Here is a 51800-nt window from a genome sequence, read left to right on the forward strand (position 1 = left end):
GAATCTGGGCTAGCCCTGTGACTTGTTTTGACCAACAGAATGAGGCAGAAGTACCACTGCAGTCCTAGTCTTTAAGGGGACATGAAAAAGGTAAGGCTTTCCTGGTCTCAGAGGAAGCCAGCCACCACAGTGCAAAGGAATTTGCATTCAACTTCTGAATGACAGACCATACGGAGAGAGAGAGGGCCACACAGAGGAAGACCATGGTGGCAGACATGCGAGTGCAGCCTTCCTGAACCTTCCAGCTCAGCACAGCCACCATCTGAATGCAGCTGTCACTACATGGAACTGAAGAACCACCCAGCCGGGCCCTGCCTGAAGTCCTGACTGACAGAACAATGAGAAATAATAAATCATTGCTGTTCTGAGCCACCAGGTTGTGAGGTAACTCTTACCCAGCAACAGGTAAGAGGAACACGGAAAGACAAGCCTCCAGCTTCTCTCCAGGCAGCGTTTGCCCCTTTCGTTGCTTCAGCATCTCAGTTCAGGGCCAACCATGTGTTTCAACTTTTCTCCATGCTTCCTAGAAAGCCTTGAGGATCTTCATGACTCATCTTTGGCCACCACAACCCCAAAAAAGAGGTATGAAATTGTTAGTAGGTGGGCTAATAGCTATTGAACGTTGGGAAAATTACTTAACTCACTAAGCCTGTTTTCTCATTTGTATCATGGAGATAAAAGCAATAGCTGTCTCCCAGTGTAGTTGTGAGAATCCAGCAAAATACCGCAAGTAACTTGCTTAGCTAGAGCCTGGTACACAGCTAGCACTCAATAAATGTAGCTCCTATGCATATTATTTGGAATATGGAGGTATTTTTTTTATAACTTTTTCAGATTTTTTTCTTGATACCACACCAAAACTCAACAAGTGGTAGTTCCTTAAAAATCAGTTGTAACGTGGAAACTGAAGCCGTATAAATGAACTTTTTATATACTGTTACATTAAAATCCATTGGCCAGTGACAGAAGGCTTAATTTTTGGTCATTGGCAAGAAATCCTGTCAGTTGTTTTCTTTGAAGTGCAGGCTCGCTTCATTTACTTTCAAGATGTCTGCCAAATAAGGAAGTATGAGCAACCGGTCTGTCAGTCATTGTTTCAACAAAAAATGGTGTTCTAAGAATAAAGAAGGTAATTCAGCTCACATCTCAAATACTGGGCATAAGCGCTTTTCCTACAGACAACTGTCATGCTTACATATGCAGAACACGCGATGCGTGCTTTCCACCTCACCACACAGACTACGTTTCAGGTATACTCAAAGGTCGAGACTTAATAAAATTAATAATTTTTGCTGCTTCATCAAAGACATTCCTAAGTAACCTGGAATTCATGATCTTAATTCATGCTTAGTACCAGCAGTTTCACCATCCTGGTACCAATGGCCAGAGAATGGAAAAGACAAAGTCTTCATATTATTAGGAAAGTGGTTTTGACTCTGGGGGCAGAAGAGACCCTCCCAGGCTTCCAAGTATCCCCCACTTGCACCCACGCCTGCCTCCCAGCCTTGCTGTGTTTATCCTGCCACCCCTACCTCGTTTGCTACATCCGCGCTTCCCAAGTGTGTGCCCGTGGATGACCATGCTCACTACCGTGATGCACAGGCAGGTGGCCAGCAGCCAACATGGCCCCCGTGTCGGTTCGCGCAGGGGTCAGAGCTCTTAGAGCTGGGCACGCATTGTCTGCCACCTGGTTAGTGAGCACAACTGGCTTAAGCACCAACCAGTGAACTGAAGGTCATGAAACACCACTCCCCCACCCTCAGCAGCCAGTCCAGGGGGAGGGACACTAACTCTCTTCCTGGGCAGCCTTTGCTCATACCTCTCCTGCTGGTGAAAGGCCTGGGGCACAACCACCCCCACTCCTGTGAACAAGACACACTCCGGCTGACTGAGGACGGGGCTCCCGATTCAGACAGCCTGAACAGCAGCAATGGGAGGGGGCTTGGATCATCTGTGGGACTGGCCCGAACCCCCTCATCGTGCCCCACCCTGGTAGGGCAAATCTGACCTCATCAACTGTTGTCTAGCAGTAGGACCAGTGACTGATCACCCCCTCTGAAGAACTGTCCCTTCCCGGCAGCCTTATGTCTGCCTGTTTCTGAGTCCTCAGCACCTAGGATGACAGGAACATGCGTTTGGGGAATGAATGAGCATCAGGAAGACACTGGTGCTTTCACAAACTGATAACATTTACTTCATTATCTGATGATCAGTTGAGCGCATATAGATCTATCTGAGTCACTTTAAGTCACAGAATTGCAAGGTCACAAACACATGTCCTTGGGGGACACTCAGGGGTATCTTCTCTATCTTCAGGCCAGTTTCCCTGATCCTTCCCTGCCACTCTCTCTCCTTCCTTTCTTCTTTTCTTCTGCCTGCCTCCCTCCCTTTCTTTCTTTCTTCCCTCCTTCTCTGCTCCTCTCCTTTCCCTCCCAAATCTGTGATGTCTGATAGACTCAGACAGACCTGGTTTAGCAGGTTTGTGACCTTAAAATGGGACTCAGCTTCTCTGCACTTCCTTCTCCCCATCTGCAAAGCAGGTGCCCTAAGAGTGATAACTGGCAACAGCCAAGCAGCCAGCAACCAGGCCAGGATCCGGGTGGTGCACTTGGCATGCATGAGAGCTCAGGACATCTCGCCCCAGCCCTGTGAGGTAAGTATAGTCATTACCCCATTGGATAGAAGCCGAGGCTGAAGTAGGTAAGTTACGAAGAGGAACCAGTATACAATTGGGATGTGACTCAGGTCTGTCACTCTCCAGTGAGTTCTCGCTTCCCCCTTTCCTGCATCCTTTCTTCCTTCCAAGATGATGGCAAGGCAGGGAAGGGCCAGACAAGACAGATGGCAGGTTCGCAGATGCGGGAACACGCCGGTGTCTGCTGTAGCTGCTTCAGCATTCCTCCTTGTGTCATGAAGCCTGCATTTCACCACTCCAGGGATGTTATAAACTCCACGAAGGCAAGGCCCAGGGCTTCGGGGAGGGACGGCATCAGGAAGGGCAACTGCTTGGCAGACTGCTGGGCAGCATGTGATGAGAGGGCTCAGGGGCTTGGGGCAACAAGCAGGGGCAGGACAAGCCCCCAAACAACTACCTGACTTGAAGCGTGTGAGAGACGTGCACAGCACACAGGAGCAGAGGAGGGAGCGGCAGAGACGGCCTCCTCAGAGGGACATTTGCTGGTACCGCCATGTTGCGTCTTTCACTAAGCTCTTAAACGTCATCGGATTTAATTTCCATAAAGGAGGAAACTGAGCTTGAAGGCAACACCCTTGAAAGCCGCTAAGCAGGGATTCAAATCCAGACGTCTGGTTCTAAAACCCATGCCATCCTACGTACAGACCGCTGTCTAAGGGGCTACCCACTCTAGATCTCAAAGAATGACGTCCAGAATAAATGAATCACTTTCAGAACAAAGTGAAACAACATTCTCCCCAAACCTCACATCATCACCGGCTGAAAAAGCAAACATAAAGGACACTGGGGACACACACATGGCGAGAAGAGCTGTCTGAGCAAATGCCAGCTTCTCCTACCCATGATTTCCTGCTAATGAGAACAATGGCTATACCCCAACTGCTGCTGCTGCTGAGTTCCAGGAGAAGCAAGGCCTTTCAGCTTCAATGGCTTCACTCTTTAGGCGCTGGAGTCTCAGTTTTGGTTTTATACTGTAAGACAGAGAGATTCATTAGAGGCGGGCAAGAAGCCAATAGGGGAGGTTGGACCCAGGAAATACAGAGAACCTTAGCTGGCAGGAGGCATCCTATCTCTAGTTGGCAGCTGAAACCCCTTTCTTCTTTAATGAAAAGGAAGCCGATGGGGTTGCAGAGGGAGTGTAAGAAAAACACTGGAACATTAGAACTGGAAAGTGTGGCATGCCCACACTTCCCTTTAAGTTGAGTCTTGTTCAGAGAAAAATAGACCTCAGGTAGAGGGGGACCCTCAGAAGATATCTAGTCCAGTCACTGAGTTTAAAAAACAAATCCTGACCCCACATCTGGGGACTCTGACCTAGAAGGACAGGGAGGTAGGGCCTGCTCTCGCTCTCCAGGTTGTTCTAACACCAAAGTACAAGAACCAGCAAATTAGTCCAGATTCCTGACTCCCTCCCTTCCTCCACTAAAACAGATCTTTGAACGTTTCCTCAAGAACCCTGCCTCAGTGGGAATACCCCAGGTGAGGGAGCGCACCGCCCCCCAAGCCAGCTTTCCCCTCTCAGACATCACAAAGCTCCTGCTAGCTTTGGCAGTACTGCTTCCAGGGAGACTGGTATCTTCCCTCTTCCTGCTACCCCATCTCAGCTCATTGGCTTATTATTAGGCAGAAATTTGCCTGCAGAGATTGAAAGAAACCCTGCCCAACCTTGCAGAAAACAAATGCAACCAGAGGGGCATCTGCCATCAACTCTGGAATTCTGGTAGAGACGAGAACCTACCTGGGAAGTGGCACTGATCATTCTCAACTGTGGGGCACGGGCGACCCCTGGTGGTTATGGAAATTATGGCCTTCAACACCGCAGCGGGCTGGAGGGGCAGGGACCCAAGCAACTTACTTTGGTCATGATCCAGTCGGCATCTTCAATGGCTCTTTTGATGATCTGCTGGATTCTCTCAGGATTGTCTTCATCTGAATGAACCCTGAAACTCTGGAAATTTAAGCATAAAAAAAGATGACGAAGCAAACTTCATAGGACCAGCATCTTCAAAGCACACTACAGGCACTTTACACTCAGCATTGCTCCTGGCCCTCAGTGGAGGGTTAAGATGAGTCCCTCCACTTGGAGATGAGGAAACAGAGGCTCAGAAACCCTAACCTGCTACTAAGCATTGGCGCCAGCATTTCAATCTTGGTCTCTTCAAGTGCACAGCCTGTATTCCTACCAGAAGGGCGGCTGCAATATGGCTCCTGGGTCACCCCCACATCAAGATGAGTGAAAGATAATCTACAGTGTGGCCCAAGGAAAACTTTCAGCTCTGCTTCATTTGCTCCTCCCAGGAAGCTGCTTTCACCAGGGTGAGATCTCTGCATGGCTTCGCAACAGGGAGCAGGAGGGCTTCTCCTGGCCCCTGCTGGACAGCCAAGCAGAGAGGGCCAGTGGAGAGGGGGGCTTTGGAGAGCCAAGCCCAGTGTGGAGCAATGCAGGGCTGCTGTTTGCTTCCGACCAGATGTTCATCCTTCTAAAGGAGTGTGAGACTCAAGTTCATAGGTGTGGCCCCCAGGGCCCTTCAAAAGAACTGGCACCTCCTCTGCCCTGCCACTCTCTACTCCACACATCCCCCTTTCTTTAGAAACATTCAAATGCTCTCCTTAGGGAAGTCCTCTCTGACCCCCTCAGACAAACTGCTTCCTTCTCCATATTTCCATAGCCACTCTGTTTCTACCTCTTTTTTTTTGTTTGTTTGTTTGGTTTTCACGTTATTTGTAGTCATTTTCGTTTTTTATTTGGAAATAATTTCTAATCTACAGAAAAGCTACAAGTGTAATATAAAAGAATTCCTACCAGAATCACCAGTTGTTAATATTTTGCCAAATTTATCATTCTCTCTTTATGTGTATTTGTATTAGATTTTTTAGAAGCACTTCAAAGTTGCAGACATTATGCCCTCAACCCCTGAACACTTCAGTGTGTTCTAACAACGAGGGCATTCTCTTACATAACCAGTAATCGAATTCAGAGAATCTGACACTGATATAATACTATTATCTAACCTCCAGCCCATATTCCAATTTCATGAATTATACCAATAATGTCCTTTTTTAATAACTCTTTTTTCTGATGCAGGATCCAAGCTGGGTGACTCATTACATTCAGTTGTCACATATCTTCAGCCTTCTTTAACCAAGCAGTTCCTCCATCTGTCTTTATGTTTCATAAGTACTCTCCATTTATGTGGTAGATGCCCCTCGGTTTGGGGGTTTCCCTGATGGTTTCTCATCATCAGATTCAGGTTGTGCACTACTGGCAGGAATGCCTATCGCAGTGACGTTCTATCACACACTCTATTTTAATTATTCAGCTAGCTGCCTTATTCAAGTCCAGGAACAGAGCTGGTATGCTGTTTCCCTGAATAGAAAGCAGAAGAGGAGCTGGGCTGTCCAGCACGGATTTCCAGTGGTTTTTACCAAACTGAGCACCCCCCTCCCCCACCCCTGCCATCTGAAAAGACTATCCTGCCCCTGCCCCTTCCTTCCCTGCTCCCACCTGCCTGACAGCATGCTTGTAATGCTCCTGGATGCCCTTGGTGGGCAGCTGCTGGCAACAGCGCAGCAGGTATCGGTAGAGCTGCAGCGGCCTCTGGACCAGCTCCGCCCCTGGTAGTGGGGCCATCAGTAAGCCCCTCTGTCCCTGCAAAACACAGAGCATCATTTCTAAGTCATCAAGCCAGTACTTGGATCTGGCCCCAAGGTTCCACTGCTCTGTGAGGCAGCCTTGATACAAAACAGAGGCCAGGTCATACCACACCCCCACAGACCCCAGACCCTGAGCTCAGGCCGGGCATTCAGTCCTGTGGGGAATCTCAGCCCACAGCCGGCCAAAGGCGAGATACACAGTCTCATCCTGGCATCTTCTTTCTGAAGACCAACCTCAAGGGGTAGGTGAGGAGGTGTTACTGACAGGCAGAGTAAGAGAGACACGCAGGAAGACCCCTGTGTTGCAATCACTGAGAAACCAGATGACTACAGGCAACAGGCGGGAGCATGCCCAGAGGTCTGAGCCTTGCTACTCAAAGTGTGGTCCTAAACCAGCAACATCGACATCACCCAGGAGCTTGTCAGAAATGCAGTCTCACCCCAGACCTAGTAGACAGAACGTGCATTTTAACAAGACATCTCCTAGGCTTCTGCCTGGACTACTCAACAGCATCTTGCCTACCTCCAGCCTGTCACTCCCCAGTCTTCCCCATGCTGATGCCAGAATGAGGTTTGGACGAGTGTCATCCCACAGTCACAGGAACCTCTTCCAGATCCCCCAAACCAGCAAGTACATCACCTCTCAGGCCTTTGCACACGACACCCTCCTAGCATCAAGCTCCCTTCCCCTTCTCTTCCATGTGAGGAACTCACGTTCACCTTCCAGGTCTAGCTTAGTGTCTTCCTCCAGGAAGCCTTTCCTGACTGTCCTTCCTACAGTGCCTGGTCTGTGGAGCTGTGACAGTGCTTCCCACACTGCTGGGGATTCATCTACTGCCAGGCCTCAGAGCTCCATGCCCTGTTTGTTGATCTGGCCTGAATGGAAGCTGTTATCTCCTCTGTACAGATTGGCCCTCTCAGCGAGAGCTTACTGTATTTCAAAGGAAGGAGCTAAAAAAAACCAACATTAAGTGACTGGCCTTAGTTTTAAAGTAACATAAAAAGAAGAAAGACAACCCCTTTCCCATCAAAAAAAGATAACTTGAATACTAAATCTATCGGAGGTCCTTCAGCTAAGAAAGGAAGCTTATGAAACAGCCGGTTTTGGAACTCCTTTCTTCCATTTCCAGCCTATCTTCTTCCTGTTAGCAACACGTGTGTCTCCACAGCCAAGTTTACCAATTCCTCCTGGTACTCGGGGCTCTCAGACTGACCATGGATGGGGTGGGCAGGTGGTTGTCACCCCACCATCCCTTCTGCTGATAACCCGAGATGTGTGGCTGTGACCCAGGACTCTGCCCACACGTCTCAGTATGGTGCCACTCCAGACCTGACCAATCAGAACCCTGCATCCACCTAGTGGCAGGGATTGGCTCACAGCTGAGCACGTGATGGAAGCTGGTCCAATCAGAGCGAATGCCAACGCCCCTGGAGTGACTGGGACCGCTGCAACATCGTGCTCTGGACTAGGCGCTGAGAGCACTTACTCCTCTCCAGGAAGCCCTCTTGCCCCCTCCTGAAGCCAGAGACCGAGGCCATACAGCCCAAGGCAGAGCTGAGACCCTGAGCAAAACCAAGTCTGAAGAATTCATTTGACCCCTGAAACCGTCCACCTGAACGCAGCCCCACACCCAGACTTTTCAAGGATTGGAGCCAATTAAGCCCTTTGGGCCAAAGCAGCTTGGGTCTGTTGTTTCGTCACTTGGAACCAAGAGTGTCCCAGGTCGTGACCTCCCCAATCCTACTTCCATCCTGGGCTCCAACTGATGGTCCCAGCCCTAAGGAAGACTGCAGACAGGGCAGGACCCCCAAGGTGCTCATGCCATGAGTAAGCAGCCTGCCAGTCTGACCAGCCCTGCTTCAGCCCAACAGAGGGGATCTCTGTACAACTGGGAGCAAAAACCTGAAGAGGCCACCAGAGAGGACACTCCACCCAAGTCCTCAACCTGATGGGCAGACTTCACTGGCAGGCTTCCCCAAACTATATAAAGTGCTAATCAAATGTTGTAAAATGCTAGTCGTGTAACAGATGGTTACCATCTGCAGTCTTTAAAATTAACATTTGGAAAGAGCACAACTTGGTTTCATTACTTTAAAACCCAAGCAATACTTAGAAACCAGCCCAGCAAATAAGGGAGGGAGATTATTTTCAGCTCAATTATAATACTTAGTCATTCTCAGTAATAACCAGTAGAGAAAGCATGTGTGGGTCCACTCAGAAGAGTCAAACTAAAAATGTTTTAATTTAATTTAAAATGTGGGTTTGCTATTATTTAAGGGGCAACGAACCTCACAGCAGCATTGCTAAAACTAGTCAAACCCTGTGGCCCTGAGGATACACGCTTTGCATAATCTGCTTTTTGGACTTGACCGCGGCCTCTCCAACTGGGCTCCCTGCCTCTGTGGAGGCACCTCCATCTTCCCAGGCTACCAAATGAAAACCATCACAGAGCCAACCATCCTCCTCCTCCTCATTCACTCCCCATGCCACTGGTCTCTTAGTCCTATCGAATTCCACCTCTGAATGCCCCCTCAAATCTGTCCCCTCCTAGTTCCACTGCACATCCTCGGTTCAGATGCTTACCACAGCTCATGCAGACAACTGCAAGAGCTCCCAGTAGGTCTCCCAGCCTTCCACCTATTCTCTTCTCAAAAGCCACACTGAGTCTTCGCAATACAAGAATCCCAGCCATCGTGTTCCTGCCTAAAACCCCTAATATCCACCCCTACACCCTTTCACTCATGACTTTTCCCAAAGTATGGAACAAATCTGAAGTTATTTTAAGCAGTACATGGACCGTCTTTTTATTGTAATGACTTTATATTTATCTTCTTGTATAATGAAACAAAATCCCATCATTTCACAGCTATGATGGCTTAAGCCATTTAAAAAGTGAATGGGCATAAAATTGTTTAAAATGCAGCAAGCAAATACAAATAAAGTTTAAATGTGGTTATGATAAAAAAAATCACAAATGTGGTACTTCAGTTTAGAAAGCACTGGCCTACAGAATAAAATTCATATTCTTTTCCATGGCCTCCAAGACCTCCTCCTGATCTGGGCACTACTGTCCTCTCATCACCTCTCCCACCACTCACTGCCAAGTGCACGCAAACAGTTCTGAGTAGCACACTCCATGAGCAAAGCCTGTGTCATGTCATGTTCACCTGCCATGGTCTCAGCACCACAACAGAATTCTTGGCATCTAGTCAGGGTTCTCCAGAGAAACAGAATCAATAGGATATGATTCATAAGAAATTGACTCACATGATTATTGAGACTGGCAAGTTCAAAATCTGCAGAGCCAGCGTCCCAGTTTGAGTCTGAAGGCCAGAAGCTGCTGTAAACCAAGGGGAGCTAATGTCCCAGCTAGGCCAATGAGGCAGAATTCTCTATACTTAGGGGAGATTCAGTCTATTGTTCTATTCAAGCCTTCAAGTGCTTAGATGAGGCCCACCCACATTAGGGAGGGCAATCTGCTGTTCTCAGCCTCCTGATTTAAATGTTAACCTCATCCAAAAACACTCTCAAAGGCACACCCAGAATAATATTTGGCCAAATATCTGGGCACCCCACAGCCAAGCTAAGTTGACTTATAAAATTAACGATGACAGACGTTTAACAGCCATGCACTGAATGAATCCTCCTACTCCTGCCTACAATACCTCTATCTGCTTCTTGCATAGCTCCTAATCCTTCAGCACTCAGCTCTGAGGTCTGGCATCTCCTCCCAGAAGGCCTCAGTGACCCATCATCCCTGCCACCATGCTCAGTCAGAGACCTGTGGATACCTCAGCCAGCCCCCATCACCCCACATTACTCTTGTTCAGGCTTCATCATCTCTTAACTGGATTACTGGGAAGGTATTTACCTGCCCTCAGCCTCCTTCCAGCCATCCTCCATATGGCAGTCACAATGCTTTATCTAACTCCCAACTTAAAATCTTCCCACAGCTGGACAAGATATAATATTGTGAATTATTATTCATTTTTAATTTTCTTAGGTATAATAACAATGTTGTAGTTATATGAGAGATTGTCCTTAGTCTTAGGAGATGCAAATGGAAGTAGTTAGAGGTGATGGGTCTCACATCTACAACTTATTTTCAAATGGTTCAGCAAAAGACAACATAGAAAGAGAAAAGACAAAGAAAGCTAAAACAAATGTGGTAAAATGCTAAGATTGTATTTAGATAGCAGGTGTAAGGGTGGATATTATGCTGTTATTTCAACTTCTATGTATTTTGAAAATTTTCGTAACAAAAAGTTTTTTAGAAAAATGTTTCCACACTTTTCTCATCACCTAGTAGATAGTCTTAAATTCTTTAGGCCTACACCAATTCCTAAAGCCTTCTTACCTGCCCAGATTCATCCCTTATCACCCCTCCACCTGCCAGGCACATGGACACAACACCTATAGTTCCTTTAACAATAATAATCACTTACAATTATTATTGCAGCTGCCTTATTGAATACTTAGCATGTAATAGGCATTATTCTAAATAATGCACATGAATTAACTAATTTCAATCCTCACAATAACTCTACATTATGCTCTCCTTTTACTGATAAAGAAACAGGCAAAGTTAGAAAGGTCACAAAGTTATGAGTGCATAAGCCAGGTTCCCCCAGGAAATCTGGCTCCAGAGCCTGTGGTGGTTGCTGCCTGGGCTACGAGACCCATCCGCCCAGTGGACTTCTCCTCATCCTGTAGTAGACACTTATGGTTCTTCCTAACACCCTCTCCCCACCACACCCCACAATTTCTTTTTAAGGGATGACTTCTTCCCATTGATTCTGGCCTGCTGAGACCGTCATCAGTGGCTCTAACTCTGCAGGCACAAGGAGAGCATTAGACGTAAGCTAGGCCAACTGAGTATTCCCCACCTCTGGGACTGGGCTCTTGGGCAGGGTTACAAAGAGCCTGAAAATGAGTACATGCAGCCCAGCAGTCATGTGTTCTGATCAACCTCTTTCTGCTCTGAACTGTCCTTGAAAGTCCTGCTGCCTGGCCTTCCAGAAATGTCTAGATTCCTGCCCAGTTCTCCAGCCTCCTTCCTTGAGTCTGTGAGCTCCTGACATTCTTTCAATAAAGTTCTTGGTCGATTCCTCCTATCCCTTTTCACCCACACACAGAACTGGACTCCCTCCCTCACCTGTTGCCACAGCCTCCCGTATCTGCTTAGCTCAGCAGAAACAGCCCCATGCTCTCAAGCGCTGCCTCTCCATGTCCCCACCAGACCGAACTCCCATGAGGGCACGGGCTCTGTCAGATTCCTCCATCTCCGTTCTCCCGACGCCTAGCACAGTGCTCAGCACATAGTGGACTCATCCATAAATGCTTGCTGACCAATCACCTCAAAATCTGATCAATCCCCAAACTTGAGAAAGCAACAGCTCAGCCTTCTCCCTGCCTTCAGGCCCTGGGAGAGGGCCTGTGTATGAGAAAGTCTGGAAGCTGTGGCTGAGACGGTCCTACGCTCCTACCCACTCTGAAGTGATGACCTCTGCCCTCTGCAGGGTCCTTGATGCCCTGGGTACTCCTGCCCATCACCTCTGGCAGAAACAGCCTCCCTTTCCCACCCATCTACTCCAAGCCCTTTCCAGTCTCCTCGGCCTCCCAGCAGCTCACATGCAGGAACTCCTGCAGGCAACCTAAGCCTCCTGCCTCACTCAGTCTGGAGAAGCCAGACAAAAATATCCTCAAAACCCATCCACCATGAAATTCACCCCTGCCTAAAAGCCAACTGCACTAAGCATGGTGCTAGACATTTTTACAACCCTCTGACAAAAAGGCATTATCATCCCCATTGTGCAGGTGTGGAAACTGAGGCTCACAAGTGCCTTGACATAACCATGAATATGCAACTAGAGAGTGGGAGTGGCACAGTTGGGATGCAGCCTCTGGCTCTAACTCCAGTGCTCCCCCTCCCTTGAGTTCTTGAAGGAAAGGGTGCCCCTCCTTTTCCGAGGCTCTGTTAAGCTTTCAGATCTTCTCTCCTGGATTAATTCCAACACCTTTCTGACATGTCTCCTCTTCACTGCCTCCCTGTGCTCAGCCAGAATAAGTCTTTCAAAACAAAAATCTCATCTTTTGAGTCCCATGCTCAGCGCCCTTTAATGGCACCCACAGAACAAGCTCTAGGATCATCAGCATGTATGTGATGATGACGGTGGGTTTTCAAAGCTTTCTCCATCAACGCCAATCTCTCCCCCACCGGCAGCCAAATCCTCCACACACCACCTCTCCCTGGCTCTGCTCCTCTGGTGCTCTGTCACTCCCACAGTGCCTGATACAGAGCCGTCGCTCAACAAAGGCCAACTGAATCCCCTCTTTCCCCAGCAACTTTTGGCCCACTTTCCTGTATCTTGAAGACTGAGAGGAATAGTGAAAACACATGGGCCCCAAATCATTGCAAGACTGATGGGAGGATTAACTAAGAGTGGACCCACAGCTGTTGCATGGAAGCGCACTAAACACGAACTCCCTCTCCCTGGCCCACCTCCACCCCTGGAAAAGCAGCAAGGGGAACACAATATGTTATGATACCCTTTTAATGTTTCTATCCAAAATAAAAAGGGCTAAAGGAAGCCTCTGGTGCAAACTGAGACCAAGAGATTGTGGATTTCATCGATTCCAGTTAGCTCTGCATACATCAAAGAGAAAAAATACATCTTCTTTTCTTTGAAATCAAACTGAAGATCAAGTGAAATTTATTTAGCTTCTTCCTGAATCAGAACCAAGTCCTGGTCATTCATCATGAGGCCTTTAATGAATTACAGAGTTATAAAAACACCTAAGGTAGCATGGCTTGGCTCATAGTAGGGTCTTTGTAAAAGGTGTTCACTAAATGAATAAAAAACAGACAGTAGGCTGTCTTTCAGGACTAGAAACCAAAGAGCTGAAAATGACCTTCTTCCATCCAGTGTAAAAGAAATCCCTTCTCCACATCCCTGGCAGGGCGCCACCCAGCTTTACTGCTTCGACACACTCCCTCGTGGTGGGCAGCTCACAACCTCCCAAGGCTGAGCACTCCCTTTCCTTTCAGCTTGAGCTGTCACACAGCCCTCTTAGTTCTGAGCTAAAATCTGCTCTGTAAAATTGCCCTTCCCTTTGGGGCTACAGTCTCCCAGCCTACCCCCAAGTCCAATCTTTGATTATCCAGCAAGCACCCCAGCCCCTCAGCCGTTTCCTTCCCAAGGTGACCATCCTGCAGGTGTGCTCACCTCCCAGCACTTCTCCGTCCCACTGACCCTCCTCTGGACCCCTCATTACTGAGCTCACTCTTAGACTGTCCAGTGGGAAACCCAGTTTTCTGGGTTCTGGGTGGTGCATAAGCACTGAAAGGTGAAATTGTCACCTCCTTCACCTGGAAAGTCAGGCAGCGCAGCTCAGACTGCACTCTCTGCCCATGCCCTCACATGGCCCTGGCATTCAGCTCAAAGGAACCTTTTTTCCATGAACAATCTTAAGTCTGTTTTCCCATCTTGTATTTCATTAGTTCAGTTCAGGTCACAATCTCCCATAATCTCTGGAATAACTGATCTTGTCTGTTACCCAGCTCAACTCAATGCAGCACAACAAGTACAGAAACAACATACACCAGGTACAGATAGGGTACAGAGAGACAGAGAGGGAGATTGACCCCAGCACACTGTGTCAGTCACCTATGCAACACCATTCAGAGCATCTAGCATGCGTGTGGCTCTGAACTCAGCCCAGGACCACAGAGGTGAACAACCTAACATGTTACCTAGCCATCCTACTTTGAGCCTTCTGCAAAGCTGATGGCATGTCTTACTCTCTACCATACAGGGAGTGATTAGTACGTGCCAGGGAGGTGTTAAGAGCTTTACATGTGCTGTCTCATGTAGCCTCACAACAATCTATGGGGTATATATCAATAGCCCCATTTTATAGATGAGTTAACTGAGGCTCTGAGATGTCAAGTAACTTACCAGAGGTCACACAGCTACTGCACGGGAAAGTCAGGCACCAAACCAAGTCTGTTTGATCCCAAATCCTATGCCCTTACCTAGTTCTGCCACCACCTACCACGTCCACTTCTGAGTCATCCACAAAATGCTGCCTAGACCAGGGCTAAGGACCCCACAGAGAACCCTCCCCAGGGCGGGACCAAGTCTAAGATTCATGAAAGCCCTGGACTGTACTATCATCCAGCACTTATTTTTCAACCTTCCCCGTAAAACCTTGCTACATGATTTTCAGAAACTCAAGGACATCATCTACAGCTACCCCCTAGACATGTACCCCAAGATGAGAAAAAGTCACAAAAATAATGTCGATTATACAAAGAACCAGCACAACGAAGGAAATGCTAAAAGTTCTTAGGAGACCCAACGGAGAAAACGACAGAAAAAGGCAAGGAGTGAAAATAAAGCCACAAAGGGAACTTCTGGGCAGCCAAGGGGCACAGATGTTGAGAAACAGCCTTTAGCCCCATTTAACCCCACTGTCTCCTTCCCTAACCTGGGCCCTGATGCAGGGCACCTAAAAATAAGTGGGACAAAGTCATACATTGAGAGAAAGGAAAGGAAGGAGGGAGGCAGGGAGGAAGGAAGGAAAGAATGGGACTGCAGAAAATGAGCAGAAATTATGCCCTATTGAGCACTGATACAAGCTAAATTAAGCCTGCCCAGGCCATTGTTTAAATATGCAATTATTCTTCTGGATGGGGAGTGGAAATACAGGAGCAGAGTGGTTCTGCTCCCCCCAACTCTCGGGCTCCAGCTTGCATGTGCACGCTACCCCAAGCAAGAAACGGGGCAGCAATCCTTGGCCCTCCAGTCCCTCTCCCACATGGTTTAGGCTCTCAAGACCCATCCCCCCATACTCCTCCCGCCTCCCTCTACTCCCTACCCCCCTCCTCCACCACCTCGGGCACCTGGGCACCCTTGGTTCCCAGCTTTGTAACAATGCCTGGCCCATGATCCAGATACCACCTACTCGGTCTCTCTCCTTCCAATCCAACCTCCACAGTGTCCCCCACATGTCCTAAAAAACACACCGTGCCACTCCCCTTCTCCAAAACCTTTGTCAAGTGTTCTTTACCCTTGACCTTCTGAAACTGTTTCCAACTTCTCTCATCAAACTCATCTCCTGCCATCCTCCCATGCTTCTGCATTTTAGCCAAATACTGAACTCAGAGGTCAAGGTCATGGGCTTTGGGATTAGACAGTCTGTGTTCAAATCCTGATTCCATCACTTGCCAGTTGTGGGACCCTGGGCAAGTTTCTTAACTTCCACCTCTGAGTCTGTTGAACATCTGTCAATAGAGCAACTAATAATATTTCCTACAAAGAATCATTGTGAGGATTAAATGATGTTCCTAAACCACTCAGCACTGTGCCTGGCACAAACTAAGTGCTGACTGAGTACTACTATGAACAGCATCTCTGAAACACACTGTGCTCTTCAATTCCTCCTTCCCCTACACTGAATTCTCCACCGGCTTTAAGAATTCCTCTTTATCCTTAAAGATCCAGCGCCTATGTCACCTCTTTGTCATCCATACCTCTGTGACAGGATCCTCACACTGCACTGGTATCATTTATATAACAATATGCCATGGAAGGGTACAGAGCAAGTGTTAGTGACACACCACCCTGGTTTCAGTGCCTACCTCTGCCATTTACTAACTGTGATCCTGGGCAACTTATTTGACTTCTGCTGCATCCTCTGTAAATTGGAGAGCAAAATACCTACCTCATGGGGGGTTGTAAAGATCAACAAGCTAACATAACTAAAGTGCCTAGCACGGGGGCTGGCACATATGAGGTGACTGAACTTCTTACCCTTTACTGAGTGTTCTACAAGCTGTATTCCTTGCTTAGTGTAAGCTTCTGGAGGACAGGGACTATATTGTATTAGTCATCACTCCACAGTTGAAGGTGCCCAGATCATCTCAAAAGCTCAATAAACATGTGCTGACTGATCCCCATTTACCAGAGAGGAAACTAAAACCAGGAGGAAAGGGACTGTCCTCAAGTCACAGAGCCAGCAGGTGGCAGAGCCAGGTCGCAAACTCAGGTTCTTTGGCTCTGTATCCACTCTTCCCACCACACCAGCTGTCTCAAAGGAGCCACCCTAATCATCCTATTTGTCAGCCCAAACCACCCAGGACCTCTACCAGTTGAAAGTGAGCTTTCTCAGCCAAAGCAAACTGGAAAAATCACACAGAAGCAGACATGCTGGTCTCAGAGCAGAGCCTCCAGCAGCCTGAACTGAATCACTGTGATGTTAGCTGCTTTGTGCTAACCTCCCCCCTCCGACACACACACACAGGCCACAAGACACCACTATGGTTTCAGGGCAAAAGAAAGGAACTAATGTACAGCTACCAGGTGTCACACACTGGGCCGGGTACTTCACAGGGGCTATTTAATGTACAACCCTATTACTCCCACTGTACAGAGGAAGAAAACTGAGGCTCAAGGTCACACAGAACTCGGTGAGAGACACAGCTGGGCTCTGTACCCAGGTCTTGGTCTTCCCAGCTCAAGGTCTGTGTATACACACCCACGACTCTTCTCGGAGGACCCTCGAGCTGAAAGCTCCTGTCTGCCCCGTTCCTCTCACGCTCCTCACCCTCCGGCCCCCTTGCCAGTCCTCGCCCAGCCACACATCCTGGCACCTCCATGGCTCACCACCCCATGTGTCCAGGTCTCACCTAAGAGGCCTCCCCTGACCTCTCTATAATCCCTTCTATTTTCCCTCACGGCACTTCACCACCTGACATGTTATTTGTTTCTGTTTATATTCCCCCACTGGAATGTAAGCTCCGTAAGAGTAGGTTTTTTTAAAATTTTTATTCATGGCTCCATCCCTAAGACAGTAGAGTGCCTGACATACAGCACGCACGTGTGTGGGTCCAGGTGTTGCAACAGTCATTGAGCACCACCAAGGTGCCACGTGCCATGGAGTTAAGAGAAACAAACATGGTAGCCACTGACCCCACAGAACTTACACAGTAACAGATGATGATAAAAACCTATTGAATTATAAATAAATACTACAAAGTGGAATTCAGGTCCCTGAGAAACTGGCTTATGGGGTCTCTCATCCAGTCAAGGGTCAAAGAAGGTTTCTTGAGAAGGGACGTTAAATCTGAGGTCTGGAGTATGGGTAGGATTTGGTTGGGTGAAGGTGAAGGTACAGGGATGGTGAAGGCAGAGCAGCCTGCAACCTGCATGAGGGCCCAAGCTTAGGAGGAAGGGGCTGCCAGGCTCACAGGAGCCCAGGGAGCAGTCGGGGGAGGGAGGGCAAGAGCACAGGGGATGCTGTCCAGGAAGGCGGGCTCAGATCCAGAAGGGCCTAGTGGGTGATCAGGAGTTCAGAGTTGTCCTAAGGTCCACCAGTTGATGAATGGATAGATAAAACGAGGTACAGTCATACCATGGAATATAATTTTGTAATAAGAAATGAACTACTGATCCATGTTTACAACATGGGTGACCGCTGAAAACATTACTAAGTTAAAGAAATCACAAAGCACCAAATATTATTTACAGAATAGGAAATCCTTAGCGACAAATTAGATAAGTAGTTACCAAAGAGTGGGGGGATTGGGAGATTGTCGGGGGTGTGTCACTTAAAGAGGGTTTCTTTTGGGGATCATGAAAATTTTCTAAAACTGATTATGGTGATGGATGCGAAACTGTAAATATATTGCAAGGCATTCAATTGTGCTAAAGGGTAATTGTATGCTATGTAAAAACAAAAGAAAAGATTAGTCCCAAGGGCTAAAGGGTTTTGGCCGCCGCGTGACTCATCTGCTATATAGAAGCAGAAATCAAACGGTGAAGGTTACTCCAGGTAAGCGCACGCACAAGGCGCTCAGGGCAGATGCACGAGGAGGACCACATTTGCTTTTAAAAATGGGTAAACTGAGGTTGGCAGTGGAGGTGTGTGCCAGACAACGAACCTCTCACTAGCGGGCCCGGCTTTGCAGCGGCGCCTGGAGATCCCCGGGCTCCCTGTGGCCCCACAGCTCTCCTCGCGTCCTGGGGTCTCCGAGCCGCCCCGGCGGCTCCTGCCACAGTACACCCGGCTCTCCGGGCAACGAGGGCCGACGGGGAGGGTACGGGGCGACGCAAGTTGTCGCCATGTCTTCCACAGACCAAGCAAGGCCGAGGACGCCAGAGGCCTCTTGCCCAGCCGCCCGCCACCCCGCCGGGCCCCGTGCAGCCCCAGGCCCCGCGCGCCCGCCCGCGCCCCCGCCCTCCGCCGCGCCGCGCGGCTCACCAGCCTCCGCTGGGGAACGTCAGCCCCGGACGCGGCGGACGCGGCGGCCACGAGTGCGCCTGCGCCCCAGACCGGAGCAGCTCCGCCCCCGCCTAGCCACTGGGCGTCTAGCGCCCTCTGCCGGCCGCATGCTGTACTGGGGTCTGTTTTGAGGGAACCCAACTGGTGTCCTACTGGGAGCCCTTTTCCTGATTCGACCCTACCCAGTTGAAAAAGAAAGTTGTCCCACTAACAGCCTTGTTACCTTAACCACCCACTCTTCCTTCTGGCTGTTGCTACCCGGGCTATAAGCCTTGAAGGAAGGCTTTCCCCTGCATTCCTGAATGTGGATTGCGGCTAAAATAGTAGGGGTGTGCACGATTTGTAAAAAGGCTTGCCGCAGGACTTTTCTTAAACCACTCGTGTTGATGACAGAAATTTTATTTGGATGGGAGTCTTGCGTTTTGAGTCATTTCATCAAATTACAGCCCCATAACACCTGTCAAAAGAATAAATATGACAGTAATAGGCATGCTTCCTTTCAGACCCATCTATAATTATAATTGAGCAAAGAATACAGAATTTAAACTCAGAGCTACCGCCAGTATCATTCTTTGAAAATGAAATAATGCTGTTTTATTAAATAGGCTCTCCCCGTTCTCTAATGTTTAAAACTGAAGTGCTTCTCTGAATTGATTTAAATACAAGTTTTATATCCTGAAAGAAAGAAAGATGAGTCTTTATCTTCAGACAAACGCCCTGTTCAATGATGCTGCTGATCGCCTTTCAGCTGATGTCTAAAAGCGAGTTAGGTATTTAGTGGATAATATTGCTTCTGCTCATGTCTCTCTTCTCTAGGGTTTTTTAAACCTATTTGTAATGAAAAGTCTGATTGCCTTACACAGACACTCCATGTGTACCTGATTTAACAAAAAACTTTTTAGTATTTTTCCTTTTTTTCTTTTTCTTTCTTCTTTTTTAGGGTTAATATTGCTTCCTGGTGGCACCTGGGAATCTATCTTCTCCTTTTAAGATAAAAGAATCAGGGGATATTTCTTAACAGAAGTGTTTTTTTAGGCTTTTCTCTCTTGTATTTTCCTAAGTCCCTTTAGAGATTTTTCTGTCCTGTTTTTCCTGTGCACCTAAGATACTAGCCTTCCTCCAAATCAGGTGGGGGGCTCCTCCCCTGAAATATTCAGATAATTGCCTCAGCCCTTCAATTTGTTTTCAATATGTAGACTTGGGCCAAGTATATTTGAAAGAGATGACTATAGCCTCATAAATCAGTTCTCTTATTTAAATATGCATAATCAGGGTCACATCATTACTGCAAATCCAATCAATATAACGTTAAGCTTTTAAAGCCCTCATTAGAAACGATATGCAGTATTGCCATGCATTCCTGTTTTCAGCCTTAGACTAGTCAGTATTTCAAAAAAAATTTACAGTCCGTTTCCTTGGCCCTATCTCCCTTTTGTTCCTAGACCGCTGTGTTCCTGCATCAGAAATATTGTTCTAATACCTAGATCTCATAAAATATTCAAGATGCAAGCTGTTCACTTTACCTCGGAAAGACTCCACCTTCAGGATCACTCGTGCCTCTTCTGTCTTGACAACACACAGGATTTTGCCTTTCACAAAAATTCCTTATAAATATCTAAACACCAAGGGAAAAAATAACCCAAAGTAGGATAGGCTTGGACAACAATATCCAATCTCTTTTTGAGTCATAATGGAAACCTAGATTTTTAAATAATTGGATTATAATACTTTGAACGTGACAGCAAACTTAGGTTCTTACAGCTTCAATAGTAAGATTAATAAATCGTTAACAGTCCAAACATTCACTAAAATGATACCAGGCCCATAATCTAAAGAAAACCCAATCATTCTTACTAGGTCACTTTCCTTTACACTGAAATTTGAGCAAACACCCTCCTGTCAGACAGTGCAGGATATTTACAGATAAATCAAACTGAAAGACTTTCTACATGAGAAATTTGTCACCCAAGAGTTTCCTGTCCAGAGGACATGTTCTCACACGGTAGTTTATTGACTTTCCTAAGAAAATACATCACCACTTTCTCTTGATTTCTGACATTATGTCACTTGAACTGACAACTGCAGGTTTGTAACCAATATTTGTAGGAAAAGATATGACTTGATGCTTCTTTAGCTTAAACCTGTTTTTAGATTTCAAAGAGAAATGATACATTTGCATCCTCTGATTAAATCAGGTTATTGTCTCAAAGGTTGACCATGTAAATAATTCAAATTAATTCATCACTGTACAATAGATTTAATAAGCATAATAAACACTTTGAAGAAAACACTTAGGACCCTCGGTCTGCCCTTGCTTTCCCTCCCATTATCTCAGATTTCCCTGTGAATAGAATGAGTGGTACCACGTTGTTCTCTTCTATTCAAAATATGCAAAGTTGCTATTTACCAGTTTGCAATTTGCATGTCTCAAATCCTGCCAGAACACAGGGTGAGGGGTAGGGGGTGACTGGTAAATGCCCCAAAGGGGAACACCAGGGCAAAAATGGAAAACCCAAAGAACAGATCTTCACCCTAGGGTGTTGCAAAACACAACCCTCACCAGTTATTGAAGATTTGTTTAAGACAACGAAAATATTGGTTACAAAGGTTATGTGAAATCTCAGACATCTAGTGTCTTTTTTCTTTAATTGCTGGGTTGAAGAAGGGGATGAGCAAGGATTTCAAGATTTTTATAAAAAGGCGTACAAGAGGGAAAAGGGTACAATTGTGACTATTTACAACATACACTTGGAGAGTAATTTCCTGCCTTGGTTTTAGCCTTCCTGGACCTCTGTGCTGCGTTATGTTCTGCAGCTCCGTAAATCTAAACTTGCTGCCTAGTATATATCAATCAGTATTCCTTGGTGTGTTCTGTAGTAATCTATTACAATGGCCAAACATGAGACCACACTGATGATCAGATGTATGTCATCTCTGAATATGAGTCAGAATATGAATAAGATGGTCACAGATGAGAATTAAATGCCATAGTTAATAGAAATAGAGACTATGAAATAATCAGCTTTATTAAATTGGATTATTTGGAGGAAGAGGAGAGACAGAAGGGTGCAGAGGGGAAGGTGGGAGAGAAAAGAGAGAAAAAAAGGAGGGGAGTTGGAAAATGAGAAAAGGTAGAAGAGAGTTATCCTTTTGATGCTCTCCCAAAGAGAAAGTAAAGTGAAGCAACCCAGGAAAAAAAAGGCATCATCAATGAAGGGAAACCATTATTCATTATGGCCAGGAAATAGAGTATTCTAGTTAATCAGCTATGTGGTCAGTAATTACCTTCCATGTCAGCACACATTTGCTAAGACCCCTCCATGTGCAGAACTCTGTGTGAAGCCCTGGGTCATAGCAGAGGCCTCTGAACTCCTCTCTCCCACACCCACTCTCCTGTCCTTCTCTATTTTTTGCTGGGGGCAACTCTGATCATGTCACTGTCTGCTTTAGCCCCTTCAATGGCCCCTCAGTGTTCTCTGGATAGATATGCCAAACTCCTTACTGCATCCTACAAGACCCTGCAGTCTGGCCTCTTAGGCCCCGCTACAGCCACAGTGGCCTTTCTGACCCTCAGATGCACTGTGTTCCTTTCACCCTGCTCCTGCTTTCGATCTCAACTCACAGGCCTCTTTCTGACACCCCACTCCTACTTGACCTATAGCAGATAACCCTCTCCCCAAATTGTAGCCCATATCTTTCTCCATGATATGCATAACAGTTTATATTTACCTCAGTTTGGATTCTCCCAGCAGAAGGCTCTGAAGCAAGATTTGAGAGCAAGTGATTTACTTGGAAGATGATCCTAGGAGACATCCAGGAAGGGAAGAGAGACAGGGAAGGGAAGGCAATCCATAAAAAAGAATCTTGTCCAGCAAGTTACCACCATGGGTAACTGAGCTTCATCCAGCTGGGGAACAATGAGGAACACCACCTCTGTTATCCCACATGAGGGGCCTGAGAACTGGGATATATATACACCAATTCCTACTAGTTACTGGTTGAATGATGCTCTCCAGGCGCTAAACCCCTGGTACTATTGCTGGCCTGCCATGTTCTCAGGCCAAGAGATGCTGATGCTCACTCACAGTTGGAAGCCAGCCAAGTATATGTAATGGTAAGGCTCAAGGAACTATGGGCGAGGCAGTGACAGTCCTGTGGGTTACGTTTACATGTAATATATACATAGACGCATATTGTCTTCCCCACTAGAGCCCCATGAGGGCAGGGACAGAGTAGCAGTGTCTCTGCCTCACTTCCTTTCCTGGGGTCCACCATTAAAATCACTCCCCCTTGCCAATACCCTCAACTCCCCAGTTCCTCTCACCCTCTGTCACACTCACTCTGGGGGAACCTCCCATCCTCCTTCTCCAACCTGCACAGTTAATGTTGAGAAAATGATACAACAGAGCTGTTGGGTTTCACTTTAAATTTACGATCCAAACTCAAAGGCATACTGGATGCTGCCTGGGAAGAAAATGACTATTTCTCCCACAGCTCGCCGCCACCCTCGCTCCCAGCAGATGACGCCATTGAAAAGTGGGACACCATCAGTTGAGACCTTCCTCCTTTTCTCACCCCTCCTTCTTCTTTGCTGTCGCACCAGGAAAGTTTGTTTCTGCCTTTGAAAAACCAGTCCCTCTGCTGGATTCTATCCCCTCCGCCTTCCTAAAATCTTTGCTCTTACAAGCTCTTCTGCTTCCTTCATCTCTCCTTCTCCACCTGTTCATTCTAAGCAGCGCACCAAAGTGCTAGGGCCCTGACTACTCAAAGGTGATTCATGAACCAGCAGCACTGGCCTCACTTTGGAGTTTGTTAAAAATGCAGATTCTCCCACCCCAGACCTGCAGAATCAGAACCTGTATTTTAACAAGATCCCCAGTGGTTCCTAGGGATGCTAAAGTTCAAGAAGCACTGGGCTATTTCTCCACTCTCTATCATAAGCAAACTTTTATCCATTCATCCAACAAATGTTTATAGGACATTTATAAGGTCTATAGGCTTTTAGGCTGTGGAGCTATAGGGGGGAAAAAACATTATAATCGTGTGTGTGGTATCCTAGTGGCAGAGAACAACAAAGAAAGAAAGAAAACATGATCAGGTCATAAGCAAGTGCTTTGCAGAGAAATTAAATATGGTCATGTGATAGTCACCGGATGGCTACTTAGGTCGCTCCAAAGAGGTGACACTTAAACTGAGATCTAAATGACGAGAAGCCATCATTAGAGTTGTCTACACAGCTTGTCTCACTTCCTCACTTGTTCACCCGTTCACCCTTCAGGGTATACATTGGCATCCATCTTCATGCCACCAAAATTGTTCTTAACAAGGTTTTCCGTGGCTTCCATGTTGTCACAGAAAACAGCTCCTTTCTGTCCTTAGCCTCCTGGACTGCTCATCAGCCTTTGGGTCAGCTGCAGTGTTGTAGAATTAAATCAGTCACCTAATTGACCTTTACCTTGCCATATATTGTTCAATGTTAGCTTTTGTTAGGAAAAGAAAAATTTTTTAAAGACTTTTCTAGGTAAAAGAAGAGAGGGCAGAGAAGATGAAAGGGAAGAGATAAATGAGATCAATTTTATTCAAGCATAAACATGTAATTCCAAATCACAAAAAAAAATTATTTCATGTTTTTAAAAAGCCCTTTGTTATGTCAGGTGTATCTGGAAGTAAGATAGATAACTGCTTTGATCCAGCTCCCAAAAGAACAAGCTAGTTCAGCATTCCTTCCGGACTCCCTGGGCCCTGCCTTTGCTCTCAGAGATGTGGGCAGGAAGGAGAGCTGGCGGGGGCTACAAGGCTTCCCGTAGGGCCTCCAGTCTAAACTCCAGTCTCAGTCCTGGAGGGCAGGTTGGTGCACAGAGGGGCATGGGGAGTGGGGAGGAGGAAAATCACCTGCTGGGAACTATAGAACCTCACCCAGGAGCTGCATGGAAGTTATTGTTAGCCTGCTGATGAATGGAAAGACCTAATTCAGCACAGGGAAGGTGGTTTGCAATGTCAGTGTAAAGTGCACCAAAGTGGGGGTTTGTAAAAGTAGGGGACCATCTGTGTACCACATTTACCACACGTGGATTGCCAAAACCCTTGACCCAGGTATTTCTTTTTAACGACCAAATACTGTTAAGCCCTTCAGGAGCACACAGCCCCGATGTTGCCCTAGTGCTGCGTAGTGAAGCTTCGTACCGAGCCCACAGCAGTGATAGGACCACAGCTGCTGACAGACTTGTTCACCATCACAGTCACTTGATGCCCCGACTTAGCAGCTCTCTGCCCCTCTGCCTCCAGGCTCATCAGCCAAGTGCTTGGCTCTCTGTGGTTATGTGGATATGGCCAAAGGTAAAGAAGCACTCAGGTTAGGAGACGGTTATGGCTACATGCCCCTGCTTACCTCAATAGCACAGGATGGTAAGTAAAATCAAAACATATTTTGTGATACATGAATATTACACGAAAAATTATATTTCAGTGTCCATAAATAAAGCTTTATAGGAACTGCCGACCCATTTACATGCTGTCTGCAGCTGCTTTTATGCTACAATGGCAGAGTTGAGGAGTTGTGGCAGAGGTATGTCCCACAAAGTGGAAAATACTTACTCTCTGGCCCTTTACAAAAAAAGAAAATTGCCAATCCCTGGTCTACAGAAAGTGGAGCAGATGTTCCAGCCTTAGATTCTAGGTCCTGTCCAATCTTTGCAGCATTATCTGTAATGCTTTCTTTTTCCTTCTTCCTATAATAACCATGCTGAACATCTTCCTGTTCTTCATTTAAATTTCATGCTGTCCCACCTTTGTGTTTTCTTCCTGCTGTTTCCTCATCTGGAAACCACACCCAATACTCACAGTTTGCTTTTATGCCAATTTTCCCTAACCTTCAAGCAGGCCCTTCTGCATCTCCACCCTCTTTTTTGGACATAATCCTTTCTGTACTGTCTCAAGATGCACTAGTTTCCTACTTTGCATTACAATTATTTATGCACATGTTTTATTCCCCTCTAGACTATAAACTCCTTGAAGAATGCATTGGCTCATTACAAAATTAGCATTCCAAGAACCCTTATTTGCATCACACATACGATCTCTTGTCTTCAGCAAAAAGGAGTATACTTATGACACATATAATTGGCACTTATCACACAAATCAATGATAATGGGGAACAAGGGCAAGATGGTTAATGAAAACCCAGAGCAAATTCCCCCAACATTCACTTTTGCCTTCCCTACCATATTACCAATGTCACAGACACTGGTTTGTGCTAAATTCCTTTTCCATACACCTTGTCTCAGAGGTGTAACTGCATTGACCACCATGCATTTAGGGGAAGTAAAAAGATCAGAAACGAATAATCCATCAACTGAAATCATCAGGCCTCCAGGAGCAGACAGCTTTCAGGGCATTCTCTCCTGTGAGGGTTACCAGTGTCCAAACTGTCCACCCCAGGGCTTCATAAAGGTTTGAATTTGAATATTTGCCATTTGGAACTTAGACAAGGAATAATAATCTTTCAGTATGGCCCTCATACTCAAAAAGATGAATTTAAAGTTAAAAAAATAAATAAAACCATCAAGTTCTCCGTGCATATGTTTAATTAGGCAGGCCAAATATTCTATTGCAAACATTAATTCAACAAGAAATGATAAGGCAATAAAATAAATATGAAGCATAACCCTGCTTGCCAAAGCAACATATGCGTTTGGGCTGAATTTCTGCACCCATGACTAGTATACACAAATATTGTGTTAAACCTCTCCTTCTAATAGCCTCATTTCTCACATGCTCTTCAGAGGAAAAAATGTGATCCTAATTTAAGATGACTTATCCTGCTAAGCACATAAATAAAAAATAGTTCAGAATCCAGAACATGACAGAACTCCCCTTTCACGTCTAATTAAGTACTTTTAATTGGCAATTCAATTGGCAGACTGTATATTTCAGGCTGAAAGAGGAAGGCAGAGCAGACCCCTCCTAAGATACAAAAGAGGAGATGTGGGGCATGTACCATTGCTTTATTGTATGTGATGTTAGGCATGGAAAAAAGGCGACTATCCGTACATCTGGGAAGGAATTAGCAGTGAACAGGGCAAATGCTAGAGGGTCTGATCATGATTACAAAATGTCATTTAGAAGGATATTTACATTGTTAATTAAGCAATGAAGCTGATAACTGCTACTCTGTAAATTGTGCTAATTACCCCAATGCCTTGGAAGGTTTTCTAATCAGCCAGATCAATAAGCTCCTGGTTTATGCTAATAATGCAGTGTCATCCTCCTCCTGAAGTGCTTTGCTTACATCAGTCTAAGCCCAGTTCAGCGCCCGCCCACCATCCTGTGCTACAGGCAGCCAGCATTCATCTGTCTGCCCACCTCACAGCTGTGAGGCCGATGCCCGCTCACCCCTATGGCCCACAACCAGGAAAAAGGAATCCCATCATGCACTGCACCTCCACTAATTGTTCAGGAGAGAGAGGCCTGAACCTTTGTGCTCGGGGAGATTTGTGTGTAACCACAGCTCTGTCTTCTTCCAACAATTAGAAAAACCACTTAGTCCTGAGGGACAAAGGCTGTGAAGGAAGACGGCGATTCAATGCCCACTCTGCCACGGACTTGATGGCATGACCTTGAAGCAGAATATGGCAATTGTTGAATGAGTATGTGTATAGACCAGGTTACAAGGGTCAACTGGGTTCAACTACTGGGTGAACTTTCAGGGTTTTATGTTTTTGTTTCTCGCTGAATTAAGTGATTGTTAGTATGAACAGACTGGTCTTTTGAGCCAGAAGAACCAAACTTCTGTGTCTCCCAACATACCACCAGCCTCTCTGGGGCCTCATCAGGACAGTAAGGGATCTGAAATACATAATAAAAGGCAAAGAGTCTAATGTCAAGCACTCTCTTGTGTTCCCCTGGCTCTTGGGCTTCCACAAGGAATGGGGAGAGTATGTATGATAGAGACCCCCAAATCATTCATTTACTTTGTTGCAGTCTAGTCTAGAGTTTCTATCTCTTTCCCCCATCAAACCTCAAACAAAAAAATCATTAGCTGGTAGCCAAGTGTCCTGGTTTGAAGATTAGTTTACTCACCTTCTCATTCCTTAGTAGGTGTCCTAATGAACAAAATTTCACTTGGAGGGTAACAGAGTAATAAAGGGAATTAGCAAAGGGCTTGGGTAACCTATGGATTGATATTCAGTTCCCAAATAACTGAGAGTCGACTACCCAGGACCTTTAAGCCCAGCCAAGGGAGGGCTTGGAGGTGGAAAGCCGAGGCGAGGGAGGCCCCGGGCTCAACTTGGCTGGGACACAGCTGAAATCCATTTCTTCACTTGAGAAACAGAGCTCTTCCTCTGCGCGCTGCGTGGGGCGCCGGAGCTTTCTTCATCCGCGTCGCAGCGCCCGCAGGAAGAGCCTCTGAGTTCAAGGCCAGCTCCTGTGCTGGGCTTTGGGATGGGGCCAATTTGTTGAGTTGTTTCAGTGCTTTGATGTGTAAACTAATCATCTGTCATTGTGCTCTAATTAAACCTAAGTAGTGCAATGGATTTGCTGTCATAGAGGCCAGGGCCCTTCCGGGATTGGGAGAGGGAGGGGCAGCCCTGCCCCACGGGGGCCAAGAGCAAGGAAATGCCAGACAGGAATGTGAAAGGAGCTGGAAATCCTGTCTTGGTCCAGGAGGCTGGAGAAATTGTGACAAGCCAGAAAACAGGGCAGATCTCTGAGTTTCTGATTTCCTGGGTGATGTCGCCCTCAACATGAGGGTCTAGACATAACAAGCTCTGGTCAAGTGGGTAATCACAAGATGACCTGACTGTTTGCCATGGTAACAGGTCTCTCAGGGGCCCGCCCGCTGGACCTGGTATTGTCAAAGTGTAACCCAGTTTCATAAGAAGAATGAGTGATTTCCACCTCTACACCCAAACCAGATGACCAAAATGTACAGGGAGGGCAGTGTCAGGACTCTTAAGAAAATGTTGATCCTCGTGACTAGTTTCTCTCTACTCTCTGCCCCAGATATTTGCATTCTAACTCAAAAGAACTGTTCCTGAAATTATGAAGGGGAAAGTGGATCCTCCTTATGAAAGAGAGCCAGAGGAGAGGGGGAGAAGATGGTGGTGGTGCAGTTGACACTGTGACTTCTGTCCTGGGAGTAAAGTCACCCAGTCCCAGATCTGGCTCTTCCCTGGCTTAAGTGCATCACCAGAGGGCAGGGACAAGGATGCCTGTGTCCCTCACTGCTCCTACATTTCGTGAGAACTCAACACGTACTATGCTGATTTCTTTGTGCTCTTGGCTCAATGTAATTGATAAATCCCGTTCCACAGAGACGAGGCAGTGACATAATGAAAATGCTCTTTTCTTCTTCACCCATGTATTCACTCAGCATTATTGATTGAGTATCTAGGTACAGGGCATGCTCTAAGATCAAGGTTGTGCAAGATACAGATGAAAGAACTCATGCTCTCAGAGGACAGATAAGATGACCACACATGACACGGCAATTGCAAGTAATTCAATAGTAAATGTACCTTGGAAGGAAAAACTAGGTCAAGCATATCTTACGGGCATCTATAATAAAGCAGTTTAGGAAAAATGAAGTATGGCAAATGCTACTACTTACCCCTGCCCTTCCCACACTTCCATATCTACTGTCTCTGCTAATGGAAATTTTAGCCTTACATGGTAGTCCACATAAAAACTACCTTTCCCAGTCTCACCTGTTGCTAGATCTGGCCACGTGACTAGGTCCTGAGAATGGGATGTGACGGTTCATGATGTGTGCTACTTCCATGTTGCATCTTTAAAAAGAAAGCAACCTGTCTTCCTTTTCCTCCTTGCCCATTTCTGCTGGGTGGGACACAAATGTGGTGGTGAGCCCCCTTCAACCATGCAAATGAAGGCGACATACTAGGGGTGACAAAGCTACTAACTAGCAGGATCCTGGATACTCCACACCCCAAAGGTGCCACATCAGTTTGGGCTGCTTCTACTCTTACTTTTACATGGAAGCATAACACTGTCTTGTTTAAATCACATTGACTTGTATAGCAACCAATACAGAGTCGTACGAACCAAATAACAGAGAGGTACAGAGGAGAGGAAAATCATTATGAAAGATATTCAATTATACAGAAAAAAAATTTTATCAAGCAATTTTATTTTAAAATAAAAACAATGTTTATTTTATTATGTGTTAGGCACTGCTTTGTCTGTGGAAATTCAAAAATAAATTAAGCACAAGACCCTGACCTCAAGAAGGAAACACAGAAAACAATCATTTAATGTAGAAACAGCAGTGGTATTAATCACAGGATATATCATAAGTGAGCAGGAAATGGATGCCTATTTCAGCCTAAAGGGGTCGGGCATTTAACCTGGACCTGGGGAAACCAGGTTGGATTTTCAAGGTGGAAACAAGTGGAAGGAAACCTATTAGCTGAGGCAGCCTCCTTACCTGGCTTGCCTTAGTCCCACCACTTGGGACTGCTGCTTGGGAAATTCTCCTCTCTCCAGGTCCTCACCAGTCTTGCATGCACGGTTTAAAGTCCCACATTCTCTGGGAGATTCAGCTGAGCTCCCCCTTCCTATGACTCTGAAGGACTATCTCCAGTGACATGGGCACCTGACTGGCCATGCAAGGCCATGAGTCAAGTATGTTTGCATGATTGACTTATCTTCTCATTCCAGTTAGACTCCTCCAGGGCTGGAAGGATGTTTTCTGAAGTCCTGTGCATCACCCTCAGCACATGGCACAGAGCCTGGAATTGGGAGCACAGAGGGGGAAAAAAACTTGCACTTTGGACTAAGGCAGACAGAGATTCAAGTCCCAAATGGCTGTGTGGGACCTTGAGCAATTTACTCTGAGCTTCACTGTCCTCATGTACGAAAATAGGAATAACAAAACCTATCTGGAAAAATTGTTGTAGCTACTGAATAAGATAATGTTTGTAAAAGTATCTGGCAGAGTGCCTGGCATGAAGATAATTTCTTTTCCTTTCTGAGATAAATATGTGTCCCCCAAATCCTCAACTCTGCATCTGTTATATTATTTATTGGGAACTACATTACACTGAGCACTCTGCTCATTCACACTGACCACATACTAAGGAATTTGGAGGCTGGCTGTAGATAGCGCCTAAATTCAACGGCTTTGTCAATCACCACTACTGCTAACCAGGGCAGGTGTGTGTTGAGTGTGTGAGGGGCCCATAGGGAGTTTGCTGGTCATTGCTGGTCCTCACTTACAAAGTTGACTATTTATTAAGGCTTTGCTACTTGCCAGATTGGACCTACAAAGACAGATTGTTGTCAGCAACCCAAGCTGGGAATCGAGGTCCTGGATGCCTCCTAAAGGCAACTCCTTTGCAGAGAAAGGAGATAAGGCATAGTATTTGCAGTTGCCTGGCACTAAGTTTTTGATCCCTTCCCCACACAGGGTCCTTTCCCCTGCCCCAAAACGCCTGTTCCCACCCTGATCTTCCCTACATCACTAAATGGCCTCACCAACACCCGGTTACCAAATCCAGAAACTCAGTAGTTGCCCTTGATTCTCCTTCCCCCTCTCTCCACATTCAGTAAGTCCTGTGAGTCTCTCCCCAGCCTCTCTTGCATCCATTGTCTTCTCTCCGGCCCACCAAGCTAGGCCAAGCCGCCACCATCTGCTTGGAGCCATGCTACTCACACAATGGTCTGGGGACCTGCAGAGGCACCACACATTCGGAGACTCAGGTCCCACCCATGCCCTAGGGAATAAGAATAATAATCTGCATTTTAATAAGGTCCCCGGGTGGTTCGTTTGCATATTACATTTCGAGAAGCTCTGAGAATACTACCAGAGCCTCCTAACTGGTCTCTCTCTCCATGTCCTTCCTAACTTTAACCCATTGGTCTGGGACCAATTTGCCAATTCCCACACCACCCAGTGTAATTTTTTTGTTCTACCTGGTACAGGATTAAGGTTTAATTTCTTCCAGATTCTTTTTTCCCCCAAAACAAGATTTCTTGTATCCTCCCTGAGTTGGTTAGGGAAGGTATTTTAGGCCATTTCACTGTGGGATGGGAGACCCCTTTCAAGGTCCTGCATTTATGAAGAGGTTTCAGTTCTAAGTCCTTTCCAAGTGGATCCAAGCCTTGTCCCCTGTCCTGGCATATGCATGAAACACTATCCCATATCCATTAGGGTTTGTATTCTGGAACTTTCTCCTGATCTTACTCCCACCTCAAGCAGCCGGAGTCCACTTGGGATGGTCCTGCTCTGTCTTTAGCTTTCCTCTTATTCTCTGACCCTTATTATTTGCCTTTCTTCCTATCACACTCAGATACATAGTTCAGTTTTGTTTTTTTTAAATGAAGACATTTCTCTGTGTTTGTAGGGGAAAAGGGGAAAGTGGTTCTCTATTGGCCCAACTTACCCTGTTACCTTCCTGAGCCATCTTTTTAAAACAGATCCTGCCACTTCCCTGTTTAAAACAGGCCCATGGTTTCTCTGCACATTTAGGACACAGTCCATAACCCTGAGCAGGCACTTTGGTCCCTACCTCCTCAGCTCTTTGGCCATTTGCACCCAAACACACAGCCATCCTTTTGGCATCGCCTACACTATGGGCTTTCCAGCCTCAGGGCCTTTGCACTGCCCTTGTCCTCTGCCTGGAAGGCTCTGCCTCCTCTTCACATGGCTGGTTCCTTCTGTCCTTCAGGTTCCAATTCCTATGTCCCCTCTGCCCACCATGCTCAAGTGTCCTCCCAAGTCACTCTGAGTAGCTGTTTGTCACAACCTATAATTATCTTATTTGCATGTTTACTTGTTTACTGTACAACATCCTCTCCAGAATGTAAATCCCATGAGGTCTCAGACCATGGAGGCTCCTCGCAGGTGCTCGTATTTGAACAATGCAAGTTATTGAAAGAGTTACGGTCTTAAGTCGTGCTGCCCCATCCAGCAGCCACGAGCCACATAGGGCTTCTGAGCAGTCGAAATGTGGCTGATCCAAAGTGAGTGGTGTGCTCAGTGCAAAATACACATGGAATTTCAAGAACTTAATATGATAAAAAGAATGTAGAATACCTCAGTAATAAACTTTTATATTCATTACATGTTGACATGATAATATCTTGGATTATAGTGTTAAATAAAATGTATTTTTAAATTTAATTTCACCTTCTTAAAAACAGAGTTTTAAATGGTGTATGTGGCTGGTGTCATATTTCTTTTGGACACTGCTGGTCCAAGAGTGAAGTCCCTGGAACTGGAAGTGAAAGCAGGCATCGTTCGAACTCCTATCCCATTCACGATTGCTCTGGCAATACTGGATGCCTCGGGGAAGCCCAGGGATTCGGGAAGCAATCCATTCAGGACCGAGCGTCCTCTGAGCTCATTCCTGACTGTGTTCAGGGATCGGCCATCTCACTGGGGAAAAACAAACGCCCCAGTGAGGCTTTGTTCTTAATGCTACTCCTAAGTGCTGATGACACCCCTGCTGGGTCCAGCGTCAGGGGAAATAGTGAGGAACTGATTGACAGCCATTAAGAAAATGGAATTGAACATCTCGAATCAGACATCAAGGCAGAGTCTTTATCAAGCAAGCATCAGACCTTGTCAGCTCCCCAGCTAGGAGGAAGGCTTGCCTGTGATTCTATGATCGTCTCCTATCCTATTTAATATGCTAGGATTAGAATGGTGAAAAGATGTTATTGTGTACAGCTTGCCATTTATGAGCCATGAGTGCAAGTTGGTTAACCTCCGGGTCCCCCAGCTTTCTTACCTGTAAAATGGTGATAATCATTGTCGCTACCTCACAGAGTTGTTGCCAAGATGAGCCGAGCATCAAGCGATCATGCCCTCAGAACAGTGCCCAGCACACAGAGAGTGTTCAGTGGAGATTATTTGCTTTATTATTATTATTACTATTTATGTTCTATATGGAAACTTTACACAAAGAGCTTTTCCTAAAGTACAAAATCTTAAGCTAAAACTGAGATCTCCTTCTTATCACCCCCACAAACCCAAGAGCCATTTCTGGAGACCAGTATTGGGCCTGTCCTGAAATATTTTACAAGAAAAGATTCAGTCTAAGAACCCTTTGCTGCCACAATGGTCATTTATTATTTTGGCTGTGAAGCATCCATTCCCCATTTTCTCAGTACCCCAGTGTTCTTTTGGGAAATAAAGCTTCTCTAGTTTCCTGCGAGTGGAGATTCCTAGCACCCCTACCTGTGTAAGTCCAGCTCCTCTCTCTGTGTTCAGCTACAGACGAGGGCATGCATGTGACCTAAGCCGCTCAGATTACCTTTGTCGCTTTACATGAAACACCACCCAGCCCCCGCAAACATGGCCAGATTTAGCTGTCAACATGTTCTAGAAAAAGATTTGGGGGTAGAATATCACACCCCGACAGCATTTCCCCTCCTCTGCCACCCCCTACTCATGATGACAAAAAGCCAGCACCTTTCCATCTAAGAAGGCTTGGCAGAGATCCCCGCACATCTACAGGATGGCTCCTTCTGCCCACTCCCACCAGGAGCATCACACCACAGATAAACTTCCAAACAAAGAAATACTGAATAAAAAATAAAATCACTTGTTCATTGGGGTTTTCCTGGAATGGATGACTATATAATATCCTAATTAAAAAATTGGAATCTCATTTTCATTTAGATAAAGGCTTGTTAGAAAGAGATGGGAATAAAAGGGGCCTCTAAGACTATGGGCACTCCTCCCAAGGCCTCTCATTACCAGTGAGGGCAGGCAGCCAGCAAGTCTTGAGTTGCCAAACTGTGGTCAAGTGCGGGACTCTGGGGGAAGTCCCCTTGTGTCCACAAGGCCTCAAAGGGGACCCCAGATTCAACTTCCACTATGGCCATTAGGGCATTCAAACAGATCTTCCACCAATTTGCAGTTGGCTAGAATCCTCTCTCAAAGTAGTTGTTTTTTTGCTTTTCAGTAAATGTACTGGAAATTTAACATTTGGTAAAATTGAGTGCCATGATAAAGATATTTAAAATCAAGGGCCAAAGAGCTCTTAACTGTAACTGCTTTTACTTGGACAGAAGGTAATCCCATGTGGCAGGTGTGGGATAGTAAATACATACAAAGACATTCCCAGGAATTACTTCCCTCTTAGAATAAGAACGATCTCACACAGACCATGGGCCATGCTTGGGCACAACTGTGAAATACTGACATCTTACCTTTGCAGAGAGTCACATTTTCTCTCTCTCTTCCTGGTCCTCCCGGACTTCAAGGTTTTTCTATTCTCCCCAGAAACTGGACTTGGGAGCCCCAGGTCTAGATATTGAGATTGTCTGGTTGAGTAAATGGCTTCTCTCCAAGTCAAGCCAAAAGCTTCTCTCCACTTCCGTAGCAAGTGGTAGAGAGTCATGTTCCAGGCCAGCTTGATCCTGAACCCTAAGGATTAATTTGGCTGAGCTTGAATGATACTGGTTATGCCCTGGGGTTTGGCTTCTCTCTTGTCTTTATCTGTCAATGTCAGTGTCAAATTAGGGAGAGAAATGAAATAGGACAAGCCAAGGGCAGCCTTTCTGGGAGTTATGCCAGGCTGGCAAGAGGAGGCAATGTGCCAGCAGAAGGTCACGACCAGGTCAGATGACAAAGAAAGAGGTATGTGCAGGGACAGGGGTGGTACTCTGAGTCCAGATACCTGAGCTAAGGTCAGAGGTTGGGGAGGAAATCTAGAGTCAGCATTCAGGATTCCAAACTGAATGCAGGGAAGTGGTGGTCTGAGCATGAGGTCCAGGCATCAGAAACAATCAAAATGCAACTGCGTTTCCTGAGCCTGGGGATAGAGAAGAAATGGGGTGTGTGCATAGTCACAGAACACATCTCTCTGGTTCGCATCACTGTCATCTCCTTCAGAGCCAAAAGGCCCCTGCAGAGACATTCCTATCATACTTCCAGTCAGGAGTCCAGAGGGATTCTCAAGTGGTGGCCACTTAAATAAACGTTAGGACAACCACAAGGCCCTAGTTTCCTCTCTCCAGGCTCCTTTTTGCAGGGTGCCCTGTTGGAACCTCCACTGTCCTTATAGTAGAAGCCACACACTTCCACACCACTAGCTTCCCACATGCTGCCAGGCAAGATGCCTTTGGCTGACCCCTGCTTATACCATGGGCCCAGGCCTCTGCATTACCCCTCCCCCTACTGCCCCCCAGTGCTCCCTGACTCTCAGGGCCTTGCCTCTGCAGCTCACACCTTCACAGCTTTATCTCTTTGCCTGCGGTGGGCTTTCTCTGTTCGTGGGACCCTGCTCTCCAAGCAGCAGGATGGGCTGGAGAATTAATACCTCTGCTAGCCACTCTAGCAGCTGCCCTCAGTCTTGATACTGGTCTAAATACCCAACTTCTTCAAGATACCTTGAAGGGACATGTTCTACACTGGCCCCCAGAGTTCCTCAGGAGAATTAAGTTCCAGTTTTCCACAGTGGCAACTCATTTAATGCAACCTGTATTAACTACTTTCCCTTCCCCATTCTACTTCCCTATATCTCTGCTGGCATTTTGGGGGATACCCTCCCAAATAGATTCTTTGCACTTAAATGTTTAACTCTGGCTGTGTTTCTGGGTGAACCCAGTGTAAGACACCTCCCAGCCTACCTCCCTGTCCTTCCATGTTGACTCTACATAGCAACCTGAGTGGCTTTGATAGTATCAATCAGAGCATAACACTGCTTTGCTCAAAACTTTCCAACGGCTTCTCCTTACATCTAGAATAAAAAGGCAAGGCCCACTAGGGAGCTGGAAATGTTCTGTATCTTGATCTGGGTGATGGTTACATGGGCATATACATATAGAAAAATGCATCATGTTGTACCCTTAAAATGTGTATACACATAAGGTGTATGTAACTTATACCTCAATTAAAAAGAAAAAAAAAGGAGAAAGAGGACAATAGACTGAGGAGGAGACTGGGATTTTCTTCTAGAACAAGCTCAGTTCTAATACCAGATTTTGGCCTAATAGCAGAGCTACTATGGATGTTTTGGCAAAGAAGAAAAAAGCTAAAACTAAAATAGGTGATCACAATTATTTAGTAATTACAATGGGGAAATAGTAACTTTATGGTAAAGAAACACCAAATAACCAAAGCTAATATCACCAATACCAGAACCAACCAACACCAAGTGCCCACCGATACGATGCACTAAGAAGGACACAGTATCACCTCAGTGATATTTCTGCCAAAAATGTATAACCCAAACATAATTGTGAGAAAACACCAATCAAGCACAATTTTAGGTACATTATACAACATAACTGACCTTTTAATCCTTAAAAATGGCAAAGTTAAAAAACAAAGAAAGACTGAGGAACTGTTTCAGATTAAAGAGACATGATAATTTAAAGTGGCAAATAATCCTGGGTTGGATCGTATATAGACTTGGAAAAATATCTACAAAGAAGATTATTATAGTAACTGGAAAACAGCTGAGTATGAACTGTCAGATAATACTCTCACATCAATGCAAAATTTCTTGATTTCAGTAACAACTACGGTTAAATGATTTTTCTTAAGAAACAGACACTGAAGAATTTAGGAGCAAATGGGACACGCTGTCTCTGAGTTGCTTTGTAATAGTTTAGAAAAACATGCAGAAAGAGAGAAAGCAAATGGGGCAATATATGAATAATTGGTGAAATCGAGGAAAGGTTATGTGAGAACTCCTTATGCTATTCTTGCAACATTCCTGTAAGTTTGAAACTATATTAAAACAAAAAGTTAATCAATTCTAAAGGGAAGCATGACAAATTAATAAACAAAACATTTGTCTTTATGTATATTTTTAAAACATTTGTAAGGAGAGAGATGTGAAGTGCCTTCCCTTAGCTTGTACCCTTGCCATGGACTCCAAGAGCCAAGGCCAGTTTTGTGAAAGCCTCAGCAACGAGAACAACCCGGCCTGAACCTTCTCCCGGCCTGAACCAGTAAGTGAGAAAGGCACTCTCTTCCCAGCATTATCTGGACAAGCAGGCAGAACACACCACACAGCTACAGAACTGTGACTCCAGCTTTGGGGATTTCCTGGCTAATTTAATATATACATTGCAGAATTCTCTCTGGTAATAATAGTAAAAAAATAAAAACAAAAAGATCAAAAACCCCAGCAACAAGGGACCGGCTTGAGACTAAGATAGGTTCATTCTTCATGACAATGTATCAGAGCACTTAAGGTCATAGCCTTAGAGTTTGTTTGTTCTGGGTTCAAACCTTGACTCCACCACTTACCAGATGGATGGCCTTGGGAAAGTCTTCTTCATCTCCATGGGCCTCCCTTTACTCAAGCTTAAACCAAGGTTTTCAATGGTATCTGCCTCAGAGGGCTGTTGTGAAAAAAGAAATGAGACAATGAAGGACGGGTACTCGGTACTGTGCCTGGCACCTAGAAAGTGGTCAATAAATGGAAACAAAAATGGAAAAAAGTACTAAAATAATCCTAGGAATTAGACGGGCTCAGAAAACTAGTTAAGGGCTGAAGAGCTTCCTAAGAATAACAAATGTCTATCGAATATTTACTCCATGCCTGGCACATGAAATATTGACCCCATTTAATTTTCACAACCACCCAATGAGATGAGTATTATTCCCACTTTACAGATGAGGAAATAAGACCTAGAATGGTTAGGCTGCTTACTGAAAGTCACCCAGCTAACAAGAGTTGAGTCCACTACAGAGAATTAAGGCAACCCAGTTTGACTCAATGACAGAGGCAGATGGATGACGTGGGCACAGCCAAGTATCTGTCCCTGAGGTTGTCCTTTAGTTGATTACCTGGAAGGTCCTGACCCTTTGGATGGAGATCAAGTGAGTTCCAAGACGAAGGGGCCCTAAATGACTTTTGAAAGAAACCAACAAAAGCTATTGTCTAAGATACCCAGCCTGGGTTCTAGAAGCGTAGGCCACCGCCAGTGATGACTCGAAATGGGTCTGGCTGAGGAAGGAAACATCACCCTTGGCAGAGATACAACAGCTCTCAACACTGGGCACTGGCAGCCTCCACACTGGTGCTGGAGGGCATCAGCAGCCATGCATCTTCTGGTGGTATCAGCAGGAAACACCTGCTGACAGGCTGAAGTCTTAGAGCAGGAATCTGGAGTTCGAGTGAGGGCATGGGACAAGACGCTACTGGCCTAGAAACACTACTGGCCAGGGGCTCTCTTCACAATGGGACAGGAAGCCACCAGCATGTGGACCTCTTGAGGGGAAAGCAGCAGCAGAGCAAGAAGAGATTATTACTTGGGGAGAGGACTGCATTTTCTCCCCCAGGCAGAAGAGGCTGGAGCATGCATTGTGGCTTACCTGTCAGAGAAGAATTCCAATGCTCCTATTATGCTGGCTAGACAGTAGGCAATACCTAGACAATTAATTTTCTCATTGCTACATCACCGAAAGGTTTGGGCTTTGTTTGTCAAATAACAGCCTTCATTTAGATCTTTGCAAACAGCCTACAATAACCAATGTCCTTACCAGTCTGGGTACATACCAGACCTGGAAGGGACTTTCCTAGAATAGGACTCACCCACAGTGACTCCTGCCTCCACAAGGTGAAAGAAAAAAAAATCCTACAGACTAAATTTTAAAACAGGACTTTGCTGTTTTTAAGGCCTGCAATACAGCGGGGAAGGAGGAGAATGCTTGCCAGCCAGGGCTCGGGCACCATCATGCCAGCTTCTTAACACATGTATTTAAATGCAGGCTTTCTAATGTACCTGGGTATCCCAAACACCTACCCGTACACGTACAGCCTTCCAGGAACTGCTCTGTGCTCCACAAGGGAGAGAGGCCCAGGGCTAACAAAAACCAAAGGCCAAAAGAGAAGACTGATAACTTGTATTTGCAAACAGGTCAAATACACATTTGAAAACAAGGGGAGTCAAGGATATTCTGAAGAAGCAGGGGAGTGTGATACTGAAGATCTGTAAAGTGGTTATGCTGGTGGTCAGAGGAATAAAAGAGTAAGGATCATTTCTGTCGGTTTAGTCCTAACAATATGTGATATGAACTTCTGGTTTTGAAGAGGCTGATTTCCTCATCACCCTCCATGATTCTGCACAACCCTGGATGACCTTGGGTAAGTCACTTAACCTCTCTGTGCCTCAGATTCCTCATCCATGAAGTGACCTGCCTCATGGGACTGTTACAAGGATTACATGATTAGTATTTGTAAAGCAGTTAAAACAGTGGCTGGCACATAGCAAGCACTTAAAAGCATCTGTTAAATAAATATATGTAGAACTACTGGAAGATCGTGCACCCCACCAGGGAGCCAATAAATGCCTGCAGAATGAAGAGTGAGCAGCGAAGCTGGGTACAAGTCCCACTACTGTTGAGACTCTCCCTCAGCCACTCCACCTGTCACGGACGGTCCTCCTGCCTTGGGGTCCATTGTTTTTAGAGCTGTTTTCCCAGGAAGCTAGCAGCTAGGCAGAGATGAGTGTCCCCTCGCCACCATGATTAACTGGCACTGCCCTAGAAGGCATTATTAGAGCAACACCCTTTCCTACAAACTTACTAGAAATCTGTCAAGTGGATCCCTGGGGCCCATCAAGGCACTTCTGGAAAAAAATGATCTACATGTGTCATGATCATCTGTATGACGATTTAGGCCTGCTTTACCCCAGCCTGTGACTTTCCACGCTTCTCAAGCAGTATAAAAATGAACTGCAATCAGGCTGATCTATAGATAGACAGTTCCTGTTTCTGAGCAGGCTGAATGAGGGTGGGTGTGTTTTTGCATTTGCATAAAGCTGATGGATGTAGAGGGCTTTGGTGTTTTGTTTTGCTTTTTTTAAAGAGGGGGTGGGGTATTCTTCCAGAGTGCAGCCAGAGAAGAAGAGCCGAAAATAAGAGAGGTGAAAATAGGGAAGAATCACAGCTTTTCCGAATGAAAAGAAAGGAGGGAGTCGATAAAAGGTCAAGTTTATCTATGCTCTGTCTGCAAGGAAAGACTGAGCTCTGTTAAAAACAACAACGGGCTAACAGGTGAATGTGAGGGACAGAGGAAGGGGTGTGTGATCTGACTTTCCTGTATATACATTAGGGGAAGGTGTAATCGTCTCTGTTTTCTATGTACAAGGATATTTAGATATGCAAACGAGCACAGCTTGTTAATGAGCCAAGGGTGATTACACTGCGGGGAGCTGCCTGCCCTGGCTGAACAATAGGTGAAGGGACGCCAGGTGTCTGGAAGAGGGGGATGGATTATTCCTAGCAAGGCCCCACACCACTCCTGCCCCTGTCTCAGTGCCACAGAGCTTTCGGCAAAATGAAAATGTTGGGCCAGGTCCTTCCTTTTGTTCCTTCCACCTCCCAGATTCTAAATCTAGTAAAATAAGAAGTAGGAGATCAGGTAAGACTTGGGTCTCATCAGGGAATTGCTCCAAAGGCTACTGAACTTCAAGAGAGCACGGAGGGTGGATGGGCAGCCGATGAAACACGCAGGTCCATCAGTTGGGAAGGACCACCTGGCAAGTGAGGTGGAACTGGGGCAGGAGAAGTGGGACCCTGCAGGGTGGACAGGTCACTTTGTGTCTCTGTGGGCAGCATTTGGGTACAACATGGTGACTGGGAATCTGCATGCTTTTCAGAAATCAGGGCAAAAGAGTCTGCTTTGGATTTCTAGGGAAAGATGCTCAGTATTATTGAAAAGCGTGTGGACTGACTTTGTACAGACCTGGGTTTCTTGAGCCAGATCCTTTGGACCTCTTTTATTCATGAACCCTGGCTAACTAGGTGCACGGCTAACCTTCCCCTACTGATAAGACACAGGACTTGGCCTGTCACCTATTTCTCTCCTGACAACCACTTGAGGGTTACCTTGTATAGAAGCAATTACAGAACAATCTTATGAAAAACTTTTTTTCCCTCAAGCAGATGCCCAGCCTGGACATCCCGGGTCTGGAGGAGTGGTACAGACCCCGCCAGCTCCAACAGGACCTGCACTGCATTTTCTGAACTGGTGTTTTGTGAGCAACAGAACAGGATACCGTCATTTCCTATCAGCCTCCCAGGCTCTGTGACAATCAAATAAAAAAGCATGAGCTTTTCTGGCAAGGTGAGATGTCCCTGCTTGAACTCTCATAGGCTCCCATGGAAGGCTTGAAACTGTCTCAAAACACCTAAGTCTTTGTTAAGGCTCCCCAAATCCACCGTATCTGCCACGTGCCTAGAGCACTCCAGGATAAGGACATGTCCCTAACCTTCTATTAAGGGCATTAGACTTTGCACCATGTCACTATAACATCACTCAACTGTCTCTATAAATATGGATGGTATGCTAACAAGACTTATTGCTAATTGAATGGCAGCAGAGTACAGGCTTGTGTGCTGAACACATTCACAGAGAATGGTACTGGAAAACAGGAAAGGTAATTAGAGTTTAATAAATGGTAATTTGCTCCTTGCTGCTGTGTGAGTCTGGGGTTGGGAAGGGATGAACAGAGAGGGCCCTTCCAGAAAATGAAATGGAGATAGGGTGTCTGCTATGACAGCTTTATTTGGATTCTGACATTGCCCAGCATTGAACTTAATTCTCATTTACCTACAGATCCTATTCTTTGAAAATATTCCCTGTGGAACATGAGTGGAGGAAACAATTACATCAGAAATATTTACCACTGGGACCAAATTTTAACTAGAGTCACAGAACGAAGAGACCAGAGCTCCAGAGACAAAGTGAAGCTGAGAATTAAGACAATTACCTGGATCATTCAGGAGGAAAAAAAAAATCATCAGTTTTGCTTGAATAGGTGTCTTAATTATCTGAATAATGTTTCCCAGCCTCTTTTTGGTCTGGTGGTAAAGACTTATCAATAGATTCAGTAGAAAAGAATGAAATTGTGAGTATGTGGAGAGAGGGGACAGGAAGGCTAGTTAAGCCTGAATCCCCATGGCCTCTCAGGGGATGGTAGGCAGAGGCTGGCCCAGTCAGGAGCTGGGGGTTCCTTGGAGCTGGTGCCAAGAAAGAAAACGAAGGTAAAAACCACATAGAAGCCCAAGGTCCTACAAACCAGAAATAGCCCCTAAAGGACTAAATTTGGTGTGTGAAACCAGGAAGTTGAAAGAGCAAGAAAAACAGAATCAAGAGCCATGTGCCTGTGTGTGTGTGTGTATGTGTGTGTGTGTGTAAGAATAGAAAAGAATTGCCTACATCAAGACATCAAGGAGTCCCAAACTTGGCTGCATAACTCATTCACCTGTTGAGCTTCTACATACAGATTCTTGGGCTCCACTGGTAGACCAAGAGAAGAATTTCCTGGGGCAAGGGTGGCCTGCAGGTGTGCAAATGGAAGGTGTGATGTTATTCAACAGGCCCTGGAAGTCTCTCCTTTTCAAAGACAGCTGCTTTATATAAAGGATCGGATGATCCATCATTTGAGATTCATTCATTACCCACTTGTATGTTCATTTTGTCAAACACAAATTTCCCTTGGAAGGCAACATTAGTTTCTAAGCTTGCTATAGAAATTAATAAATAGCTAATTATGCTGGATTTTAAAATTCCACAAATTATTTATACTCCTCCCTTCTAGAGATGGGACTTGATTTCCTTCTCCTCAAGTATAGGTTGGACTTAGTGACTCACTTCTAACAAACAGAATATAGCAGAAGTGATGGTGTGTGACTTCTAAGAACCAGATCATAAAGGGCACTGCAGCTTCCCTGTCTTGCCAATGGGTTTCAGCTCCGGACAAGTTCCCTATGGATTCAGTGTGACCAAAGTAAATGACAGTAAAATGTTCTTGGGGGTGAAAGGGTTATACCCAACTTTATTTCCAGGTGGCAGGTCAGTCACTAGAATCCCGTTCACTCAGAGCGAGTCTGCATGCAGCAGGCCGGTCTCTGCCTCTGGGCCCCTCTGCCTGCACAGTCGTCCCACACAGCCGTCCTCTGGGCCTCTCTGCACAGCTGTCCCACACAGCCGTCCTCTGGGCCTCTGCCCTCAGTGCTGCCACCACTCCAGTCCCTGCTCTGCTCTCCTACAGCCTTGCAGCCCTGCCACCGTGTCGTGCCCAGAGCACTGGGTGAAGCTCTTTATATAGAGTCAACAGCCATGTATTGCCCACAGGTGTGCAGTGAGCTAGTCAGCCAGGGCCAGGTGAGAATCCTGGCCACAGGAACTCTCATTTTATCCACACTATGCTCATGTCTGATTCTCTTTCAGATCTAGAAGGTGCAGTACCTAGACTGCTGCAACATCTACAGGAGAAAGGATGGGCTGTGAACAGCACCAAGGTTCAGGGACCTGGTTTGTCAGTCAAGTTTTTGGGGGTTGTCTGGTTGGGTAAGACTAAAGTTATACCAGAAGCAGTCATAGATAAAGTCCAGGCCTTTCCTACCCCAACTGTAGCATTGTTACAGGAATTTTGGGGTCTTCTAAGCTACTGGAGAGCATTTATCCTGCATTTAGCACAAATTCTGAAGCCCTTATACCATTTGGTATGAAAGGGCATCAGGTGGGACTGGGATGAGACATGTGCATCTGCCTTTACTATGGCAAAACGGGCAGTCAAGGCTGTGCAGGCCTTGAGTGTGATAGACCCATCAAGGCCCTGTGAGCTGGATGTTCATGTGACTGAAGATGGTTATGGCTGGGGTCTCTGGCAGCGGCTTGAGTGAACTCGCCAACCTACTGGATTCTGGTTGCAACTCAGGAAAGGGGAAGAGGTACGATACACCTTGATAGAAAAACAATTGGCTGCCATGTATCATGCCTTGCTGGCTACAGAACCCATCACTGGAATGGCCCCGATAAAGGTAATAACCACCTATCCCATCATGGAGTGGGTATGAGATTGGACCCAAAAGCCAAGGAATGGTGTGGCACAAATGCCTACATTGGCCAAGTGGGGTGCGTACTTACAGCAGCATAGTGCCCTCTCTAGTAGCCCCTTGAGCGAAGAACTTCAACACTTATTGGGGCCAGTGGCATATACTAGTGAAAAGCAGGAGGAATTTACTTTAAAACGATTAGTAGCAGAGAGTTCTTATTGGGAGGAAAGAGAGCTTATATCAGAAGATGCATGGTACACAGATGGCTCCAGCCATGGCAGCCCCCAAAATGGAGGGCTGTAGCTTTCCATCCTAAGACTGAGACAGTATGGATGGAAGGTGGTGAGGGGAAGAGCAGTCAGTGGGCAAAGTTGTAGGCAGTGTGGCTTGTGACCAGCCAGGAGCCCTCCTCAATAGTTGTCTATACTGACAACTGGACCACCTATCGGGGCTTGACCCTGTGGCTATGGACATAGTACCATGCCAACTGGTTGGTTGGTCACTGACCCCTTTAGGGGCAAGAATTGTGGTAAGAATTGGGCCTGTGGTCAGACCAAAACAGTTACAGTATAACATGTGACAGGTCATTTGCCACTGGCATCCCCAGGAAATGATGGACAGATGAATTGGCCCATGTACATTGGCTATAAGGAAAACCTGCCGTTAAGGTAGCCCAATGGTTAGTCAGCATTTGTTGTATGCGGGGCAAAAGACAATATGGTCTGTAGCCTGTCAGTGGGCTTGCCTTTGACCTTTGAAGAAGTCAGCAGAGCCTAGCAGGCATGTATCATATGCTCTAAAAGGGACTTACACTGGATTCCACAGCAACATGGAACAATAGCTAAGGGACCAATACCCCTCATCAGGTGGCAGATAGACTATATTAGGGCTCTGCACATGTCTGAAGGCTACCAATATACCTTGACTTGTGTGGACATAGCTATTGGACTTCTGGTTGCTTTTCCTACACATTGTGCAGACCAACAGATGACCAAAAGAGGCCTGGAGTGTCTCTTTGCAACCTATGGCCGACCATAGGTGATTGAGAGTGATCAAGGCACTTATTTTACTGGACATGTGCTACAAGAATGGGTGCAACAGTTGGGAATCAAATGGAAATTTAATGTGCCATACAATCCTACTGTGGCAGACATGATAGAGAGGTACAATGGTTTATTAACATCTGGACTGAAGTCAGACACCAATGGTCTGCAGGGATGGTCAGTCTGCTTATGGACAGCGCTATGGCATTTGAACGAGAGACCCCGAAAGGGAGCCCTGAGCTCTGTAGACATGCTAACGCATATTGCTGCCTCCCCAATACAACTGCAACTACAAATCAAGGAAGAATCGAAGCTGAGGTTTGGCCACCAGAATAATATCTTGCTGCCAGCACCAACTGCGCTGAACCCTGGAGACTCCATTGAGTGGATGTGGCCTTGGACCTTTCAACACATGGACCAATGATGGCTGGCTCTCCTGGCACCTTGGGGACAAAACCTGGAAGCTGGCCTCCTGTGTATTCCTGGAGTAACAGCAGAGTGGCCCCCAAAGATCACAGTAGTATATCCTGAATGGCCAGAAGGTATGATGAGCATCTTACTGGGGAGTTTGTTTTATCATTATGGCCAGTGCATGCACCTCCAGTAGCACTGTATATAGACCCCTCAGTAACCCCTATGGGGAGAGGGGTAAAGGTATACTATACTAGACAGGGACAGGACCCCCTTCCTGTTACAGTCCTATCACAGGACCACTCTCTTTCATGCATTCTACCTATTGGATAAGATTTGCCTATGTTGGTGTCATTAAAACATGTGTCTTACTGCTCCTAAAGTCTTTGTGGATTGAGCGCATACCCTAGCAAAAAAACTGCTACTCACTGGGGTGCATGGAGCTCCCTATCCATACCACTACTAAGTGTGTGTCATGAACTCATCTGAGTAGAACTGGTTTTGAATATAGCTGAAATAACCTCCTCAGGCTTGAGGATTATTATAATTTTTGTTACCTGTATCAAAATTTTTTTGTATCTTAATTTTTGTTATTATCTCGTTGTTTTTATACTCTGTTGCTATTGTGGAATCTGGTTACAATGCTCCAGTTTTCTCACACAGGGACCTGTGCACAAGATTGAAAGCATGTAGATTGTGAGGTGAGAGTCCTGGAGGGGTGTGGATAAAGTGAAGGTTCCTATGGCCAGGATTCTCACCTGAACCTAAACTGCTTGATGATGCAACTGGCCTGCTGCTAGGCTACTGCTTCCACACCCATAGGCAATAAGGTATTATTGACTGAGTCACTACATAAAGAGCTCTGCCCAGTGCTCTGGGAGAGGCAGAGGCAGAGACGAAGGAGGATTCCAGACCTGCAGACTGCTGGATGCAGACGTAATTCTAGCGCTCAACTTATTGCCGGGAGAACAAGCCGGGTAATAAACCCTTTCACCCCAAGAATGTTCCATTGTCATTCCTCAGACTCACTGAATCCATAGTGAACTTGCCTGGGGGGGCTGAAACCCATTGGCAAGACAGCATTGTTTCAATAAATCAAGTGCATCAGAATCCTGTCCCCAGCTCTGCTTGAGGGAATCTAACCTACTTTGGGTGTTAGGAATTTCCGTTAAGTAATTTGTCCAAAGACACACAGCCAATATTTGCACCCAGGCTGACTGAATCCAGAGTCCATGGTCTTATCAATGCCTCTGGTATAGCAACTAATACCAGTAGGTAGCAAATTCTAGATTCCTATTCCACCATGAGACAAGTGGAATTTGGTTCAGTTTGGCTTTTTGGAGGTCCTAGTCCTGCTCATGCACCTCACAGATAACACCACAGAAAAGCTACCCCCCACACCTGCATGTCTTCCTCCCTTACCTCTCACCCTTACCAATCTGATCCAGATCCTCACCCTTGTCATTGGTTTTAGCCTCCATCCTTGCAAAGGAGTTAAACTTTCCCTCCTGTAGTGGATTGAACTGTGTGTCTCCCAAAAAAGATATGTCCAAGTCCTAACCTTTGGCACCTGTGCATGTGATCTTACTTAGAAATGGAGTCTTTGCAGATATGATTAAGGTAAGGATCTCAGGATAAGATCACCCTGGATTTGGGTGGCCCTAAATCCAAAAATTCATGTCCTTTTAAGAGAAAAAAGAGAGTTAAAGCAAAGAGACACCATGTGAAGACAGAGGTAGTGACGAGAGTGATGCTTGGAGGGAGGCACAGAACAGATTCTCCCTGAGAACATCCAGAAGGAATCAGCCCTGTGGACACATTGATTTTGGACTTCTGGCCTCCAGAACTAGGATTGAATACATTTCTGTTGTCTTAAGCCTTCCAGTCGTGTTACTTTGTTATGGCAGCTGCAGGAAACAAATACACCTCCTGTCAGAAGCTCCTGTTCATCTCAGCAGTACAGTGAGGAAGGGGAATTGTAAAAGCCCATTAGTTTACTAAGCACACCTTTATCTCACTTGGGTCTAGCCACAACCTTTCAAGGCTATGCTGTTTCAAAGGTAAGGTGGTGTTATTATCATTCCCATTTTTGTTAACAGCTGAGGAAAAGGACCTAGGAAGTTTAAGTGATTTGCCCAAGGTACCCCAAGTTGATGGCATAGACCCCAGAATTTAGGTCTCTAGATTCCAAATCCTGACCTCTAGTTCACAAGAGGAGACTGGCAGGAATACGAGGACACTGGTAAAGTCTCCCTGTTCACTGTCTACAACCCCTCACTTTGAAATACTTAGGTGAGTCAAGCAGCGGGAAGTGGGATCAAGCTTACCAGCTTTCTGCCCTGCTCAAATTACAAGAGACCTTTGATAGTATATAATATCTCCCATAAACTGCAGCACAACGTCTAACTTAAACATTTAAGTGACCCCTTCACATCCTTAATGATGCTATAAATGCAATCCTGGTGTGATTTATAAGTCTATTAAAACAAATGTTTCCATTAAAATAAACATTGCTACCTCTCAGCATATGTTTGCTTGCATAACATAAGCACAAACTTACCTGAATGTGCAAAACCTGAAACGATGATAAAGGTGAAGATAGGTGCTGTGTACAAATGAATTGGGCATGTGCATGTCCGAAGGGCATCCTCTAAGGAGAGGTGGTATTTTGGTCTTGAAGCCCTCATCTTGCTTCTCAGGTTGGAGAAATGCCTCCATGGCTTGATGCCCAGCTGCCACACCATCCATGACTTTCATATTATACACAAAAAAGCACTTCTTAAAATGCTCTCTTCAACCTTTCTGCTTGATTCAGCTCACATGGAGAGCCCCACTTGGGTCTTTACCATTTTTCATGTCACAGAAATGTCTGCAGGTCTCTGGACCATGGGAGGTTTTGGAGCAGGGGAAGTACATGATCAGATTTGTTAATCACATCTTTGAAGCATGAGCTTTTAGGGCTCTATTGAAGGAGGCATGAACCCAGGGCCTGGATTTAATTCATCTTCAATGTCACAGCTCTTTGATCTGCTACATTTGTCCATTTGTGAGAGAGAATATTTAAGAAGAAATTGAATAGGTTTGGGATGATGCCCAGGGGTCACAAGACTCAATAAAAGAGCAACAGGAAAGAGTTTGCACCTGCTCCTCTTGTTCCCTGTGACATCCTCATGTCTACCTTGGGCGCCTGGTACACAGAACATGCTGGAAATAAGTGTAGAAAGAAGGGAGACAGAGAGGAAAGGAGAGGAAGTGAAAAAGAATTCTAAGTAATCTAGGTCACTAGGGAACCGGACTTCAAGTCCCAGTTCACTACTTTTTCTAGCTGTATGACTTTAGGGAAATCTGTTAATTTCTCTGAGTCTCCATCTCCTCAGTTTGAATTAAGAACAATAATATTTTCCTATTAGGAATTTTACACAATATAACTCATATAAAAATATCTAGAATGGTGGATGGCATAGATTAGGTGCTCCATTCCATAAATGTTTAAGAAAGAAAGAAGGAAGAAAAGAGAGAAAGAGAGAAAGAAATTCTGGTTGTTTCCATTGTACATGAATGGCCCTGAGTTTGGGTGCACTGAGTAAGGTGCACGGAGCCAATCCTCCCGAGATGCATCAGTGGAGCACTGTCTGCCTCCTTATTTATGCACCAAGTTTTCATGATTTACCATCCACACTCAGGGGATTCATTCCGTGAGAAGTGCAGCCAGTAACATGCAGCCAGACAACACAGATAACAGCAGCTAAAGTCTGCTTTATCTTAGCCCACTGTAATTCTTAGCCCATCAACAGCCCTTAACCTTTAACGGAAAGAGGAAGAACCCTGTGACTGAAAGCTTCCATTCAAAGGCAGTAGCAATAAGTTACAAGCGACTGTGCAGGCAGGTCAGGTGAGAGGTGGGCAGAAGGCAGGAGGGCAGCTAGCCCCAGCTCTTTGTGCCAACTGTGGAAAAGGTCTGGTCAGGCTGTGCAGATTTTAGACAAATGGGTTATAAGTTTTACAATTTAGAAAACAAAAGTTTAAGAGCTTACTTTTTTTCTTCTTTTGTACCCCACACCTTTGGAACCTTTACAACCGTGTTACCTGGGATGTAAAATGTTTCAACTGCTGTGGTGAACAGTTTGGGTCCTCAAAAAGTTAAATATAAGTTTACTACATGACTGAGCAATTCTATTCCTAGGTATATACTTAAAAGAACTGAAAACAGATACTCAAACAAGTACATATACATGCATGTTCATAGCAGCACTATTCTCAATGGCCAAAAGATGGAAACAGCCCAAACATCCATCACCAGATGAATGAATAAACGAATGGTGGTATATCCATACATGGAATATTACGCAGCCACAGAACAGAAAGAAGTACTGATCTATGCTATGACATGGATGAACCTCAAAAACATTATACTGAGAGAAGCCAAATAGAAAAGATAACATATTGTATGATTCTACTTATATGAAATCATATAAAACGAGCTGAAATATCCAGAATAGGCAAATATATAGAGACAGAACAAGGATTGGTGGTTACCAGGGGCTAGGGGAAGGGGATGATGGGGAGAAACTGCTTAATGGTAAGGGGTTTTACTTTGGCATCAGGGAAATGTTTTGGAACTAGATATAGCTGCTGTTTGCCCAGCATAGTGAATGTACTAAACGCTACTGAATGATTCACTTTTAAATGGTTAATTTTATGTTATGTGAATTTAACCTCAATAAATTATTTTTAAATTGTATTAATTAATGTAATTATTCTAATACATATACATGATAAGGAAAATTCCAATCCCATAGAAGCATAGAAATGAAAGATAGGTCTCCCTTTCACTACTGACCTTCAGTTTTCCCCACAGGCAATTACTAGACATTTTTGTGTGTCCTTTCAGAGATATTTTAAGCCTATGCAAATAAATAAATAAATAGCTGCACATTAGACACACTGTTCTGTGGTAGAGCATGTTTTAAAAATACAATTTCATGGGCCCCGATCCACTCAATCAGAATTTTCAAGGATGAGCCCAAGAATCTATTTTGGCAAAACTTGGCAGAAGCTGTGAACTTGCAGGTAGCTGGTGGGGATGGGCTGGCCCAGACTGTAGCTTCCCTGCCATTCCTGAGCACCCAGGCCTCCTGCCTCCAGCTTCGTTGGCCTCCTGGGGTCTTCTCAGAGCTCGGCCCTTGTAAGTCCCTTGGCCCTCAGTTCTCCCCAAATACTCCTCTGTGCTCACCATCTCCCTCAGACCACCTCCTGCCCATCCAGGGATCCCGACCACTGTGGCCTGCTAAACCCAAACGTCCTCAAGGCCAAGCCTAACCCTGCCCGTTGGCTTCTCTCAGGGCCTTCTCAAGCAAGGGTCAGCATCTTAGAGTCTAAATCTCTAGAACCTGATGGAATTCTCACCTTGACTCTGTTGCTACCCAATAGCTATGAGTCCACCTCACAAAAGACTGATTGACAAATCAGAATGTTAATGTGTTTCAAAAATATCTTCCCTTCTTTGAGCCCCTACTGTGCGCCAGGTACTGGGTTAGGCATTTCTTACAACAGCTCTCTCAGGGGAGATCTTATTAAATCCCATTTTTACCGATAAGGAAGGAAACTGAAGCGTACACAGGTTAAGGAACCTGCAGGCCAATGAGTTGGGAGCCAGGCTGACTCTAAAATCCATACTCTTTCCTCTCCCACATTACCACACAGTCCCAAACCTGTCTGTCATGATGGGAAGTGGACCTTGTTAGGAAGAGGAATAAATGCATCTGCATCCAGGACACCTCTTCCTGCTAACACATCCCTGAGAACTATATTATAACTTGAACACAAGCACAGAATGAGAGTCAAGGGAATGGAGCACTGGAGGCATTGTCCACACAGCTATGGCCACAGTAACTTTGACCCCCAGCAGAACTCTCCTCTCCAGAGACCTGAATATTGGC

General features: G+C 45.7%; 1 protein-coding gene across 1 annotated transcript; it reads right to left on the minus strand.

Annotated features, from left to right (window-relative positions):
• Positions 1-2168: 2168 nt before the first annotated feature.
• On the minus strand, positions 2169-18678 carry LYRM9 (LYR motif containing 9). The gene is made up of 4 exons (XM_036899553.2): positions 18615-18678; positions 6201-6344; positions 4551-4643; positions 2169-3666 (listed from the first exon to the last, which is right to left on the minus strand). Exons 2-4 carry the CDS (start codon positions 6324-6326, stop codon positions 3628-3630), a joined length of 258 nt encoding a protein of 85 aa, XP_036755448.1. The 5' UTR covers positions 6327-6344; positions 18615-18678; the 3' UTR covers positions 2169-3627.
• Between the last annotated feature and the right edge of the window lie 33122 nt (positions 18679-51800).

The sequence above is a fragment of the Manis pentadactyla genome, chromosome 4 (genome assembly GCF_030020395.1).
Source record: "Manis pentadactyla isolate mManPen7 chromosome 4, mManPen7.hap1, whole genome shotgun sequence".
In the NCBI taxonomy this organism is placed as follows: domain Eukaryota; kingdom Metazoa; phylum Chordata; class Mammalia; order Pholidota; family Manidae; genus Manis; species Manis pentadactyla.

Bases quoted from the DNA above. Each gene is read 5' to 3' on its own strand.
- LYRM9 (XM_036899553.2), bottom strand. From the start codon at position 6,326: ATGGCCCCACTACCAGGGGCGGAGCTGGTCCAGAGGCCGCTGCAGCTC. The intron at 4,644-6,200 runs GTGGGAGCAGGG...TTAAATTTCCAG, and splicing joins ACAAGCATGCTGTCAGGCAG to AGTTTCAGGGTTCATTCAGA. The intron at 3,667-4,550 runs GTAAGTTGCTTG...TCTGTCTTACAG, and splicing joins CCGACTGGATCATGACCAAA to TATAAAACCAAAACTGAGAC.